Genomic DNA, 72,089 nt, shown 5'->3' on the forward strand with positions numbered 1-72,089 from the left:
TCCAAACAAATTTCCAAAGATGCTCCTTCTAAATCAGTTTGGTTTCCCACTTCAATTTGGTCAAAATATGTAATATTGGAATCATTGTAATGAAACTTCCAATATTCAAAACGTATTTCATGCAAGGATTTCTGTCGCAACTATTTCTGGTGCTGTAGTTTCCATATTTTATGCATTTTTTTTTCAGCAGTTTCTCTTCACACTCGTACAGGAATGAAGCCGTATCGCTTATCCTCTAGTTAGTATAGTTATACATTTTTCTGCAAACCATATCATAACTTACACGCCAGCCGATAGTGGCCATAATTCGTACTGTAATAGCCGGGATAATCATATTTGCAATAACGCGCCCAGAATGTAAATGATAAAATGTGAACATGGCTCCCCGACCGTCGTTGGTTGTCGTGGTCTTCATCGTTCGCGTCGCCGTCGAACGACCAAGGGTTAACACAGCATTACCGTCCGTTTGGACCAACCTTGTGCGCAGTCTGCGTTGGGGTTCAACCTGGCCCCAATAACGGGCGACCATGCAGAGGGCAGCAGCAGCAGCGATCCGTTCCTCCCGACGACGCGACGTCCGGTAGTGTATGGTGCGTATAATGATCTAATATTTTATGCTTATGTTTACATTTATGCTCCGGTCCGGTGGTGGTGGTGGTGGTGTGCTGGTTGGCCGCGGGAATCCGCACCTGGACCTGGTGGGCGAATCAACAGCTGCTGTTGCAAAACAAGCCAAACGGTGAGAGTAGGCTTTTAAATGGACCTGGTGGTGTTGTGGGTGATAATCTCCCATACCGAGGTGTAATGCGGGATGCATGCACAAATGCGGTAAATGCTCCGAGCGAGTGCAAATTGAGTGCTAATAAGAAGGTAGGGTTAATGTTTCATGTCTGGAAATAATTTCCTAAATTGAAAATTGATGAAGTGAAAGACAGTGCTGGTTGTGATTGTGTGTTGTTTTGTTGGGATTCAATTACTAACTGTTAGATGGAGTTGCTTTTCCGGAATCTGCTTTTGTATGTTCTAAAGCTTTTATTAAAAGCTTCCAGTACCAATGCACAGTGGTTCCATTTGTTTTCCATAAATCATTTTCTTCGTTTTTCGAAAAGCAGAATCATTTTTATTGACCAGATATAGCATGTTATGACTAAAAATGGATATTCCAGTACGTTTTCATAAACATCACTTGAAAAATATCAACATTGGACATTTTTAGTTATGATAATGCAACAACCATTAAAAAAGCTTTATTTTGCACAAAAATCAGTAATCAAACATTTTTTAATTACATACTATGAAAAGTGGGTCAAATTATATCAGTTTCTACTATGTATAACAAGCTAAAACATGTATCATACGAAAGTATCATAATAGATTTTTGTGAATAGTATTAATATTCGCTTCATAATTGTGATTTAATTAGTAGGTTTTATTTGTGCTGTAATAAAACATTATATAAAACTGAAGATGTTTTCTAAGAAATAAGGTAGTTTTCACTGTCATACACAAAAATCATCATAAATCGAATTAGTATGTATAACTACATTATATGAAAAAACAATAGTAATAATTTTGAGACAATAGAACAATAGTGCAGTTAACCTTCATCCAGCCAACGTACATTTTCCACCTTCGTAAAAGCACAAAATGTTCATAGCTTTTTTGTTTTTCGATGGATTTTGATGAAATTTTCACAACTTCCCGAAAAACTCTTCTAGTTTATGTTGCCGGGGACATGGGTGCCTGGTCCACATGGTTCCGGAGTTATTCCGGATCGTCTTGGGGTACCAAAATTGGCCACATACTTTGCGCAACGTATATCTCAAGATCCCGATGAGATAGAAGTATAGTGTCTTCGGCGAATTTGTTTAGAAGGTTAAGAACTAACTGGCAACGGCGACTTTGGTTCGCGATTCGACCGCTAGGCGGCGCCAGTGTCAACAATGTTCAAACCCTCATATCTCAGAAACCTGATAAGATAGAATGATACTGTCTTCGGCAAAATTCTTCAGCAAGCTCAGAACTATCTGATAGTTAAGTCTTTGGTTTGGGATTTATCCGCTAGGTGGCGCATTGTGTCTGGAAAATTCAAACACGTATATCTCGATACCCTAATGAGGTACAAGCATGTCGTTTTCAGCAAAGTTGTTCAGCAAGCTAAGAACTATCTGGCAGGGAATTTTTTGGTTCGAGAATCATGCGCTAGGTGCCGCCAGTGTCAAAAATCTTCAAACTTCTATATCTCAGAATCCTGATAAGATAGAGTGATGCCGTCTTCAACAAAGTTCTTCAGCAAGCTAAAAACTGTCTGATAGTTTAGTCTTTGATTCGTGATTTATTCGCTAGGTTATTCGCTACATCGTCTTTGACCCCCTGCAGACAAACTGTGTCACCCCACAATATTGCTCTATTTTTTCTTCCGGGAATGTCTACAGGAGTTTCTCCGGGAATTTCTCTAGGGTTTCCTCTGGAAATGTCTCCGGGAATTCTTCCGGAAATTTGTCCAGGATTTCCTCTAGGACCCACATCAGAGCCTCCTGCGGAGATTCCTTCGGGGATTTCCCCTAGAGTTCTTCTGGGAATTTCTCCAGGAGTTCTCCAGAAAATCCTCCGGATTTCCTCAGAGAATTTTCCCAGGAATACCTCCAGGAGTTCCTCCGGGAATTACTCCATGAATTGCTCCTGGATTTTGCCCAAGAATTATGTCAAGAATTTCTCCAGGCTGGATTTCTCCGAGAATTTTTCTAGGGGTTCCTCCAGGAATATCTCCGGGAATCTTCGGGATTTTCTTCAGGAAATCCGCCAGGAATTGCTTCGGAAATTTCTTCAAGAAATTGTCCGGGAAATCCCCCAGAATTTTTTCCAGGAATTCCTTTGGGAATTTCTTCAGGAAAACTTATGGTTCAAAAAAATCCACTGGGAATCTCCCCAGGAAGTCCTCCAGCAGGAATTCTTCCGTGATTTTTTTTTTCAGAAAACCCTCTGAGAATTTCTCCAGGATTTGCTCTGGGAATTTCTCCAGAAATTTCTCTGGGAATTTTTATGGGAATTCCTCATTTGTTTTCTTCAGGAATTCCGCCTGGAATTTTACCGGGAATTCCTCCGGGAATGTCTCTGGAAATTCTCCCTGGAATTTCTCCAGAAATTCCACTAAGAATTCCTTCAGGAAATCCTTCCAAAATTTTTCCTGGAATTCCACTAGGAATTGCTTTACTACTTCCTCCAGGAATTTCTCCGGGAACTCTTCTAAGACTCCCATCAGCAATTCCTCCGGTGATTCCTTCAGTAATTTCTCTAGGACTTTTTCCGGAATTATTTCCAGGATTTTTTCGGGTATTTCTCCAGGAACTCTCTCGAGGATTCCTCCAGGTATTCCCGCAGGGGATTCCTGCAGAGATACTTCCAGGAATTTGCTGTGGGGAATCCCCCAGGAAGGAGGATTCCCTTAAGAATTTCCCAAAGAAATTGCTGGAGAAATTACTGGAGGAATTCCTAGAGAAATTTCCTGAGGAATTCATGGAGGAAATCCTGGAGGGATTCTCAGAAGAATACTTGGTGAAATTTCCAGAGGATTTCCTGAGGAAATCCCGAAGATTTCCTTTAAAAATTCACGGAGGAATTTCAGAAGAGTCCCCGGAGGAATCCCTGAAGAGGATTTCCTGGAGAAATTCCCGGAGACAGGATAAATTCCCGGAGATATTCGTAAAGGAAGTCCTACAAAAATTCCGGGAGAAAATCTAGAGGGTTTTGCGAGAAAAAAAATCACGGAAGACTTCCTGAAGAGATTCCTGGAGAAATTCCCAGAGGATTTTGTTCAAAAATAAAACCGACATCCCGGATATATTCCTGGAGAAACTCCTGGAAAAATTCCCAAAGAAATTCCTAAAGAAATTTTTGGAGGAATTCCTATAGAACATCCCGGAGGAATTCCTTAAAAAGAAATCCGGATGAGTTCATAAAGGAGTTCTCGCAGGCACTCATGGACGAATTCCTGTGGAAATTCTCTATTTTCGGAGAAAATCAGAAACTGCCGTAGGAACTCTTGAAGAAGTTCCTGATTGGAGTACTAGATGAAATCCTGGGGAAATTTCCAGAGGAATTACTGGAGGATTTCCTAGAGGATTTTCCGGAGGAACTTCTGGAGGATGTCCTAGAAGAATTCCCGGAAGATCTCCTGTAGAAATTCCTGGAGGAAGTTCTTGGATAAATTCCCAGTGGAATTCCCGGAGAAATTTCTGGAAAAATTCCCGGAGGAGTTTCTGTAGAAAATCCCGGAGACATTCCCGGAAGAAAAATGTCTCTGGAAATTCTCCCTGGAATTTCTCCAGAAATTCCACTAAGAATTCCTTCAGGAAATCCTTCCAAAATTTTTCCTGGAATTCCACTAGGAATTGCTTTACTACTTCCTCCAGGAATTTCTCCGGGAACTCTTCTAAGACTCCCATCAGCAATTCCTCCGGTGATTCCTTCAGTAATTTCTCTAGGACTTTTTTCCGGAATTATTTCCAGGATTTTTTCGGGTATTTCTCCAGGAACTCTCTCGAGGATTCCTCCAGGTATTCCCGCAGGGGATTCCTGCAGAGATACTTCCAGGAATTTGCTGTGGGGAATCCCCCAGGAAGGAGGATTCCCTTAAGAATTTCCCAAAGAAATTGCTGGAGAAATTACTGGAGGAATTCCTAGAGAAATTTCCTGAGGAATTCATGGAGGAAATCCTGGAGGGATTCTCAGAAGAATACTTGGTGAAATTCCCAGAGGATTTCCTGAGGAAATCCCGAAGATTTCCTTTAAAAATTCACGGAGGAATTTCAGAAGAGTCCCCGGAGGAATCCCTGAAGAGGATTTCCTGGAGAAATTCCCGGAGACAGGATAAATTCCCGGAGATATTCGTAAAGGAAGTCCTACAAAAATTCCGGGAGAAAATCTAGAGGGTTTTGTGAGAAAAAAAATCACGGAAGACTTCCTGAAGAGATTCCTGGAGAAATTCCCAGAGGATTTTGTTCAAAAATAAAACCGACATCCCGGATATATTCCTGGAGAAACTCCTGGAAAAATTCCCAAAGAAATTCCTAAAGAAATTTTTGGAGGAATTCCTATAGAACATCCCGGAGGAATTCCTTAAAAAGAAATCCGGATGAGTTCATAAAGGAGTTCTCGCAGGCACTCATGGACGAATTCCTGTGGAAATTCTCTATTTTCGGAGAAAATCAGAAACTGCCGTAGGAACTCTTGAAGAAGTTCCTGATTGGAGTCCTAGATGAAATCCTGGGGAAATTTCCAGAGGAATTACTGGAGGATTTCCTAGAGGATTTTCCGGAGGAACTTCTGGAGGATGTCCTAGAAGAATTCCCGGAAGATTTCCTGTAGAAATTCCTGGAGGAAGTTCTTGGATAAATTCCCAGTGGAATTCCCGGAGAAATTTCTGGAAAAATTCCCGGAGGAGTTTCTGTAGAAAATCCCGGAGACATTCCCGGAAGAAAAAACAGAGCAAAAGAAGCAATATTGTAGGGCGACAAAATTTGTCTGCAGGGGGTCAAAGACGGTGTTAAAGTATCCCTCTTGGACCACCGTACTTGACCGTCTACTATTCCAAATTGCTCTTAGCTTGCTGGAAAACTATGCTGGGTATGCTAGGGTATTCATACACATATTTTCTTAATACTAGACGGAACCTATCGAATAACATCAGAACCAAGGACACCAGATTCAGGGGATGGCCAAAATGTTTGGGATAGGCAACTTTTTTTCTCCCACAAAAAAAAATCAACATGCTGTAACTTTTCATAGAGTTCATCAAAAAATCTCAAACTTTGACTGTTTGTCAACTTATTATATGTGCATCATTGGTCCAAATTTGGGCTCGATTGATTAATTTTTCGCGAAGTTAGAACCGTTCGGGTAAAACACTATTTTTTAGACAATTCATTTTTGAACTGTCATACCTCGGAAACCAGTGAACCGAATTGAATGAATTTTTTAACGTTAATCAACAATATATTGATACTTAATACGACGGATTGAAATTTTTACCATACAGAGGAAAATAAGTCAAATTTACAATACCACGCAAAAATTACTAAATGTGTTCTTTCTTCAATCTTAATAGGCTCTTATATATCTGATTAGAGATAACTTGAGAACAGAAGTGGAAAATCTTTAGATATCAACACTAAAATTCATTGACATTGATGTAAAAAAAATCACATTTTTTCGAGAAAAATCCAAAAAGTGTCAATCCATGATAACTTTTTTCAACATGTTAAAAGTACCTATATTTCAATAGTTTGTGAAGCACATACATATTGTTAGTGTACGTTCCAAATTTCATTCAATTCGGTTCACTGGTTTCCGAGATATGACAGTTCAAAAATGAGTTGTCTAAAAACATTGTTTTACCCGAATGGTTCTAACTTTGCGAAACATTAATCAATCGAGCCCAAATTTTTACCAATGATGCACATATAATAAGTTGACAAACAGTCAAAATTTGAGATTTTTTGATGCACTCTACGAAAAGTTATAGCATGTTGAATTTTTTGTGGGAGAAAAAAAGTTGTCTATCCCAAACATTTTGGCCATCCCCTGTACGTCTTACTTCCTCTTAACTTTCGGAACAATTTGCTGGACGTTTTCCGATTTTTGAGATAAAATTGTTTGAATGTTTTGATTGTTGGTGTCACCTAGCGTCGCCATTGCCGGATAGATCTTAACCTGCCGAACAATTTTACAGAAAACGCCATGCTTTTAGGGCTGGTAAAGGCTGGGTATGCTGCGCAATTCAGATCCCATTGTGATCCACTAGCCTCTGCCCAGCAACTCCTATCCCTACCTCCACGCGCTACCGGCCGGAAACTATGAGCAACCTTAGGGAAGATCGGGTAACCAACCCCGGTGGGAACTTTGGTCGTAGGCTGACAGGGAAGGGGGGGTTTGCTTCGGCAAACCTGAGCGTCTGTTCTCCAGGAGGAGCGGCTCACAACAGCGTCTGATCCCAATGTTAGGGGCGGCTGATCTACGTCCGAGTGCCAGGGAAGGACTCTAAGCTCAACTGTGCACTATGGTCCTCCGGAAAGTAGGGGGTTGGTGTCAGGCCCTACGAGCCAGCCGTAAAAACCCATTGTAACGGAAAATCAGCAACAGAATAATACGAACCGAGACCAACGGCAACGACCCCAGCGAACAAAAAGGACTTGCGATTGGAAACTCGGTACGTGGAACTGCCGATCTCTCAACTTCATTGGGAGCACCCGCATACTCGCCGATCTACTGAAGGACCGCGGGTTCGGCATCGTAGCGCTGCAGGAGGTGTGTTGGACAGGATCCATGGTGCGAACGTTTAGAGGTAATCATACCATCTACCAGAGCTGCGGCAACACACGCGAGCTGGGAACAGCTTTCATCGTGATGGGTGATATGCAGAGGCGCGTGATCGGTTGGTGGCCGATCGACGAAAGAATGTGCAGGTTGAGGATCAAGGGCCGATTCTTCAACTTCAGCATAATAAACGTGCACAGCCCACACTCCGGAAGTACTGATGATGACAAGGACGCATTTTACGCGCAGCTCGAACGCGAATACGACCGCTGCCCAAGCCACGACGTCAAGATCATCATAGGAGATTTGAACGCTCAGGTAGGCCAGGAGGAGGAATTCAGACCGACGATTGGTAAGTTTAGCGCCCACCAGCAAACGAACGAAAACGGCCTACGACTCATTGATTTCGCCGCCTCCAAAAATATGGCCATACGTAGCACCTTTTTCCAACACAGCCTCCCTTATCGTTACACCTGGAGATCACCACAGCAGACGGAATCTCAAATCGACCACGTTCTGATTGACGGACGGCACTTCTCCGACATTATCGACGTCAGGACCTATCGTGGCGCCAATATCGACTCCGACCACTATCTGGTGATGGTCAAACTGCGCCCAAAACTCTCCGTCATCAACAATGTACGGTACCGGCGACCGCCACGGTACAACCTAGAGCGACTGAAGCAACCGGATGTCGCCTCAGCATACGCGCAGAATCTCGAAGCCGCGTTGCCAGACGAGGGCGAGCTCGATGAGGCCCCTCTAGAGGACTGCTGGAGTACAGTGAAAGCAGCCATCAACGACGCAGCCGAGAGCACCATCGGGTACGTGGAACGGAATCGACGAAACGAATGGTTCGACGAAGAGGGCAGAACGGTTTTGGAGGAGAAGAACGCAGCGAGGGCGGTAATGCTGCAGCAAGGGACTCGACAGAACGTGGAACGTTACAAACAGAAGCGGAAACAGCAGACCCGCCTCTTTCGGGAGAAAAAGCGCCGCCTGGAAGAAGCGGAGTGTGAAGAAATGGAACTGCTGTGCCGTTCCCAAGAAACACGGAAGTTCTATCAGAAACTCAACGCATCCCGCAACGGCTTCGTGCCGCGAGCCGAAATATGCAGGGATAAAGACGGAGGCCTCTTGACGGACGGACGTGAGGTGATCGAAAGGTGGAAGCAGCACTTCGATCAGCACCTGAACGGCGTGGAGAACGTAGGCACGGGAGCCCACGGCAACGGAAGGAACGACGACGCCAGTGCAGCGGAGGACGGAAATGAACCAACTCCCACGCTGAGGGAAGTTAAGGATGCCATTCACCAGCTCAAAACCAACAAAGCAGCTGGTAAGGATGGTATCGCAGCTGAACTCATCAAGATGGGCCCAGAAAAGTTGGCCACCTGTTTGCATCGGCTGATAGTCAGAATCTGGGAAACCGAACAGCTACCGGAGGAGTGGAAGGAAGGGGTAATCTGCCCCATTCACAAGAAAGGCGACCATTTGGAATGTGAGAACTTCAGGGCGATCACTATTTTGAATGCTGCCTACAAAGTGTTATCCCAGATCATCTTCCGTCGTCTGTCACCTAAAACAAATGAGTTCGTGGGAAGTTATTAAGCCGGTTTCATCGACGGCCGGTCGACAACGGACCAGATCTTTACCGTACGGCAAATCCTCCAGAAATGCCGTGAATACCAGGTCCCAACGCATCACCTGTTCATCGACTTCAAAGCGGCATACGATAGTATCGACCGCGCAGAGCTATGGAGAATCATGGACGAAAACGGCTTTCCTGGGAAGCTGACTAGACTGATTAAAGCAACGATGGACGGTGTGCAAAACTGCGTAAGGGTTTCGGGTGAACTATCCAGTTCATTCGTAACTCGCCGGGGACTGCGACAAGGTGACGGACTCTCATGTCTACTCTTCAACATCGCGCTGGAAGGTGTGATGCGACGAGCCGGGCTCAACAGCCGGGGAACGATTTTCACAAAATCCGGTCAATTTGTGTGCTTTGCGGACGACATGGACATTATCGCTAGAACATTTGGAACGGTGGCAGAACTGTACACCCGCCTGAAACGCGAAGGAGCAAAGGTCGGACTGGTGGTAAATGCCTCAAAAACAAAGTACATGCTGGTAGGCGGAACCGAACACGACCGGATCCGTGTGGGTAGTAATGTTACGATAGACGGGGATACTTTCGAGGTGGTGGAGGAATTCGTCTACCTCGGATCCTTACTGACGGCTGACAACAACGTGAGCCGAGAAATTCGGAGGCGCATCATCAGCGGAAGTCGGGCCTACTACGGGCTCCAGAAGAAACTGCGGTCGAAAAAGATTCACCCACGCACCAAATGCACCATGTACAAAACGTTAATAAGACCGGTAATCCTCTACGGGCACGAGACATGGACCATGCTCGAGGAGGACCTACAAGCACTCGGAGTTTTCGAGCGACGCGTGCTAAGAACGATCTTCGGCGGTGTGCAGGAGAACGGTGTGTGGCGGAGAAGGATGAACCACGAGCTCGCTGCACTTTACGGCGAACCCAGCATCCAGAAGGTGGCCAAAGCCGGAAGGATACGGTGGGCAGGGCATGTTGCAAGAATGCCGGACAACAACCCTGCAAAGCTGGTGTTTGCAACGGATCCGGTTGGCACAAGAAGGCGTGGAGCGCAGAGAGCACGATGGGCGGACCAGGTGGAGCGTGACTTGGCGAGCATTGGGCGTGACCGAGGATGGAGAGCGGCAGCCACAAACCGAGTATTGTGGCGTACTATTGTTGATTATGTCTTGTCTTAATGATGTGGAACAAATAAATGTATGTATGTATGCCATGCTTTTAGCTTATTACTGTAACGAAATACACGTGTTTGAATATTATACACAAGGCGCCACCTAGCGAATAAATCTCGAATCAAAGACTCAACTATCAGACAGTTTTTAGCTTGCTAAAGAACTTTGTTGAAGACGACATCATGCTATCTTATCAGAATTCTGAGATATAGAAGTTTGGAGATTTTTTACCCTGGCGGCACCTAGCGGATGATTCTCGAACCAAAGACACCATTGCCAGATAGTTCTTAGCCTGCTGAACAACTTTGCTGAAAACGACATGCTTGTACCTCATTAGGGTATCGAGATATACGTGTTTGAATTTTTCAGACACAATGTGCCACCTAGCGGATAAATTTGGAGTGGCTTCGTGGTCGTGCGGCTAGTGTCACCAAGCATTTAGTCGCATCGTGCTAGGAGCGCGGGTTCGATTCCCGCCGCAGCTGTCAGGAAAAGTTTTCGGCTGTGCCTCTGGGCGTTGCATGCTAGTCCGTTGTCTAGTGTCGTGCTTCCTTCAAAGAGCGAATAGCTCACTGGAAGTACTAAACGTACTTACCTTACCGGTCAGGCTAAGGCCGGGGTGGCCTCTGCTGTATATAGTAGCCGCCTCCATTCCACTCGGTCCATGGTTGCTTGTCTCCAGTTCCGCACTCTGCGTAGGGTCCGCAGATCGTCCTCCACTTGGTCGATCCACCTAGCTCGCTGCGCTCCACGTCTTCTTGTACCGGTCGGATGACTCTCGAGAACCATTTTAGTCGGGTTGCTATCCGACATCCTGATGACGTGACCCGCCCACCGTAGCCTCCCGATTTTCGCGGTATGGACGATGGTTGGTTCTCTCAGCAGCTGATGCAGCTCGTGGTTCATTCGCCTTCTCCAAGTCCCGTCTTCCATCTGCACTCCGCCGTAGATGGTACGCAACACCTTCCGTTCGAAAACTCCAAGGGCGCGTTGGTCCTCTGCACGTAGGGTCCATGTTTCGTGCCCATAGAGGACGACCGGTCTAATCAGCGTTTTGTAGATGGTTAACTTCGTGTTACGGCGAACTTTATTCGATCGTAGAGTTCTGCGGAGTCCAAAGTAAGAACGATTTCCTGCCACAATGCGCCTCTGAATTTCTCTGCTGGTGTCGTTGTCGGCGGTCACCAGTGAGCCCAAGTACACGAATTCTTCAACCGCCTCGATTTCATCACCGTCGATATGAATTCGGGGTGGCGGGCGCGGTGATTCCTCCCTGGAGCCCTTTGCCAGCATGTACTTTGTCTTCGACACATTAATGACTAGTCCGATTCGCCTGGCTTCACTCTTTAGTCGGATGTACGTTTCCGCCATCGTCTCAAATTTACGAGCAATAATATCAATATCATCGGCGAAACCAAGCAGCTGAACGGATTTCGTGAAAATCGTCCCACTCGTGTTTATCCCCGCTCTTCTTATTACACCCTCCAAAGCAATGTTGAACAGCAAGCACGAAAGACCATCACCTTGCCGTAGCCCTCTGCGAGATTCGAAGGGACTCGAGAGTGTCCCTGATACTCGAACTACGCACATCACTCGATCCATCGTCGCCTTGATCAACCGTATCAGTTTATCCGGGAATCCATATTCGTGCATAATCTGCCATAGCTGTTCTCGATCGATTGTATCATACGCCGATTTGAAATCGATGAACAAGTGATGTGTGGGCACGTTGTATTCGCGGCATTTCTGCAACACCTGGCGGATGGCGAACATCTGGTCCGTTGTAGCGCGTTCACCCATAAATCCAGCCTGATATTGCCCCACGAACTCTCTTGCAATCGGTGATAGACGGCGGCATAAGATTTGAGAGAGTATCTTGTAGGCAGCGCTCAGTAGTGTGATCGCGCGGTAATTCCCGCAATCCAACTTGTCGCCCTTTTTGTAGATGGGACACACGATACCTTCCATCCATTCCTCCGGTAATACTTCCTCCTCCCAAATCTTGGTAATGACCCAGTGTAGTGCTCTCACCAGTGCTTCTCCACCGTTTTTTAGAAGCTCGCTTGGTAGTTGATCTGCTCCAGCGGCTTTGTTGTTTTTCAACCGGCCAACCTCCTCCTCAATCTCTTGAAGGTCAGGGGCCGGAAGTCTTTCGTCCTGTGCACATACTCCTAGATCTGTTACCACGCCACCTTCGGTACTTGCAACGTCGCCATTGAGGTGCTCATCGTAATGCTGCCGCCACCTCTCGACCACCTCACGCTCGCTCGTGAGAATATTCCCGTGATTATCTCGGCACATGTCGGCTTGTGGCACAAAGCCTCTGCGCGAGCGGTTCAGCTTCTCGTAGAACTTTCGTGTGTCCTTAGCGCGGTACAGCTCTTCCATCGCTTCGCGATCTCGTTCTTCCTGCTGGCGCTTCTTCATCCGGAAGACTGAGTTCTGCCTGTTCCGCGCCTGTTTGTAACGTGCCTCATTCGCTCTCGTACGGTGTTGCAGCATTCTCGCTCATGCTGCATTCTTCTCGTTTTTCAACTGTTCACATTCGCCGTCGTACCAGTCGTTTCTGTGATTCGGAGTCGCGAAGCCTAGTGCTGTAGCCGAGGTACTACCTATGGCGGATCGGATGTCCCTCCAGCCATCTTCAAGTGTAGCTGCGCCAAGCTGCTCTTCCGTTGGTAGGGCCACTGCTAACTGCTGCGCGTAGTCTTGAGCCACTTCTACGTTACGAAGTTGCTCGATGTTGAGCCGCGGCGTTCGACTTCGACGCGTGGCGATAACTGTCGAAAGTTTTGAGCGCATGCATACAGCGACTAAGTAGTGATCCGAATCTATATTCGCACTGCGGTATGTGCGGACGTTGGTTATATCCGAGAAGAATTTACCGTCGATTAGAACGTGGTCGATTTGATTTTCTGTTTGTTGGTCGGGTGATCTCCAGGTGGCTTTGTGGATATCTTTGCGGGGGAAGAAGGTGCTTCGGACTACCATACCACGGGAGGCTGCAAAGTTTACGCATCGCTGGCCGTTATCATTCGATACGGCGTGCAGGCTATTTCGCCCGATTACCGGTCTGTACATTTCCTCCCTTCCTACCTGCGCGTTCATGTCGCCGACAACGATTTTCACGTCACGCGGCGAGCACCCATCGTATGTTTGCTCTAACTGCGCGTAGAACGCTTCTTTCTCGTCATCGGGTCTCCCTTCGTGTGGGCAGTGGACGTTGATGATGCTGTAGTTGAAGAAACGGCCCTTAACTCTCAACATGCACATCCTTGCGTTGATCGGCTGCCACCCGATCACACGTTGTCGCATCTTGCCCAACACTATAAATCCTGTTCCCAGTTCATTGGTGGTGCCACAGCTTTGGTAGAAAGTAGCCGCTCGATGCCCGCTTTTCCACACTTTCTGTCCAGTCCAACAAAGTTCCTGCAACGCCACGATGTCGAAGTTGCGGGGATTTAGTTCGTCGTAGATTATCCTGTCACACTTGCAATTCCATGTTCCAAGTTTCCAATCGTAGTCCTTATTTCGTCGCGTGGGTCTTTGCCGATTGTATCGAGTCGTATTTTCTCCTATGTTATTCGCAATGGGGATTTTTACGGGTGGCTTATTGGGCCTACGCCAACACTCCTGTCTCGCCGGAGGGCCATCGTGCCAGTTCTGTTTAACGTCCCAACCAACACTGGGACGACCACGCTGATGGGGCTACCACCTTGGATCTAGCTGTGCGTGGTGCAGCGTTTCTTACTCAGCCGCTGGATGCCAGAACAGACGCTGTTTGAGCCGCACCTCCTTGGTGAACAGACACTCGGATCGTACCTCCTCAATCTAGCTGATGTCAGAAGGACAACAGTGCCCAGGCTGCGCTACCAGCTAAGCACACAACTCTTAGCTGGCGGTCTTTGTCATCGCTTGACCCGTGGAAGCATGAGGTAGGAACTTGTGAGGACCAGAGCTATATTGGACGCTCTCCTTATCGACTCACCGTTTTGCAGCCCAAGTACTAAACGTGTCCGTGTCTTTTTTTATAAATCCCAAACCAAAGACTTAACTATCAGATAGTTCTGAGCTTGCTGAAGAATTTCGCCGAAGACAGTATCATTCTATCTTATCAGGTTTCTGATATATGAGGGTTTGAACATTGTTGACACTGGCGCCGCCTAGTGGCTGAATCGCGAACCAAAGTCGCCGTTGCCAGTTAGTTCTTAACCTTCTAAACAAATTCGCCGAAGACACTATACTTCTATCTCATCGGGATCTTGAGATATACGTTGCGCAAAGTATGTGGCCAATTTTGGTACCCCAAGACGATCCGGAATAACTCCGGAACCATGTGGACCAGGCACCCATGTCCCCGGCAACATAAACTAGAAGAGTTTTTCGGGAATTTGTGAAAATTTCATCAAAATCTATCGAAAAACAAAAAAGTTATGACCATTTTTGTGCTTTTCCGAAGGTGGAAAATATACGTTGGCTGGATGAAGGTTAAAGAATCAATCACTACTTAAATTGCAAAGTTTTGAACAAATATTCGAGATTATTTCACAATACGTACGTAAAAGGAAATTTTAAAACCGTAAACTTAATGCTTTACACAGTTGCATGTCATACGATTCATGGGCCTGGGTTTTGAAAAAAAAAGTATTTCCAGTCACTTTTGTTTCTGGCAATTGCATTGGAAATGCTATCCAGTAATTTTTTTTTTTTTTTTTTTTTTAAGATTTAGTTTATTTATTATCGTGCATTAAAATACTATTTACAATAACTGGTTTATACTTCGCAATTCAAAGCAAACACTAATTCATTTACATCGATTCTAACATGAATATTTATATAGCATATGTAGCAAACGAATAGTTTTAAGACTTTTGTTCTAATATTCAGTCCCACACCGTACAGAGTAGGCCGCATAAGATCTTCGAACGATATTCTTCGCCAGTTGTTCAGGATCGCCATCAACTTCCTCTGAAACGCATTCCAAGCTGTCACCACACGTGGACACCTGCTGTACTTGTGTTGAAGTGTTTCAGGTACTGCACCACAATGCACACAATTTTCCCCATCCGCGCGCCCTATTCTGTGCATTAGCTGCCGATGCTCTTGCTTTTGGTTCACCATCAGATACAGTTCACTGCGAGTCGATGCTGGAAGCCGTTTCGATGCAATGTTTCGCCACACTCGAGTCCAGTTCATGTTCGGGATATTCTGCACTACCTTTGGGAGGTCCGTTTGATCCAAATAGAACCGATGAATGAGATCGGCGGAGGGATTATCTCGGATTTGAGGTGGCAAATTTGGATAATTGAGAATAATTAACTTCAAACAAGGATAGTCTGGTAGAGGATTAGCTGGAGTAGGATTATCTGGGAAAATGAAGGATTTGTAGTATGCCATGGAATCGATCTCTCGTATGCACCTGTTGATGAGCAACGCTTTGCATTTCAGCAACGGGATATGCAATTTTAGTCCACCTTGCTCTACATTTCGCGCCAGTTGGTGCATCGGTACACGTGCCGGAATGCCGCTCCACAGAAAACTGCCCATTTTTGCCGTGATTTTACTCGTATGTACAGCATACGGAGGAAGAATTGATGAGATGTACCACATTTTGGAACTGATGAAAGTGTTCAGGACTGTTACTTTCTGGTGCAATGGGAGCCTACGCAAACTGTGCAACCATATATGTTGCGAAAATTTCGTCACCAAGCTGTCCCAGTTTAGTTTAATCATAAGCCTGATGGAATTGGCAAAGAACACTCCGAGAATTTTTAACTTGTATTCGGTAGACACCCACGGTATTCTCATTGGGTTACCATCAATCAACCCAACGTCGATGGCTTTCGTCTTCCCCCAGTTGAGTTTTGCTCCGGCAGTTTGTTCGAATTGGAAAAACAGCTCTCGGATTCTCTCAAGCTTGGCTGGTGACGTCACTATAACGGTGATGTCATCTGCGTAACCGACCACCAAATCGTTTCCACACACTTGTTCCAGTTGTTTCATCAGTGGATGCAGGTACAATACAAATAGATGCATCGACAGCGGATCACCCTGCCTGACCGAACGCTGTATCGGTAGGGTGCTGATAGGTGACCATTTACAAGTAGGCGTGATGAGGACAGTTCACCTATTCGCGCCAGTAGTTGCACGAAACGAGAGTTGAAACCCAGTGAAGTCATGGTAGTGTGCAGAAAAGTTCTCCTCACCCGATCAAACGCACTTTCGAGGTCGAATGAGACCAGCTTGCCTCTCTGTTTTCGACCGATCAGCATGGCAATTCTATCCTTCAGTGAGAGAACTGCCTGAAAGATATTACGATCAGAATTTGAGCATTTCTGACTGTCGGTGAGTATACGATTGTTTTGCATCACGTTCTCGAGCCTACCCTTCAGGACACGCGAGAGGATTTTATAGTCCACATTTAGTAGCGAGATCGGTCGATACGAACGAACAGAGTTATCAGTTCCTTTCTTTTTCACCATGACTATCACCCCGTTGACAAATTCCGGAGGAAAGTTTTGTGATATTGCCTCATTCAATACGAGATTGATTTCTCGATGGATGGTGTCAAATGTGCGAAGGTAGAACTCCTTCGGGATGCCATCAGGTCCTGGTGATTTTCTGTTTGCGCTTGTTTTGATGGCCGAAAATATCTCGGCCGTAGTAATTTCGCTCATACAGGCTTGATTGTGGATATCATTGCAAGGAATCACTCTCTCACAACGAAAAGAGACGTTCTCAGCCTGCTCATCTCCTCGCTCTGAATACAGACTTTGGAAATGTGTAAACAGATGTTGCATAATAGAATCCGGTTGCTCGATCACCTCATCGTTTTCACCACGCAGTTGAGTGATAACGGTCCTCTTTCGTCTCCTCTCTCCTAGCTGGAACGTTGACAGTGGCTCCCCAGCAACGTAAGTTTCATTGATGCGCACAAAGTTTTCCGTGAAATTACGCTGAAGGGCCAGCATTTGCGCCTTTATGCGGTTGATTGTGGCCAACATGCATCGGTTTTGAAAATATCGGTCGTACGCTAATCTTAGCTCGGCGTAAAGCCGTTGATGTTCGTGGTGGAAACCTTCGAAAGATTCTTTCGATTTCCATCGAAAAAAAGCTTTTATTTTAGGTTTAGCGTACGATATCCACCATGTTATCCACGAAGGATAATTCCGGCGTTCTCGAGTCCAAAACTGCCATCGAGTTTCGAATTCGCGAATATTGCTTGCGGTTAGCAAGTGGGGGCGCAGGGACCAAAAGCCGGTGCCATGGGGACGGCCGAGGGAGGGTAGGCATAGACGGACTGTCACGGCTAAATGATCAGAGAAAGAGCAGAAGTGTCGTTCGGTATCTCTCAGCTGCTCACAAAGTCCACCACTAACGTAAACGCGATCCAGCCGGGATGCCGAATTGTGTGTGATGTAGGTAGGACCTGGAGTGCGAGATCGAAGCTTCACCCATACATCGTGGAGCTGAGCTTGTTGAACGGTGGCTTGCAGTGCTGGGCTAAAGTTGTTACTCGTTGAATCACACTGTCGTAGGACGCTGTTGAAATCTCCTGCCAATATTACGTGTTCGGTACCATGACGAAGATAGTACGCGATAGTGTTGTTGAAGAAGCGCTCTCTTTCCGCACGCATTGCTGTCCCGGATGGGGCGTACACGTTGCAAAGTGTTGTGTTGTTTATCTGAAGAGCTATCAGTCTACCGTCGAGGCTTTTCTCCACCGTGGAGAAGCGCATATGCTCTTTCAGTGCGATCGCCGTCCCTCTCCTCATGTGGTCTACGTTGCAGATGACATTGTAGCCCGGCAAACAGAACTGCTCATTTTCAACCTCTTGGAAAAAAATGATGTCAAGATCCATCGAGCGAACAAAGTTGCGGAGAGCGTTGATTTTGGTAGTATTAGTTATCGTGTTTATATTTATTGTGGCAAAGTTGTACGATGTGAAATCTATAATACTGTGACATCACCATCGTTCGTGTTTTCGCTGAGGTCGTTTCTGGGTTTCTTTCCAGGAGGTCGTCTGCGAGATCTTCTGCTGCTCGCCGAAGTGGACGACTCATCAGTCTCATTTTCGATGCCATCTGGAGAAGCTGGTCTGCGTGTACTGACGCATAAGAGGGAGTTCTCGGCTGGGACGTCCAAAGACTTGAGTGGAGGGAGTGGAGGGAAGTCTGTTTCCGAATGCAGTTGCTTTCGGGTTTTGCTTGTATTTGCCGTTGCCGGCGGGGGCATAGCCAATGATTCTGGTGTCGATTCTGCTAGCGATTGAGCGTTTTGCGACTTCGGATCCTTCGTGGTGTTAGTAGTGCCTCGTACGGTTGATACTTTCGGTTCTGTTGGCTTTGGACCGGACTGTTTTTGTCGCCCTGGTTTGGATAAAGTCTGCTTCGTTACGTTTGCGTACGATTTTTGGACAAGCAGCTTTTTGTTCTGCACACAAGTAATCCCGTTGTGCACAAATTCACTGCAATGTTTGCAGGTTTGTTGCTGTCCGAAGTAAAACAGACTAGTAGTTTCTCCGTCAATTGTGACGAAGGATGGAATGTTTTCGTGTATCATCATTCGTACGACTCGAACGCCCGTCGGGATGCCGCCAAACAGATATTTGTCGTCCCACATCAGCTCGTGTATGGAGAGCACTTCACCGTATCCAGATAGGAAATCGATGATGCACTCGTTCGCCTTTCCATCAACCTCCGTCGAATGCTTGTTGTCGTGTTCGGCAACTATTCGTTGAGCCACTTCTAGCTGCCTCACCTTCACGAACGCACAACCTAGGCTTCGACTTGTCTGGATTCTCGCGACATCTTCGCGAGTTAATCCGAGTACAGACCCCACAAAATGGTGGAGCTCTTGATAACTTGGTTTTCTTGGGACCTTCGAATAGTCGATTCGAAAGGTATTTTCGCGCCGACTCATCGCGGAACCTGATACGCGGCGACGTGGAACGCGACGCGAAGTGGCTCGGCGACGATCAACGATGAAAAAATAGATAATTTCGTATACTCCGTAGACTAACTTCGGAAAGCACGACTGCTTCGCTCGGAAATTGAGCGTCAACTGAGTAATGAAGTACGTGGAATTTCAATCAAAAATAGCTCTAATCCAATACAAGAAATATATACAAATATCGCTCTACATTGTTATATGTTTATTTGACAGAGTGCCTGCAGTAGTATCAACGACATCAATTTGAAAAGGAAGATTTAACATAAATAAATTGATCAACTATTTAGATTTGGGAAGAGAATATGAAGAGTTATGTCCAGTAAATATCACTCAAAGAACGTATTCGCTCCTTCTTCCAGCACTACAGTTTTAGGTACTGGATGGATTTTGAGGAAATTTTGTCAATGTTAGCACTAAATGCCTAATTTCTTATCAAATTTGACAAAAACAAACGTAAGTTTTGACGAGGCTAAATGAGAATGGATGTTATGCAATATCTCATACCTTAAGGCATACCTCCTCTAGAATTGTATTTTTTGTAATTAATTTATCGTACTTTCTCTCGTAAAAGATCGTACTCTGTTCTATTGATGGTGAAAAAATTGTGAGTACCTTTTTATTGAATTTTGAAAATACGGTTTTTTACATAGAAAATCAGTTACTCTTAAAATCGGTGAGATACAAATTTGGTGTCTTTGACAATATTGTGGGTTTTTAGATGCTCTGAAAGTGCTCCGAATAAAGTATAGCGAAAAAATCAACGCAAAAAAATAAAATGAATAAAAACGGATTTCATATGGAAAACGAAACATCTCAAGAAAATTTAAATCGTTTTTGTTAAATAGATCAAAGTAACCATGTCTGAAAAGTTTGAACTTGTTTATATTCTACATTCCGTCAATGAACTCAACCTTAAAAGTGGTTTTGAGCTAATTTTCATCAATCAAATTTTAATTTTATCTCTTTAATTTATGGATACCGAAAATGTGAATCACGGGTTGATATTGATGTTAACGTAAAAGCCTATCAAAGTTGCATAATTTACAATATCTTACCAATATTGTTCCTTTATGGTGAAAACAGTAAAACTAACATTGGTTCTAAAATGAAATGGATGACTTTTCATCAAGTTACTTTGATCTATCTAGCAAAGTCGAGTTAAATTTGCTTAAATTGTTTCGTATTCCATATGAAAATCCGTTTTTATTCAATAATATTTTATGCGTTGATTTTTTCGCTATACTTTGTTCTGAGCACTTTCAGAGCATCCAAAAACTCACAATATTGTCGAAGACACCAAGTTTCTATCTCATCGATTTTAAAAGTTACAACTGATTTTCTATGTAAAAAGCCGTATTTTAAAAATTTAATAAAAAGCTTCAAACAAAAAAGGTACTCTCTTTTTTTTCACCATAAATAGAACAGAGTACGATCTTTTCAATGCAATTCGGCGATCGAAAATTCATTTGCTCCTTTTTGAGATATGACGTTTAAAAAAAAAGTGATTTTTTGAAGAAAAAGGCCAATATTATGAGAGATAGAACATTGAGCTCTTTGCAAAAAATATGCGTCATTGATAGTTCTAAAAGTGTTCGGAACAAAGTTTTTACGAGAAACGAATGGATTCAAAGTTATTGCAAGGAAACTAAATTTCATGGATCACCCTAACATGATTATTAAAAAAAATATAAGATAGGAACTATAAGAGATAGAATAATGGTTTCTTCGGCAAACTTGCTCCAAATAAGTTATTTTACAACTTTGTAGAATATTTTGTAAGCGTACATAAAACTACTAAAAAGCAGATGTTTGGATCAGCGAAACTAGAGGGACCACCGTAATTTCACAATGATGAGAAAAAAGGTCGAAAAATATGAAGAAATTTTCCCAAAGACATCATGTATCTTAAACTTAAGGTTTAGGCACAAACATTTTTGTCTTCGTAAATACGGCTCTGGACCCATTGTGCGATAACAAAGCGTTGGAAGAGCTGTTCCGCGCTAAGTAAACACGGAAGTTCTTCGAGAAGCTGACCCGCTCGCGCAGATGCTTTTTGCCACAAGCCGATATGTGTCGAGACAATCACGGGAATATTCTCACGAGCGAGTGTTAGGAGATCGAAAAGTGGCGGCAGCATTACGACGATGCGAGCATCAAAGGTGGCGTGGTAACAGATAGGAATTAGGAGTACGTGTGCAGGACGAAAGATTTCCAAACCCCAACCTTCAAGAGATTGAGGAAGAGATTGGACGGTTGAAAAACAACAAAGCCGCTGGAGCAGATCCAGTACTAAGCGAGCTTCTAAAATACGGTGGAAAAGCACTGTTGAGAGCACTACACTGGGTCATCGCCAAGATTTGGGAGGAGGAAGTATGATCGGAGAAATCAGGCCAAACATGTCTAAAGGTCCTATCTGCAGAAGAGAGGCTCTCTTTGGTTTCTCTCTCTTTCGTTAATATCTCAGCTGTTTATTTGTATTATGATTGTCTCCTTGCATTGAACGATGGTCAAAACAATCGTCTATTGATTTGAACTGCAAAAATAGTTGAAAAGTGTACCATTACATTGCAATAATTGAAAGAGAAAGTGAACAAAGAGAGCCTCTCAAGTGCAGATAGGACCTATTGAAATGTTTGGCCTGAAATGGATGGACGGTATCTTGTGTCTTAAATACAAAAAGTACGACAAGTTTGGTTACGGGAATTATCGCGCGATCACACTACAGAGCGCTGCCTACAAGCCAATCTCTCAAATTTTATGCCGTCGTCTATCACCGATTGCAAGAGAGTTCCAATATCAGGCTAGATTCATGGGTGAACGCGCTACAACGGAACAGATGTTCGCCATCCGCCAGGTGTTGCAGAAATGCCGCGAATACAACGTACCCACACATCAGTTGTTCTTCGATTTTAAACCGGCGTATAATACAATCGATTGAGACCAGCTATGGCAGATTATGCAAGAGTACGGATTCCAGGATAAACTGATACGATTGATGAAGGCGATGATGAATCGAGGGATTTGCGTAGTTCGAGTATCAGGGAAACTCTCGAGTCCCTTCGAATCTCGCAGAGGGTTACGGCAAGGTGATGGTCTTTCGTGGTTGCTGTTCAACATTGATTCAGAGGGTATAATAAGGAGAGCGGAGATAAACACGAGTGGAACGATTTTCACGAAGTCCGTTCAGCCCCATATTTTAAGGGCCCCACGAAAACTAGTTTTGGTTGCTAAAAACAAAGAAAATCTTTATGCTCATCGCAATTGTACCTCCAAATCCGCTCGGGCCCCGGGCCCCTTAATCCTTAATCCGGACCTGTGTGTCTCAATGCATTCAGTTAGTAAGAAAAATAAGGCCGATGATCAAAAATGTTGCATTACTAATGTGATATAATTTACTATCTTTGAAGTTGAAGAATTTTTTATGAATCTGAACAATAACTTATACCAACCAAAATGTTTGTCTATAAACCAATTGAAAATGAATTCATTGGGATTATATCGCTTTCCAACCCACATCGACCGGATATTCCGGTTAAAATCGATTCGTGCCATTGGCTACGTTAATTCGTTCAACGAAAACATTTGACAAACTATAATTTATACTCGCAGCCAATAAAGGTAATCCTCAAGGTGCAAGAAACCGTAACCAATTACGGACGGCTGAGGCAATCCCTTGAACGACATTGTAAAAGAACAAAATTCAAACTCATCTTCAAGCAACGGAAATCTTGACAATATGATGTCCCACATCGAATGGCACCACCTTTATGGGCTTATGAGGCAACTGGGAACCATCCGATGCGAGCGATGATTCGTCTCACCCGGCCACAAAATTGTCAAAATATTGTACACCGGTTTCGTGCTCTGAATGCGTGTGCCATTGAAGATTGAACACATCAAAGACCTGGGAGAGTCGTCCGGCCACGTCGCATACAAATAGCAAACAATGTCCTTGATAGGCAGACAAAAACGAAACTGAAAACCTCGAACGTGTGGTAAATATCTGCCGGGATGAACGCACTCAACGCGTCATCTTCGGCCATGGGACAAAAATTCAATTTCTACCGATTTGCGTCCTTTCACGGTTCTGCCCCAGCCGCAGTCGTCGTCGGTGCGGGAGTGTTGGCCCATAGGCCTCTTTCCGGTTTCGCTTGACTTGCAATTTGCGGGCAACTAGGGATGGAATCAAAGAATCATAAAGGCACACAATCCGGGTTGTGGCATTTCCTTTGCCAACCGTTGAAGCTGCCGACCGGTGGACCAGTCAGGGAAAAATCATGTAAATTTCAAAAGACTTCCTTCGAAATCCCCTCTGCGTTCTTCCGTCGTCGTCCGATGGCGTTGAAAATAAAAATCACTACAGAATGACTGGACTGAAAGGATGGAATATTGGATTTTCCTACCTTTCTCGCAAATGGGTTGCCGACGCGGTGGTGCGGCGTGCTGTCTAGGAGCGGTTGTCATGCTTTTTGGTTTCCGTTGTTCGAGCTCATTGATTTCTGGGGCACGTAAGGATGGATGTGTGCGGTTCACCTATCCTTCAAGTGTGATTGTTATTTTGGGCAGGTATGGCAAAGGAATGTGTCATGTTTTTCTTTCAAAAGGCATATGCTGCTGCCGGATAGCCGGATTGATGTGAACAAACATTGGGTAAAAAGGGGTATACTACCAGGATCGAGGAGGGGTGCTTCACCGCAGATGGTATTTGATTTATTGAAACCTTGATTGATATCCTTTTGAAGGGCATGTTTATTCAGTAAATGATATCGGAGGTGGAACGAAACTGGGCTGGAATAAATATTGATTTTCATTTATGAATTGTTGTAAGCTCAAAGATAAATATTTAGTGGTAGCATATTTGAGGAGAAACTCAGTTTGAAGATTCCAAAAACATGAACAGTGTTCGCTTTGCATAGTGTGTTAATGTCCCCAATGGTGGACTGTTCAAACAATAAAACGTTCTATAAGTGAGCATTAGTCTACTTCTTGGCGTAAAGTCCCAACTGGGACAAAGCCTACTTCTCAGTGTTCTATGAGCACTTTCACAGTTATTTAGCTGAGAGCTTTCTCTGCTAATGACCACTTTGCATCTGAATATCGTGTGGCAGGTGCGAAGATACTCTATGCTCAAGAAATTCAAGGAAATTCCATTACAAAAAGTTCCTGGACCGATCAGGAATCAAGCCCGAGCATACCGCATCGGCTATATGGGCCCTCCCCTTTTGTTTTATGACTCGATCGGGCGAATGAAAAGCTATAGAGAATCTGTGACAAATGATTTTAAAATGTGACCGCTCGCGTGCACAGCTTGCTGCGATCATGGTACACTAAGGACATCTCCAGCAGTGTTCCAATTCCAGTTTTATTGTTTATGGCAGTTACAAATTTCCCTTGTTATCAATGTTCTGTTGGAAATACAGTTCTACACACTTAGAAATTCTGAAATTTGCACGAAACGGAATCACCAAAAAACGTAAACGTTTTCAAGACTGAATCATAAATTGGACTCAATTTTACGCGCATCATGTAAGTGCTGGTTGGTTGCGTTAGATGTCAACAAATTCGTTTCACCAGAAACGTAGCATGAGTATCACGTTCATCAGCCACTTTCTAACTCGTCGAAATAGCCGAGTGGTAAGAGATGTGGCTCACGATCAGGAGACCCTGTGTTCGAATCCATGCATGGCATTTTTTACTTTTCTATGTTTTAGCTGTCAAATCGGTTCTAGCGATTGCTAGACGCTAAGAAAAAATATGTTTTGATTTGGGGTGTCTTGAGAGACGTAAATATACATGTTTTAACCTCTTAATTTGTGTTTTTGAAGATGCTCGTATATGTCAGGTTCAGGACACTTAAAATTACATGATATTTTCTAGGTGTGTAGAAAAAAATCCATAGTCCACGCCATTCAGATGCTCATAGAAGTTTTTTTTTTGTCTGTATTAACGAGATTTTTAACCCTAGGCTAGTTCATCTCGGGACCCACGTTTTACTTCCCTTCCGAAGGAAGAGCCCACATTTTGTGAGTATGTCGGGAGTGGGATTCGATCCCAGGTCCTCGGCGTGATAGTCAAGTGTTCTAACCACCACACCAGGTCCGCTCCACTCATAGAAGTGCTTCTTCCACCTTTCGATCACCTCACGAACGAACGTCAAGAGGTTTCTGTTCTTATCCTCTTATCCTTGGATGTTTCAGCTCGTGGCACGAAGCAGTTGCGAGATGCGTTGAGCTTCTGGTAGAACTTCCGTGTTTCTTGGGCACGGCACAGGAGTTTCATTTCTTCGCACTCCGCTTTTAACAGCCTTTGTGTATTTAGGTTACTACTAGTCGTTTAGTTTTCGTGCAGTCTATTCACTCTTTCATTTTCGATTCGACCCAAATTTCATCAACTGTCAAATTGAGAAAAGCTTGAGTTTGAAACAACTTTTGACCCCGGGAGTCGATCACGCCGGCCCAGAAGGGGACGGCCTAAGCCCCAAGCTGCTGGTCCAGCCAACGGCAGCTTCCGGGGTGGGCTCACAAGGCCTCTTTTGACTCCCGGGTCCCAGGGCGTTTTGGATGGGGGAGCTTTCGGTGTGGGTGGTACCTATAATAAGAGGGTGTTTACCTGAACAATCGTTTATTGGTCGGCTTGGCGGGAAGGGCACACTACGGGTCGGTTCTGGCGGCTCTCCGGCCAGCGAAGGATGATGCACCGGTGGTGGTGCTCTGGACGGTGATGGCACAATAAACGTCGGTGGCCACGGGTATCCGTGAGCGGTCGTCAAGGTGGGGGGGGGGGGGGGCTGGCTGATGTTCCGGCGGCACCGGATGATCCGGAGGTCACGGTAATGGGCCCTGAACTACTATGTGGCGATACAGCTGGTTCACCAACGACGTAGCTGCTGGTGTTTGGCCTCGTGACGAAGAAACGGGTACACGTGTGGCACCACGGAGCTTTGGATGCAGGAGCGGAACCTCCGGCGGTGGAGCAGTTCTTCAGGCGTTAACGCCGGCGTTCCGGTGACGAAAAGGGCTTCCAAAGTAGCGCTGCTACCCTTTCGGCGGCGAAGCGGATCCTCCAGTGGCGTTCCGGGCTTTCCGGCGGCGATGCGGGTTTTAGAACGGTGCGCCCACCCTTCTGGCGACAGGATTGACCTTCCGGGTTTAGCGGGCCTAGAGGCGGCCAAGCGAACTTTCTGGCTGCACGGGCCTTTCGGCAAAGAAACCGGCCTTCTTGCAGAGGACGAAGGCGGAGATTTACCCACAAGGCCCAGCCACTATGGGACTTGACCGACACACTTTCGAGATTTTACGGTACACGTAGTTATCGTTTGATCTTGGATGGTCGTCTCACTTTTCAGTCTGATCACCGGGAGACAACTGCTGTCGCTCCCAGCAGTGATTTCACTCAGGCCCCCTGTGATGACGATCCCCCCATCTGGAGAACGGGAGATTCTCTCTGCGTTCGGTCCCCATCGATGCCACCTTCACTACAGTAGCCAAATTCACCACCCATCGGTGGTTCGTGTACGCGACCCATCGCCGCAGCCATCAACCGATTGATTTGAATGGAACGTTTTCTAGCTTTACAAAGATGCAATCCTATGTCTCCACACCAAACAAAAACAAGTTACCGTTCGGTAACAAGTTCAAAAGTCTTGTGGTAATTTATGAAATTGCAAAACTACTATTGTATGGGTTGTCAACGACGACTCGTCACACTTTGCAGAACCCCTTCCCCCTCAAAGCGTGATGTAATTTATGGACGTTCTCCAATTGTATATAATTTTTAGGAGTTATTGAGGTAAAGAAAAGGCAAACAGCTTAATTTTTGAAGTACCGTGATTTGAGGTGAAATTGGTCAGTGGGGTGAAATTGATCAACGTGACGGTTATTTTTATTTGTTAGAAATAACGCTTTAAACTTGAAACAATTTGTGGGAAATGGCCATTATCTAGCTCATGGGCTATTGAAAGATGTGTTAACGTGTTTTGTCAGCCAATAAATCACATATTTCTGTATCAAATTTAAAATTTCCTGAAACTGCGTGTTAGGCGAACTTCAAAGACACTTTCAAACTTATGTTACCGTAGCTGTATTGCATATGTAATGTATATTCGAATGAATGTTTCTAGTTGCCAAGTACCCGATTTTGTCATTAAAAGTTCTATAAATATTGAAATTTATGGATAAAATTGTACTTTTCCGGAAGTAATAATTTATTTAGTTTCATACTAATTGCATACTTTCAGGCAAAGTTTAGTGCAGCCTTTCGCGATCTGGGGTGATCAATTCTGGTGGAAAACATATTTTCATTAGGTACTTACAAAGGTATTACATTTACCCCGAAAGCAAAATTCTTGATTTTTTATTTCAAATGATATTTATTGCAATAAAATGATTTGCAGTAAAAGTTTCAACCTCGTTGCCTGATGAAACCCGTGGACGTACTTGTTTTAAAGCATGGAGATTGACCATATTGATAACTATTCCAACATTAAACGACCAAAACTGTGGAAAGTGATCAATTTCACCCGAAACCACGGTAATAGTGATAATAGAAGTGATGTAGAAAAAATGCGCATGATGATATCTATATTACTAACGCCCAAACCCTATTGCAGGAAACCGAAGATATGTCGACACACAGTCGATAAAACGAATTGTCATCCCTCTAGCATGCCAAAAAACCCAACCCGATCCGAGACGCCACGAGTACGAGGACGACATAGGGAAACAGATGACATCATATTTCTTATGAATACGGCGCTCATTTCGTGCCCCAGTCAGTTGATCAACTATAGCAGAACGGTGCAGCAACCAGGAGACGCAGTAGCGGAGCCTTCTTCGCTTCGCTGCTGGCCAAAAGTGATGTTTTTAGAGTTGTCCTCACTTCAGCCGGCAAAGGAACAACAGCTGCCGAATCGACAACAGGTAACATAAACCGTGCCTGGAGGAAGATTAAAGGCCGGTTACGACAATTCGGAGCTACGAGTTGACCATCGAACAGATCTTTTCGGTAACTTGCGATAATGGAGCGAACATGTTGACAGCTGTACGTTTATTGAAGAGAGAATTTGAAGCTCAATGCCTTTTCGCAGACGAAGATTCTTTTGATGATTCTAACGATCTACATGATGATGTTCTCAACAACCAACAACAAAAATTGCTGACAGCCGCCCTGAGTGGTGAAATACAGGAGAATCTCAACTTGGTGCGTTGTGCGGTACACACGCTACAGTAGACCATTCGCGACGTTGTGAATGAATCCGATGAAGTTGTGAAAAAGCTGACTGGAGTTGCAAAGGAATACCGATCAGTTGAATACGACATGTTGTTCGAGCTACATGGTGCGTTATATCCTCCTATCTAAGGACAAACTCGATAGGGAGGTATCTATGAGATGATTTCCAAGTTCTTGGAGGAAGGACCCTTCTTCATAAAACCGGCAGATCAATCGCAGGAGTTAGGTAATGAATCATTTTCACTTTATGTTTCAGCCTCCGTTTCTTTCACTAGTTAAACGCTTGCTTGTCTGAAAATGAGCTTTATAATGTTAGTGAGAATACTATTTATTAGACGCCAGCTTTTAATATTAATGGAATGATCCTGTTTTAACATTTCTTCATATCTGAATTATTACTATTCATTCCTCCTAGACCTATCTGACAGTTGGCAATTCACTTAAAACTATGAAAAGGATATGCAAACGGAACATGTAGGCATAGCTGTCAGACTTCTACCTTCAGTGGCACGAAGCGAGTGAAAATGACAGAGCCCAGCCCATTTGCATCGGAGTTGCAAATCAACATGAGCAACCATCAAAACAGTGAAGGGTTTTCAAAATGTGTCTTTACATGGACCCTCGTCTGAACTGCGCAGGAACAACTCTTTTCACCAACGAAGAAAAAATCGAGATTCAGGTAGTACATTATTCCTTTGCAGATTTTAAATATAAATTTATTGCAATAAATTGGTATATTACAGAACTACATTATTGATACCTGGAATCGTGTAAAACAACTTCGAACGCCGGATTCGAAAGCCGTTAGCTTCCCACCTGTATCAGGCCCTCCGGACAACGATGATGACACGGTCATCACTGAGCTGTTTGCTACACCATAGATCCAAGTTTCTGTTAAGCGAAGTTTCAGCGCATTAGGGTTGATTATGGCCAATATGAATGAGGTCAATGATAGGAAAGGACACGCTGCAAAACCTCTTGATGGTGAAACTCAATAAACAGATGTTCACTACAGTTTCGCCAAAGCTTGTGCTCATACCAGAGTAGCTCAGTGATCATGCATTTTGAACAACTTATCAACCAATTAACCAAACAAGTTTCAGGCAATTTGGCCTACAAAAACTCCCCATGATGAAGAGAACAAAGCTGCCGGTAATACAAAATGTCACACTATGTCCTTCTTTTTGAGAAAAACTCCAGTTCGCCTCCAGCCAATCGAGCAGTTCCTAGTTCTCTTTTGGCAACAGTAAGACAAGATTGGGATAATTGTGTTGTGTTTTGTGAAATCTTATTTCGTATTTTAGTGATTAGAGTCGTTCCAAATAATCTTTATTGCGAAAATCAGGTAGAAAAAAAAACCTATTTACTAGTAAATTTACCAAAAAAAAAAATGATAATTAAGCTGATAGGGAATTGGTATTTCCCTTTCAAACTTCCAAATTTTCACGACATAACCTTTACTTTTAATCGCCAATCGGTTGACGCCACCGAATGGTGGGGGTAGGGGTGAGGTAGAGAAAGAAAAACCTTTACCCGCCGCCGCCATTAATGCTCGCGGAAAAGCGCAAAAGCGGATAAGACATCGGTGGCATGGCCCACCGCCTCACTTACCTTTTTCGGAGCTGCTTTCTAAATTCCCAGCAGAAATCACACGCGTGAAAAACCAACGCTTTGTTTATTTATTCCGCGCCTGGCCACCTTGGTGTGCCCACTCAATCGCAAAAAAAATGCGTGAAAAAACACCCACCGCTTATTTTAATTATTCGGCGCCTGGCCACTACCGCCAGCACCGTGTAAAAGTCGCAAAAACTTCCGCTTCCGGCGGCCACTTCTTACACAACGCGCACAAAAAATCACCGCGAAAACGAAAGAACGAACACTCGGACCTGCACATCCGCAAAGCGCAAACACGAAACACCTTTTGATCAATGACTCTAGCTGGAGAACATATATCCCAGTCAGTTGTCAAGAGTTGCCAGGCAACAAAATTTTGAACGAAATATTTCATCAGGATTTTGGTGCCTGCAGGAAATATTTCGTTCCAGATTTTGGTGCCTGCAGGAAATATTTCGTTCCAGATTTTGGTGCCTATCTTAACACTTGAAACTACATCCAGATGGCGCTGCTATCGCTAAAGGGCAACCAAAAAGTATTTTGGTGCCTGGATTTTGGTGCCTAGCTTAACGCTAGTGTCGCTTCTCGTCATTTAGCGAATGGTTCCATTAATGGGCGCCCTCTTCCAGGGTGTCTACTCATAAGATAAAATAAAATTCCCTGAGTTTTCCAGGTTTTTCCAGGGGGAAATTTTAAATGTTGGTAAATAAAAAATTAGCCCGAATTTTATAAAATTTAAGTTAAACATTTTAAGGAGAAATACGCAAGGTTACTGTTTACTTTAACTCTTTCGAACACGCAGAAAAAAGCATGGTAAAATCAAAAATATTTCAGGTAAACTCAAATAAATTGTCAATTTGTTGTGGCAACAAAAATAAAACTGTTTGGAGCAAATCGAACGTCACATTTGAAGCAAATTCAATCCATTTTTGAAACAAACATGCATCTTCTGACAGGTTATGTTAGAAACAAATGGAAAAAATTTTGTTTTTTGTTTTGTTTATATTCTCGACGGCGTGCCCCCCTACAATGGGTATTGTAGAAATCAATATGTAATTGAGTTAGTTTTAAATATTAAAATTTTAGTTTTAAATATTTTATCAGTTTACCGGATAAACATGAATATTTTTGTTTCAAACGAACTAAATTTGTCTCCGTGAATATATTGCAAAATCGGATGAGGAATATTTCTAAACTTTTCGCAAAGTTCTCTTGAGATAATTGCAAGAAATTGCTTTGAAATTCCCACCTAAAATGACATCCAGATACTCTTAAATCTCAGGAATAATATTCAGAAGTTCAATCAGTAATTCCACACACTATATGACCATTCAATTCCATATACAGTTTTGAATTTGAACGTAGATGTTTGTTACTCTGTTCTGGTGGTAATGCTGAGATTTCGAAATTCTACCCATGATTCTTCCTTCATAACCTTCTAGAATTCCTCCTTTAAATTTATTTCCAGTTTCTCGCAGAGTTTCTTCCTTGAAATCATCAAAGATTTTTGTTTTCTGGTTTTCTTCAGTTTTCCAAAGAATATCCAGATGTGTTTACGTCTTTGCTTCTATAAATAGCTCCTCAAGAGATTTTTCACGATTCCAGTTTTTTCAGGATTTTTCACGAGGTCTCTCCTAGAGTATGTACCCCTGGAATTCCAAAATTTTTCAAGAGTTCTTCCAGGAGTTTCTCTTAGTGGTTTCGGAATAGTTTTCCAAGAGTTTCTCTAGGGATTTTTTAGGAGGTTCTTCCAGGGATTTCTTCCAGAAATAAATTTCAGTCATTTCTCGTGGATTTCCTTGGAGGTTTTCAAAGTTCCTCCTTAAATTTCCTTAATATTTCCCTCTTGGATTAGTCTTAGAACTTTCTTTTCCGAGATGTCCCAGTTTCTCTCAGGGTTTCTTTCGTAGTTCCTGTCGTGATTTCTCCTATAAGATGCGGAGATTTTTGCGAAATATGACCGAGATTCCTTCAAATATTTCTCCGGGATTTTTTTACAAGAAATCTCGTAAGTTATCTTAGATAGTATTCCGAGAAAAACTCTTTGAAAAAAACCTGCAAGAACTCCTGAGATTGCTCCTGGACTTCTCGCACATTTTGTTTTTAAAGAAATCCCAAAGAGGAGCATCCACAATATCGGGGTAATTTCCGGTAGAGATTCCGGAAAGAGCTCTAGGAATAAGCCCGAGAAAATCTGTAAGAAAATAATCTCAGGTGTGTAAATATCCGAAAAAATATGGCATGAACTTTATAAGAAATACCAGTAGTAGCTCCAGCGCAAATCCCAGAAGACTCTCTCAAACATCTTAGGAAAGGCTCTGAGAGACTTCCCAGGAACAACACCAGAAGGAATCTTTCTCTCAGAAGCTCAGAGAGAAATCTCAAGAGAAATCCCATGAGAACCTTTGGGAAATATAACAGCTGAAACTTCTGTGGAAATCCAAGGAGAAACTCTATTAGAAACCTAAATCATAGGAGAGATTTTTGAAGAAATTTCTGCAGAAAATTTGTGAAAAACACCTTAAAACCGTTGAGAAGCTTTAGTAAAAATCCCAGGTATAACACCTTCAAGAAGAATCCCGCAAGAAACACTAACAGAAACTCCGCGACAACATCTGCGGTATATCCTGAGAGAAATCTCGGGATAAACCCTGGTACAAACCCACGGGAACTCTGAGCAATACTGGGAAAATGTCTGAAGAAATTCTGTATGTAAAAATTCTAGAAGAAATCAATCGGAATCCCGGAATCTTAGAAGATCCTTGAGGAATTATTATTATTATAATTATCTTTATTAAAGAGATGATGAAAGTCTCTTAAATAAAGACAAATCAATCAATCAATCAAATATTAAAGAGATTTTCAGCACAGTTCTTGGCTGGTTCATTTCTGCGCATTCTCAAGGAAGAATCCCGGAAAGAAATGTTCAAATCTTGGAAAAATTTTGGTAGAAATCCGGAAGAAATTCAAAAAGGAATACCAAGACAAATGGCGTGAACATATACAGAAGGAATCGTGTAAAAAATCATGGGAGGAATTTTAAGAGGTAATTTCTAAGAAATACCAGGCATAAACTCTGACAGGATTTCTGGAAAAATCGTTGTAGCCGATTTTCTATATGGATACACCAACACTACATAATCGAGAACTTTTTTATTCAGACCCATAAAGTAGTAAACTCTGTGGACTCTATTTTTGAATAGATCTAATATAATAAAATTCGATTTCTTTTATTCATACGATCCAATGTTCTATTGTTTTTTCATCGGTGCAAAATTTCCCTGAGTATTCACGATATTCCCTGAGTATTCCAGGTTTTTCCATGTTAAATAAAATTCCCTGAGGATTCCCGGTTTTCCAGGTTTTTCCAGGTAGTAGACACCCTGACTTCCTGTCGGGAACATTGTTTTCAGGGAATGTAGCAGCGAAAACACCGTCATCAACTCCTAGAACTCAAGCATCGTTCAATCAGTGTTGGTCTCCAGCATGAATCTGTAAGAATGGAGCAACTTTACCACAGAGAATTTACTTTTCATAACTGATATGTACTACCGCACTTGAATTTGACATCATTCTTATCTAAAGACACCAATTTCGGTATCCATTCCGGGTTTATCATCCTTGTGGTTCTCCCATCTTGACGATGCTCGAGCATCCTAGACAATCTTCTCGATGAAGTCACCGCTGATCCATAAAAGTTATTTTGGTGGACCTTCTTCGGGCTTTGGTGGGGAAATCCTGTAGGACGGAACAATCTCGATCAATGCACTGAGCATTTTAAGTGTCTAGCTCAAACCTTATCTGAAATCTTCCGGAAGAACTTCCGATTACTTTGCATACGTACGGTTGGCTGGAATGGATTCGTATGCCACAAGGACCACAAGAGCCAAGAGCGATTTTTTAGTTCCGCGTCTGTGAGAGTAAGCAGGCCAGCAAAAATTCGTGCGGTAGTCCATTCCACAAAATTATTGGCAACAGGTTTCAACAATCAATTTGTCAATAATCCGTCGACTGTTTATCACGGCCTACTTTCTGCTTATCTGAAGTTACTACTGTTTTTATTACGGTAGACGGAACCTGAGACGAGACTCGCGAGGAGGAAAAAAAGCAACGTCAAATGCAGCCCAATTGAGCTGTCAGTTGTAGCCCGTTTGATTACGTTACCTAAAACGAGTAAAGTATTGTTATCCGAGATAAATTCTGAAGCTAAAATTCACTCCGAACAGCATTTTCTTCTTCTGTACTGTCAAAAATAAATTGAAACTAAATATTCCAATGATTACTTTGCTTGGCGATTGTTGGCGATGCAAAATTTCACCTCAACATGATTTTGGGGCTGTCCATAAACCACGTGGTCATTTTTTTTGGGACTTTTCAACCCCCCCCCCCCCCCCCGCGTGGTCATTAGTCCATACAAAAATTTTTATTTGTCCATACAAAATGGTCATTGGCCGAACCACCCCCCCCCCCCCCCATGACCACGTGGTTTATGGACAGCCCCTTTGTGCGTGAATGGGATTCAGTCACACTGCATGTGAGGTGATGCGGTCACGTACGTGTTTGAACCACCAGCCCAAAACATAATGTCAACACAGATAGGAAGAAGAAAAAAATAACAAAGTGGAGAAAAAAAAGACCGTCTTCGCGAGTCTCGTCTCAGGACGGAACAAAACGCTTGCAAGTGGTGAAAACTCAAAACAGAAACATTCGGTGGTCGGCCAGTGTTGCTAGTTTTTAATCAATTTACGTGAACGTTTATTGTTTTCCCTATACACAGGTAAAAATTGTTACACTCATAGCACAATTATGGGTCACTCAAGGAACAATCATTTCATAATATGAATCGTTTTTCATACAAAAATAATACTTTCATTATTTTTATTTTATATTCTCTTCATTAACACTCCTTTTTATTGTTTTATATAAAAATTTGCTTGTAAAATTCACTTTAAACGGTGAAAATTACTAAAATGTTGGTGAATAATGAAATCCACAATAATGGGTCAAAATTGGCTGTGTAACAATTATGGGTCAATTTGTTGCCTATTATGGGTCACTCAAGAGGAATCGGCTCAACAATAATGTTTTGTCTATTTTTTTCACTGAATAATCACTTATTCTCGATAGACCAACTATAGTAGAATCTAAAACTGGTCTCAAACCTCTTAACAAAGCGTGTTTTCACGATTTGGAATAAATTTTTCAAAATTGGGACAAAATCTTCAAAACAACCACCGATAAACGCCTAAAAGTATGCAATGCCCATGTACACAGAACTGTCAATATTATGCTGCACAAAAAGTGACCCATAATTGTGTGATTTTCGGTGTTCCTTGTCACAATAATGAGTCACTTAAATTTTGCCTGAAATAAGCTGTAATTAGCTGCAGTCACATGAATTTCTACATTTAGAACGTTAATTATACCTTTGTTCTGGTGACGATACCATTTTGCACTTGAAAATCACTGAAACTCGCTTTTACAGAGCTTACGAAAGTAGCCCACGCACTTTCCGATATTCACAATCGAAGCGTTACTTTGACAGATGGTTTTGCGCCGAACAAAATATATCAAAAATATGTATGTTTGGACGTATAAGCCCGTGTGCGATACGTTTAGTGACACAAAACAAATCAACTTATAAACGAAAAATGATAATGGCTAACAAAAGCTTGCAATTAATTAGTATTTATCTATTAAAGTGAAAAGTGACTAATAATTGTGTGTGACCCATAATTGTGCAATGACTGTACATCGAGTTCGCTGTAACAAAATGACCTCCATCGCTTTCAACACAATTCTTCATCGGATTGGAAAATTACAAAGTAGGCAAGACAAAGTTTGCCGGGGTCAGCTAGTTGTTAAGAAAATCTTATGCTAATTGATCAACGCAACAAATTATTTCCAAAGCATAAACCCGCGTCAGAGGTTACAGCAGATCTCATGTACCGTAATTTCGGGTGAAATTGATCACTTTTCACTGTTTTTGGCTTTTAATTTTTGAATAGTTATCGATATGGTCAAACTCAATGCTTTAAAACAAGTACGAATACGGGATTAATCAGTCAACGTAGTTGAAACTTTTACTGCAAAACATTTTGTTACAATAAATATCATTTAAAATTAAAAATAAGAAATTTTAGTTTCGGGGTGAAATTGATCAGTCAGTGAAATGTTTTTATAAGTGCTGAAAATAAATTTTCCATCTCAAATAACCACCCCAGAATGCGAAAAGCTTTGTAAATCGTATACAAGTTAAGTAAATTCTTATTTTTTTTTTTAATTTTAAGTTTAATAAATCTAAAGAAAATGCCTAAAAGTATGCAATTTTCATACTAAACAAGTCATCACTTTAGAAAAAGTACAATTTTATGCAGAAATATCAATATTTATTGAATTTTGGATGACGAAATCGGGTTTAGCGAACACTTGACAGCTGTAAACATTCATTGGAATATTTTTTCCATGTGCGATACACCTACGGTAACAAAAGTTTGAAATTTGCATTGAAATTCGCCAAACTCGCAGTTTCGGAAAATATTAAATCTAATACAAAAATTTGTGACTTATTAGCTGCAAAACATGTATACTCATCATTCAATAACCCTTGAGTCAGATGATGGTCATTTTCTACAAATTGTTTTATGTTCAAAGCTTTATTTTTGACAAATAAAAATTACCCTCACGTCGATCAATTTCACCCCACTGATCAATTTCACCCGAAATCACGATACTTTTCAGCATGTCCCATGATGCCTTACATTGTTTTCCTCTATTTCCTCACATTGTTTTCCTTTTTTTACATTATACGGTACCGTAATCTGGGGGGTAGTTGATCACTATGGGATCCACGTCCTTCAATCGCTGAGGACGCTACAATTCTGTTTTAATGGAAGAACTTTTGACGTAAATCAGTTGTATGAATATATTTGAAAAAAATTTAAAGGTTTTTATGAAAAGTGTAAAATAAAACAACGACTTTTTTGAATAATTACCCAAACTGGGTTAAAAGGCTGTCTTTCGAAAAAGTCACCTTGCATCAACGCATTGTATATCAGTTTGTTCAATAACTTTCCAATCTTAGAATGTTATGTCATTGGTTGACCAACTTCACCCCGGATGGAAAGTTTCCAAATTTGGGCATTTGAACATTTTTTTCTAAGAATTTCATTTACTGGACTCGTCCAATTAAAAACATTCGTTCAGAAACTTATGCATTGTATCTGGTTTTATTGAAAAGTGATCAATTTCCCCCCAGTAGTACCTGTGATTATTAAAATTGTTTGTACATGTGATGGCTATGGATAATAAATTTACGTTTTACAGATCAACTAAGTAACAACAGTTTTCAACAATTCAACTACAGTAGGGACCCGATTTTGTCAGCCCCCGATTTTGTCTACCCCCGATATTGTCATCTCTTTGACCCGATTTTGTCAGTCTTTCTTGAAGTAGAAAAATAAATGTGTTTATCATTGAGCATTTCAATTTTATTATCAATATTGATGCAGTTGATGTATTTAGACGTCAACGGCCTAACTTTTTTTTTGCAAACTAACACATTTATGTCATTTTAGCACACAACCCTAGCAAATGTTTTATACCAATGTTGTTTTAATTTGCTAAAAGATTCCCGTATAAATTTTTATTCATAATTGTTTATTCTGTCTGGCTACTCTGCACATATTTTATTCGGAATTACGTGTCGACAATGATCACAAAATTGCACAAATTTTCTTCCTGTGCGAGTCAAGCCAGTGTGACAGCTAAAGCTGAGATGAACACCCATGTGAACACTAGTGAAACATTATTCTTGATTCCAAGCTTTCCTGGACACCTCACATTGAGTTCAGAATCAAGAAAGCTTGTATGGCCTTCGGGCAATGCCGGCGTACTTTTGGTACAACTTGGGGTCTAAAACCCAAGTATACCAAATGGATTTACACAACTGTGGGTCGGCCAATATTGGCGTATGGATGTCTTGTGTGGTGGCAAAAGGGCGAAGTGAGAACGGCCCAATCAAAGTTAGGCCATCTCCAAAGGATGTGCTTAATGGCGATGTCTGGAGCGTTCTCTTCAACTCCCACGGCAGCGCTTGAAGTTCTCTTTGACGTTGCTCCACTACACATTCATCTTAAACAAGAAGCACTTTCTTAAACTTACCGTCTACGGGTACTCGGTCTACTAGAGGAAACTCCTGTGAACCGCACATCAACACACACCTCGTTGTTTTCACTTTTGGTGAATTGGGACAAAATTGTCCTTGCTCCAAGTGATCTTACAATTGCTTGTAATTTTCCATATAGGACATATTCCATGAAATTCCCTTCCCTGAAGAGTGGACATCTGGTTATCTGGAAAGAAGTATTTCAGACGGCATCGTATGTTACACGCACAACCAACACTGCAACCACCAATACAAAAGCAACCCCGTTGCGCTATCATCAACCCTGCGTCTCCATCGCCGCATCCATCGTTGGACCACAGAGAACAGACATCCGGGCTAGAACAAATTTCATTCGGAAAGCTGTGTAAGGATTTGAATCTTTACTTTAGTAAGGTTGCAAACCAATACACGATGACAACACTAACGCCACCAAACACCATATTGCCACAGTCAGTGGTGAATTGAAACATTTCAAGTGGTGAATTAAATTAGTATGGGTAATTAACCGATTGCAGCGCCACGCTATTGCCACTTGTGTTGCCGATTTCAAATGGCCGTTAAATTCCTTACACAGTTCCGGGACTGGACTTGGACGTCTGTTCTCTGTGGTTGGACGTCGTCGCCTGAGCTCGGGTCGAGCCAGATCAAGGTCAGATAGAATAAGTAGAAAGTGAACTGAGGGACCAAAGTAAAGCACGGCCGTGCGCATGAATATTCCAATTGGAATCGTAGGAGTTTAGGAGCGGTTTTGAATACACTGATGCAAGTTTGAACGTTGGCTAGTTTACTCTAGATGACGAAAGATATTTGATGGGAATTTAGTGGGATTTTGTTGGGAATTTTAGCTGTGCTCTAAATTGATTGGGTCATTGGGGTCAGAGTTGTGGTGAGAAAGGACGGTTTCGAGTAAGAATCTTTCCGTGGTTTGATGGACTCGCCCTGAGTCTCGCTGGGCATTGCATATTGCTGCTTCACATGCAAACGGTTTGATCGTCTGCTTGGCGCTAAAGTGAAGTCAGTCGAGGAAAAGACAAGATTCGATTCCTATCAGATTTTGAACCGTTACAACTTCTGTTCAGATAGCCAGGCTGCTATTAAAGCACTTGCTTCGGCCAACTCCAGGTCGAAGATAGTTATCGCTTGTCGAACTCAAATCGAGGAGCTGAATTCAGCAAACGCTGTTCACCTTCTATGGGTACCTGGTCATTCTTCCATCGCTGGAAATGAATTGGCTGATGAGTTAGCTCGCTCTGGAGCATCACATGACTTCATTGGCCCTGAGCCAGCTATTCCGATATCGAAGTGTTGGATTAAGCTTCAGATTCACACCTGGGCTGTCACTTAACACAGACAATATTGGAATAGTTTGGAGTCATGTCGTCAAACCAAATTGTATAGTGCTGAGCCATCTCTACGGGTGGCGAAGTATCTAACTAATCTGTCTAAGCAGAATTGCAGCATGCTGGTCAAAGCATTGACTGGCCACTGCCGACTCAGCTATCACATGGCGAATATTCAGCAAGCTGATTCATTTGCCTGTGATAGCTGTGAATCCGGTTATGGAACTTCGTATCATTTGATATGTAACTGTCCAGTTTTCGCGCAACTGCGTTTCCGAGTATTCGGTAAACACTTATAAAGTGAAACAGACTTCAGAAACCTGAATCTTCAGGATATTCTGTTGTTCTTAATCCGCTGTGGTAAAGAGCTATAGGCTCTCTTTCGCTTTATGCGTTATTACAGTGCCCTTTTCAGGGCGCTGTTTGAACCTATTGTGGTACGCCTGTGCGTTAGTACCCTCTTCCAGGGTTTTTTTCCTATTTCCCTACCTGTCCCCATCCCCATCTAAATCCTTTTTCCTTCCTTTTCCCTCAGGTAGATGATGAAATAGGCTGTTATTTTGGCGATGGCACAAATGTCCCAAATGGAGGATAACGTGCCTCTGGAGCCGGCCTTCTGATACCTGATACCTGAGTCAAGCCAGTGTGGCAGCTAAAGCTGAGATGAATACCCATGTGAACACCAGTGAAACATTATCGTGATCATGAAAGCGGTCTTGTATGTAGTAGTTCTGATGTTGATAGGATAGCTGAAAGAAGCTAAAGCAAATCAACTGAAAGGGATGAATATCAATTACATCGTCGTCCGACAAATTTCAATTGAAAGTGAAGTTGTAGGGCCATGTCTCTAGCAATGCTCTAGAGGGGCCACATTGTCTGGTAACGCTGCCTCCAGATTTGTGCGTATGCTGAGGCGACATCCGGTTGCTCTAGGCACTCTGGGAGCGGACCTGGTGTGATGGTTGAAGCGCATGCCTTCCACGCTGAGGACCTGCGATCGAATCCCACTCCCGACAAACTCACAAAAATGTGAGTTCTTCCTTCGGAAGGGAAGTGAAGCGTGGGTCCCGAGATGAACTAGTCTAGGACTATAAATCTCGTTAATACAGATAAAAAAAACTCTAGATTGTACCGTAGCGGTCGCCGGTACCGTACATAGTTGATGACGGAAAGTTTTGGGCGCAGTTTCACCATCACCGAGTAGTGGTCGTAGTCAATGTTGGCGCCACAATCTGGTCCTGACGTCGATAATGTCGGAGAAGTACCGACTATTAATCAGAACTTGGTAGATTTGCGATTCTGTTTGTTGTAATGATCTCCAAGTGTAACGATAAGGGAGGCTGTTTTGAAAAAGGTTCTAACATATGGTCATGTTTTTGGAGGCGTAGAAATTAATTGGTCTGAATTCTTTCTTCAGGCCTACCTCAACGTTTAGGTCTCCTATGATGATCTTTGGCTGAGCCAGCGGTCGTACTTACTCACGTCCAAGCCGCGCGTATACATCCTTGTCATCATAAGTACCGTAATCCGGGGTAACATTGATCAGAATTTTCGATCTTTTTTGAATAATTCTCTTGTTAAAGCAAACAATACATGTTTTATATTTTTAAAATAAGTACTGGCCCTCTGAGTATGTGTTAAGCTACTAGAAAAAGTATTGGAAAACTTTAAAACATGTTTAAATAGGCTTTTTAATCTAATTTTTGATTTTGTAGATTTGGGGTAACATTGATCACCTAAGTTAACAATGTTCGTTTGTGTTGAAAATACCCTTACTTACTAAATTCGGGGTCGCTGATTTCGAATATGTTGTCCAAATTCTTACAAGTTATGTACTTTTTGAGTTATTTTATAATAAAAATTCTACAAACCACGAATAACGCCTAAAGGTAGGCAATGGCTTAAGGAATTGATAGCCTACTTTCAATAAATCGTATATTTTATTGAAAAATAGCATTTTTATAAAAGTTTCGTCCATTAAATCCAACTCTAGGATATCATATTGAAGTAATATAGTGATTTCGAACCTCATATTGTATTTAGTATTCATGCCATACATGAATGTTTGACAATGCATATCATTGCGCTACGAAACACAGCTATTGGAAAATCGATTTATTTCAATGTTCATGACATTCAATTTTTAAGAATTACATGTCATTTAATAGCTAAATAATAGCAGATTACGATATACCATACGATAGCAGAAACAGATTTAATGTAAAATGCTTGTTTGAACATTTCATGAGGTCGGTCAAGCCGATCAATGTTACCCCACTGATCAATGATACCCCGTTTTACGGTACCGTAATCCGGGGTCAAATTGATCACTTTAAACAACTTTTGCGCATAACATCAGTTAATTCAAATATTGCCAAAAGAATTTCTGTAAAACCAGTACCCAGGATAGGATCTCCATGGAACCATGTGTTGAATTTTGTTCAACAAATTTAAACTTTGAGTTAAATAACTTCAAAAATAAAAAAATAAAAATAAAAAAGGAAAATTCCCTACTCCGCTTAATTTTGCTCTTCTAAAACCGAATAAAGCATTTAAAACCTTATAACTAGTGAATTTAATACTTAAAATACAAAATTAAATTTTAAAATTTCCCCTTAAACACCTAAAGGTAGGCAATTTCATTTGAAATAAGTGATTTCTATCACAATAAATGACTATTTCATCATAAAATTAACTTTTTTAAACTATTTCATGTTCATAATAGCTACATAACTTCCCCACCAAGGCTCCACAAAAATGTTTAAACAGAGAATTTACGGAAAGTCCTATTAGCAATCGATTGTTTAGTAGCAATGATTTCAGCCTAAAGAGAAAGATTTTGCCAATTCCTAAAATATAAGGTAAAACTAACTTTTTTCTAAAAAAAAATAAAAGTCTGCACTCATCTCTATAGACATCTACGAACCAGATGACGTAAAAAGTTCAAGATCATTACAACGCTTAAGAGATCCTTGTATGGAATAACAATGTGATACCCGAATGATCAATTCCACCCCGCTGATCAATTTGACCCCAGTTTACGGTACTTCAGAAGTGTAGGCTGTGCACGTTGATTATGCTAAAATTGAAGGATCTGCCCTTGATCCTCAACCAGCTTTTTGTTTCGTTGATTGGCCACCAACCGATCACGCGCCTCTGCATATCGCCCATCATGATGCAAATTGTGTTCGCAGCTCGCGTGTGTTGCCGCTGCTCTGGTAGATGGTATGGTATCCTGCCCAACACACCTCATGCAGAGTTACGATGCCAAACCCGCGGTCCTTCAGTAGATCGGTGAGAATGCGAGTGCTCCCAATGAAGTTGAGAGGTCGGCAGTTCCACGTCAAGAGTTTCTATTATTCTGTTGTTGATGTTCCGTTACAAAGTATTTTTACGACTGGCTCATAGGACCGTACACGAAGCCCCTACTTTCTGTAGGACCATAGTTCACAATTGAGCTGAGAGAACAGACGCTCAGGCCTGCAGAATGCCCTTTCAGCCTACAACCAAAGTTCCCACCGAGGTTGGTTATCCGATATTCCCTAAGGTTGCTCGCAGCCCGGCCGGTGCCACGCGGAGGTAGGAATGGGAGTAACTGCGGGCAGAAGCTAATGGATCTCAATGGGATCTAAATTGCGCGACATTCCCAGCCCTTACCGTGCTGCCATTCAATTTAAAAATTGTCGCAGAAACCCCTATAATATGCAATCGTCCAGGACTTTAAGAAACACTCGAAGCAGAACATTGACATCACAATAGAAATCCTGTAACTATCTTATCGTCAGCGGAAAAAATCCACACATTATCTCGAAAAACAATTGATTGATTGATTTGTCTTTATTAGAGAGACTTTCAGCCCTTGGCTGGTTCGTCTCTCTCGAAAAACAAGTTCTGGCAGAACAGGGCAGATAGTCTTATAAATACCTAGGGCACTAATGCAGAGGAGGATCTCAAGCATAAATTTCTCAACGTGTCCTTGAACATTTGGGAGCCGTTTTCTTCCGAAACTGTAAGCAGGCTTGGATATACTAATTTCGGTCCAGATTTTACCTAAATTAGGGTTAAATTTAACGTCGAAAGCTGAAAGGAAACAAACGCATCCTCAAATTTAATTCCCAGAAGCCATTTTCCTTTACCAATAATTCAATGCATTCTGTCCAGCATTCATGGTTCTAACGTTGCGGAGATTACGGCCAGCACACCTCCGCTGTCGCTTTTTATTCGGAAGCCATCTCTATTCATTTCAATTCGGCGTAAATTAAATTGCATTAGGTACTGCACTTACACCCACTGCACAGTAGCTTTGCGGCTTGAAAGTTATTAATAATGAATTTATTGGACATTACGTAATTAGAAATTATTACCGTGCAGTCTGTGTCGGCCGTTGGTCTGTTGTTTTTGTGCGTCTGCCCGTGCAGTCATTGGCAGTAGGATTCTCTACGTAGGCACGGATGGCCGGCCAGACAGACAGACAGAAGATACAAATCGGCCCGGAATGGTACTTCTGTGACCTCACCGCTCCAAGGCTACCGCGCTCGTTCCATTCACGGTCGCAGTCATTCGGCTCGCCTAATGGTTTGATGAGAGCTAAAAGGGCTTTCGGAGTCGACTTCCGATGGTGCGATATTGTTCCCGCAAAGGGAAATCAACAGAACGATAGCATTAGAACCACAGATATATGGGAACGAACGTGGTGAATAAAGGGTTGGCAGTGCAGTACTGACTCGGAAGTCGGAATGGGAGAAATTGTACATTTCAGCATATTTTCGTACACGCACTTCCACTGCGGGACAGCTTCGAGTGGTAATGTGTGAAGTTATTGAACTTGGTACTCTCAACAGGGATGGTCTGACATTTTGCAAAAAAAAGGTTAAGTTTTTAAACACACAAGCAACTAAAAGTTCTAATAAGAGGTTACTTTATGAGCTTGAACTTGAGATACAGGTTTCCAAACTTGACCATTTTGTATGGAAAATGGCCCGTGTCAGCGTGTACTTTATTCTTGTCAGTACTGTATGTACATATGGCAGATTAAAACAGTCATAGTTCGACCCTGCCTAAGGCACCAACGTATTAGAAGGGTTACTTTATGCAAATGCATGCGTTGGCATTATTCACTACTTCGTCGATGGAAATGTGTTAAAACGCTATCCTGTGTCATCCCGATGGAACCAAATTGCAGAAATAATTCATTGTGAGTTACGTGCTAAATTGATTTGGTCTTACTTTAACCATTCATTTTTTCCTTTAATTACACAGGGTCTGCTTGCTCATCTGCCACTCTTTCTCTCTCTCACTCATGATTGCATATTTCGTAGGAATAAATCAATCCGCCCCGTGTAATAAACTTTACCCATTAAATTCGGGACGGCCAATTCCACGTTCCGTCAAAACTCCATCATTTTAAGCACCAATTAAGATCCCGCAACATTGTATGGCAACCAGCGCGTGATGAGCACATTCGCCGACAGAGACAACTTTCTTGCCCCGATGCGATGATGGTCCAACCCTTCGGCTTCATACAAGGAAGAAAAGCTTGCTGGATGCTCCCTTGTGCGCGGCACAGGCGTTTCAAAACCATTCGTGAGTGTATTTATGCCCGAAACATTCCTCCCATTTCCTACGAAGACGACGACGACGATGTCTTCGGTCAGAGCACGGCGGTTTCGCCCAAAGCAATTCTGCAATATGACTTCGATGGGGGCCGCAATTTCACTCAGGATGCCAAAGCAGGAACTCCCCGCACTGGCTGTATAAATCATTTAATTGTAACCAATTAATAGCATTAAAACGATGTGCTTCTTCCACCCACGCAGCCGCAGTGCAAGTCAAAGGCCCGTCAGTCAGTCAATCGGTTCAATTGGAAAGCTCTTCGAAAAGTTTTGCACTGACTGGTGCCGTAATACCACCACTTGAATGGCGTTATTTGGCGGGTTTTGGCGAGGCTGTTGAAATGGGAAGCTGAATGGTGTTTGCCGTTTCCTTGAAACTTGAGAGTCGTACAGAACTTCCCCGATCAGAAAGGCATAACAAAATTATAACCGATTAAATTATTTATTTCAAAGATTTTTCATAACAGAATGAGTTATAAAATTCGCCGGTTAGGTGTTAAAATAACAAAAATTATAACTAAAATTGCTCTAGTCATAACATAATTATAACAGGTCTTGATACAATTATAACAAGCTTATAACAAAATGAGATATAAAAAATCAATCAAATTATATCACATGTTGTTATAAAGCAGTTATAAATATATTGGGTAAAAATTAAGTAGGGTAAAAATTAACTCATTTTTGGGGTATCAATTTTTAGAGTGAAATTTTATTTTTTGTAAAAAGTTACTGGCATCAAAAAACTTCTCCACATGATGACCGGTCAGGCTAAGGCCGGGGTGGCCTCTGCTGTACATAGTAGCCGCCTCCATTCCACTCAGTCCATGGTTGCTTGTCTCCAGTTCCGCACTCTGCGTAGGGTCCGCAGATCGTCCTCCACTTGGTCGATCCACCTAGCTCGCTGCGCTCCACGTCTTCTTGTACCGGTCGGATGACTCTCGAGAACCATTTTAGTCGGGTTGCTATCCGACATCCTGATGACGTGACCCGCCCACCGTAGCCTCCCGATTTTCGCGGTATGGACGATGGTTGGTTCTCTCAGCAGCTGATGCAGCTCGTGGTTCATTCGCCTTCTCCAAGTCCCGTCTTCCATCTGCACTCCGCCGTAGATGGTACGCAACACCTTCCGTTCGAAAACTCCAAGGGCGCGTTGGTCCTCTGCACGTAGGGTCCATGTTTCGTGCCCATAGAGGACGACCGGTCTAATCAGCGTTTTGTAGATGGTTAACTTCGTGTTACGGCGAACTTTATTCGATCGTAGAGTTCTGCGGAGTCCAAAGTAAGAACGATTTCCTGCCACAATGCGCCTCTGAATTTCTCTGCTGGTGTCGTTGTCGGCGGTCACCAGTGAGCCCAAGTACATGAATTCTTCAACCGCCTCGATTTCATCACCGTCGATATGAATTCGGGGTGGCGGGCGCGGTGATTCCTCCCTGGAGCCCTTTGCCAGCATGTACTTTGTCTTCGACACATTAATGACTAGTCCGATTCGCCTGGCTTCACTCTTTAGTCGGATGTACGTTTCCGCCATCGTCTCAAATTTACGAGCAATAATATCAATATCATCGGCGAAACCAAGCAGCTGAACGGATTTCGTGAAAATCGTCCCACTCGTGTTTATCCCCGCTCTTCTTATTACACCCTCCAAAGCAATGTTGAACAGCAAGCACGAAAGACCATCACCTTGCCGTAGCCCTCTGCGAGATTCGAAGGGACTCGAGAGTGTCCCTGATACTCGAACTACGCACATCACTCGATCCATCGTCGCCTTGATCAACCGTATCAGTTTATCCGGGAATCCGTATTCGTGCATAATCTGCCATAGCTGTTCTCGATCGATTGTATCATACGCCGATTTGAAATCGATGAACAAGTCGTCCCCTTAATGCTAGAACTAGGTAACTCGAAATTTGACGTTTTTGAGTTGAATATACCATTATATCAAGCTTTTTGAGCTCTACAATGTATCCAAAGACCAATGAAATACGATTATAAACAACAAAAATATTCACCATTTTCAAAACTAGGTATCTCAGTGTAGAATACAAGAACTGGGTGCTATAACTAGGTAACTGGGAAAACAATATCTATTTCCAACCGCACAGGTTAAAAGCTATCGGCTGCTAGGACATGGAAATGTTACTTGCCATTCTTTTGTTAGTAGATTGAAAATCTACTACTGTTTTTGATTTTAGGCCTTAAAACCTAAAAAAAAAATACTTGTATTGATATAGCTAAAAACTGTGACTGTTCGTAGACGATTATTTACGAACATTTTGAGGTGTCATGTGGTGACATAGCAGGCATCCTAGCAAAATCAGTAATTACACGTTAATTTCAATATGTGAATCCTTTTAAATTTGCATAATGCAACAAGAAAACTGAAAAGAATGGTATCTATAGTGGTAAAAACTAGGTATCTCAGAACATCTCCTCCATTGCTTATGTTGCGTTTTGAGTGCTATAACTAGGTAACTCGACATTTTTTTGACCATTTATTGTTTTTATCAAAGGTTTAAACCAAAATAGTTCAAAACTTTTTCTTGTAGCAGAAAGAATAGAAGCTGAATAAGCAATCAATGCAAAAAAAATATTATTTTAAAGGCTCCATACCTTTGGAACAACTGCATGAAAAATTGTAAAATTTTCAAAGTCGTTTTTCTCGAAACTATGATTTTCGAGTTACCTAGTTCTAGCATTAAGGGGACGAAGTGATGTGTGGGCACGTTGTATTCGCGGCATTTCTGCAACACCTGGCGGATGGCGAACATCTGGTCCGTTGTAGCGCGTTCACCCATAAATCCAGCCTGATATTTCCCCACGAACTCTCTTGCAATCGGTGATAGACGGCGGCATAAGATTTGAGAGAGTATCTTGTAGGCAGCGCTCAGTAGTGTGATCGCGCGGTAATTCCCGCAATCCAACTTGTCGCCCTTTTTGTAGATGGGACACACGATACCTTCCATCCATTCCTCCGGTAATACTTCCTCCTCCCAAATCTTGGTAATGACCCAGTGTAGTGCTCTCACCAGTGCTTCTCCACCGTATTTTAGAAGCTCGCTTGGTAGTTGATCAGCTCCAGCGGCTTTGTTGTTTTTCAACCGGCCAACCTCCTCCTCAATCTCTTGAAGGTCAGGGGCCGGAAGTCTTTCGTCCTGTGCACATACTCCTAGATCTGTTACCACGCCACCTTCGGTACTTGCAACGTCGCCATTGAGGTGCTCATCGTAATGCTGCCGCCACCTCTCGACCACCTCACGCTCGCTCGTGAGAATATTCCCGTGATTATCTCGGCACATGTCGGCTTGTGGCACAAAGCCTCTGCGCGAGCGGTTCAGCTTCTCGTAGAACTTTCGTGTGTCCTTAGCGCGGTACAGCTCTTCCATCGCTTCGCGATCTCGTTCTTCCTGCTGGCGCTTCTTCATCCGGAAGACTGAGTTCTGCCTGTTCCGCGCCTGTTTGTAACGTGCCTCATTCGCTCTCGTACGGTGTTGCAGCATTCTCGCCCATGCTGCATTCTTCTCGTTTTTCAACTGTTCACATTCGCCGTCGTACCAGTCGTTTCTGTGATTCGGAGTCGCGAAGCCTAGTGCTGTAGCCGAGGTACTACCTATGGCGGATCGGATGTCCCTCCAGCCATCTTCAAGTGTAGCTGCGCCAAGCTGCTCTTCCGTTGGTAGGGCCACTGCTAACTGCTGCGCGTAGTCTTGAGCCACTTCTACATTACGAAGTTGCTCGATGTTGAGCCGCGGCGTTCGACTTCGACGCGTGGTGATAACTGTCGAAAGTTTTGAGCGCATGCATACAGCGACTAAGTAGTGATCCGAATCTATATTCGCACTGCGGTATGTGCGGACGTTGGTTATATCCGAGAAGAATTTACCGTCGATTAGAACGTGGTCGATTTGATTTTCTGTTTGTTGGTCGGGTGATCTCCAGGTGGCTTTGTGGATATCTTTGCGGGGGAAGAAGGTGCTTCGGACTACCATACCACGGGAGGCTGCAAAGTTTACGCATCGCTGGCCGTTATCATTCGATACGGCGTGCAGGCTATTTCGCCCGATTACCGGTCTGTACATTTCCTCCCTTCCTACCTGCGCGTTCATGTCGCCGACAACGATTTTCACGTCACGCGGCGAGCACCCATCGTATGTTTGCTCTAACTGCGCGTAGAACGCTTCTTTCTCGTCATCGGGTCTCCCTTCGTGTGGGCAGTGGACGTTGATGATGCTGTAGTTAAAGAAACGGCCCTTAACTCTCAACATGCACATCCTTGCGTTGATCGGCTGCCACCCGATCACACGTTGTCGCATCTTGCCCAACACTATAAATCCTGTTCCCAGTTCATTGGTGGTGCCACAGCTTTGGTAGAAAGTAGCCGCTCGATGCCCGCTTTTCCACACTTTCTGTCCAGTCCAACAAAGTTCGATGTCGAAGTTGCGGGGATGTAGTTCGTCGTAGATTATCCTGTCACATCCTGCGAAACCTAGTGACTTGCAATTCCATGTTCCAAGTTTCCAATCGTAGTCCTTATTTCGTCGCGTGGGTCTTTGCCGATTGTATCGAGTCGTATTTTCTCCTATGTTATTCGCAATGGGGATTTTTACGGGTGGCTTATTGGGCCTACGCCTGTTTAACGTCCCAACCAACACTGGGACGACCACGCTGATGGGGCTACCACCTTGGATCTAGCTGGGCGTGGTGCAGCATTTCTTACTCAGCCGCTGGATGCCAGAACAGACGCTGTTTGAGCCGCACCTCCTTGGTGAACAGACACTCGGATCGTACCTCCTCAATCTAGCTGATGTCAGAAGGACAACAGTGCCCAGGCTGCGCTACCAGCTAAGCACACAACTCTTAGCTGGCGGTCTTTGTCATCACTTGACCCGTGGAAGCATGAGGTAGGAACTTGTGAGGACCAGAGCTATATTGGACGCTCTCCTTATCGACTCACCGTTTTGCAGCCCACATAGTATACATAAAACCCAGGGATTCGAACCTACGACGGCTAGAACCTAGAACAGGAGCTCGTCGTTTTTACCAGTGAGGCGGTCACAGCACTTGAAGTGAGGGGCGATATATGCTGAAATGGTTCTTCATATTGGTAGCTCCACTATAAATAGACTCGCTGATCCAACATACCGGAGAGGGAAAGTATGACGTCACCATACCCAGTTATGACGTCACCATGCACGTTACTACAGCCTCAGTCCCTCAGCTTCAATGGCGTGTGCGCTCGTTGTGCACTAGAGCCAGCATTCACTACTTCGGAGCTGGAGTCCACATCGCTGTACCTACGAGAATGGACGTCACACGAAACTGTTTTTAATACAGTTGATAGCAATTATATCTTCGTGTTATTAACTAAGTTGAACAGATAGCTAATGACTTTCAAATAGTGAAAAGTGTGTAACTAAGCACTAGTTGCGCCAGCGTTTATTTAAATGTTTAAAGCGTTTTTTGGCATGTTTTATTTCATTATTATTAATTAATGATATTCCTTCCGCAAAGTTGTTCAGTAGTATTATGGCGCTTAAGTGGTGAATGTTTCGGTAGGAATATCCACCGCAAATTCTTGCAGGAATATTCCCTTGGAGGAATTTATGAATGATTTTTTAAAAGGATAGAAAAAAGCATTTTCATAATGAGACATTGGTGTAATTGTCGACATTTGTAAAGAAACCTTTTGATAAATACTTGAAGTAATTTGTTTTCGAACACAGAGCGTTCAGGAAATCCAAAGGGATATCAAGACACTTCGTTTCGCTGTTTAACTGAATATTTTATTAACTTTAACAAAACAACAACAGTTCATTTGCTAGTACATAACTATTTCGATCGGCAGATATAAACTTAAGTTAAACCTTGCGGGAAATCCCTATGACGAATGATCTGTATACTGTACTCAATTAGTAGTGTAAGGACAGACTTGTTAGAATCCCAAAATGGCCGCCACAATGGTCGACTTTGGAACCTACTCACGATTTCGAGCACACAAATCTCTTCGTAAACAAAAGCAGCGCACCTGAGCTTCTATTTTAAACTTATTACAAGTAAGCAAGAACAAGATAATAAAATGCACTATTGTTTAATGCATGTTTCTTGAGAATTGTGCGTCTGGAGTTCTGATGCACTGTTGAAGCGGGATTTCAAGACGTTTGTCCTTAAGTTAAGAGCTCCGACAGATCAAAGGTGACGTAATCTGGTCGGTAAAATATAATTGGTGAATTGGAATGTGTTTTCGTGTTCTATGATCAGAGATGTATATGAACTATGAACTAATCTTCCAACAAATCCTTGGGGCAAAGTTCTTTGAAGAATTCAAAGAGGAGGTCATGGAAAAAGTCATGGAGGAATTGTTGAAGAATTCCTTAGAGGATTACCCGGAAGAATACATGGAGGAATTTCTTATGGAAACTCTCGGAGAGATCTCTGGAAGAACTTCTAGTGAGACCTACAAGAGAAATACTTTTAATATCCCTAGAAATATTCCCTGAAAGTACTCCGTGGCCATCCATAATAAACATTCAACCGGTAAGACATGTACAAAATCCTGTAAACAAATGTAAACGCCGCAGTTCAATTACATATAACATTTTCCAATTGAGAGCCTAGGACTTCTCGACAACTTCGCTGATGAATGATGATCCGAACTTCCTAAGACAGCAGAATAATGAGATTTATCATATCAAACAGCTCAGAGTAGTGAGATTTTGCATACAATTTTACACCATTCGTGAATTTCAAGAATCATGAACAACTTTGCTGAACATACGAACTGTGCCGGTGATCTGGATCATGATAAGAAACATTTAAAATTACCCAATATCATCACGTAATGGTGGAGTTGCTTACCTCATTTACCTCCTTCCAAAGTCATAAACTTTCTGTACAAATTTGATGAAGACATTAGCTTTTTTGGTAGTTCATATAATAAAGGATATCAACAATTGTGTATTTTCTTAACACAATGGCGCCATACAGCGGTTAATTTTCGCACTAAACATTATCAAAAAATATTGATTAGTTACACATTGCATTTTAAATTGATTGATTGATTTATTTTATTTGAGAGACTTTCAGCCCTTGGCTGGTTCGTCTCTTTGCATTTTAAAAATAATTACTGAGTTTGTTCTAATGTTGATGTAATGATGATCAAACCACATATTTATTTATTGTAACTGACTTTGTTAGAACATTGAAATAATACAAACTAGTTTTCGTACCGATTTCAACAAATATATCTAAATATAACAAACCTTGATATAGATATCAACCGTTGATATAATTATGTTATGTTTTTGTTATGCCTTTCTGATCGGGTCAGGTCTTGGTGGCTTCATAATGCAACACTCATTCTGTTGGGTGAGCGATTCGTTTCATTTACGATGTCTGTGAAATATGCTCATTAAGCAGCGGAATTTCTTTACGGAGTAACAAAGAGCTGCGAGAATTTTTCGCTCAGTTATTGTTTTTACTATAGTAGGACTTGCGTTGCCTACTTAAAATTTGCTATTTTCATTGATTTCATTTAATCATAGAATAAACATTTGCACAGTGAGGACTGGCGTTTATTTTGATATTATCGGCTGGGAACAATAGAATATACTGAGGATTCATGTTTCAGTACTCAGTTTTACTTATAAGTGTTTACCGGGTACTCGGAAACGCAGTTTAGCAAAAAAACGAGAAATGTGATTCGATATATAACATGATGTATTTAACATGATACGAAAATTCATAACCGGAATCACAACTATCACATATAAATGATTCAAAACGCTGCATATTTTTCATGTCATTGTTGAGTCGGCAATAATCAGCCAATGCACAGTGGAAAAAATCGACCCAAAAAACGGATCTTTTAACGCCGCTGGTTTCGGTACGTGAAGATGACCATTTCTGACGTAAAAAAATACGAGAAATCGATTGGTGCTAAATTCAATCACCGCACGGCACGGGAAGTGGTCCATTTTGCCCTTTTTTCATACATGAAGAGAATCAAAATGTATTTTCAAACAACATGCACGACTGTAGATCATTGAAAATAGCTGCAGGTGTAATTAGAGGTTCATAGCAATCATAAAAATACATGAACAATCCCTTCACATGCTTATTTTGCCCCATATGCCCCAACAACTGCTGGAAATTTACACTTTTACCTAATTATGAATGGATTTTCAATGTTACTGATTTGAAGTTGATTTTTTTGGCATAAAAAAGCGCTAAATCTATTATCACCAGAATCATCTTTTTGAGTTGTCCAGTTTGCCCCATTTAGCCCTATTTTCATATAAAAAGGATATTTAAAATGTATTTATAAGAAACAGATATTGTTGGGAATGATGAAATTAGTTTAAGGAACAATTGGCAGCTAAGAATAATCATGCGCGTATATAAAAGATCTTTTCCCTATTTTACCCTACATGCCTCAAAACCTGCTGGATAGTAACATATTTTGTAAGGTTTTGTAATGTCACTGATTGCAAAACATGAATGAAATAATTTTTGATATATACAAATGCGGTTTATCGTTTAACAGTAGAATCATTCCGTGAATGGTACAAACAGCTGTCCATTTTACCCCAATTTGCTCTAATTGTTTTTTGTTATGTAATGAATTTAAAATTAATTAAATTAATTGAATTCTATAACTTCAGCTTTTCATGGGGAATGAAGGGTAAAATAAGCATTTGATAATATATGTCATATATGAAGAAAACTGATTAAATAGGCCGTCTTAAAGTACCAATATGTAAATATTAAAGATGCTACATTTAATCAGTTTGGTGCATGTTTCACACATATTAAGATTAAGATTAATGCTTATTATGCCCTCAATTCCCCACCAAAAGCGAGAATTAGAAAAAAGTAAAATATTTTACCTGTCCTTTTGATTACATTGGTTTCAGTACCAGAAGTCGATTAATTCGGACATAAGCAAACACGAGAAATCAATTTATTCATTAGACGACAAAAAATCAGGACAAATTAGGGTAAAATGGACATCTGTTTGTACCTTCACGTGAATGATTCTAAAGCTAATCGATAAACTGTATTTATATGTATCAAAAATGATCAATGACTTCATGTTGCAACCATGTTGTAGGGTGATGTTACAAAACAATACAAAAAATGTGATCATCCAGCAGTTTTAGGGGCATGTAGGGTAAAATAGGGAAAATATCTTTCATATATGCGCGTGATAGCTGTTAGCTTCCAACTGGACCTAAAACTAATTTCAATGTTCCTTAGCAGTATCTGTTTCTTATAAGTGCATGTTAAATCTCCTTTTTCTATGAAAATAGGGCAAAATGGGGCAAATTGGACAACTCTCGAAGATGATTCTGGTAATAACAGATTCAGTGCATTTTGTTTATGCAAAAAAAAACAACTTCAAATCATTGACATTAAATATCCATTCATAATTAGGTAAAAGTGTGAATTCTCGGCAGTTGTTGGGGCATATGGGGCAAAATAAGCAATTTAAAGGATCTTCCATGTATTTTAATGACTGATATGAACCTCCAATGACACCTGCAGCTATTTTCAACGATCTACAGTCGAGCTTGTTGTTTGAAAGTACATTTTGATTCTCTTGTTGTATGAAAAAAGGGCAAAATGGGGCAAAATGGGCCACTTCCCGTGCCGTGCGGTGAGTGAATTTAGCACCAATCGATTTCTCGTATTTTTTTACGTCAGAAATGGCCTACTTCATGTACCGAAACCAGCGGCGTTAAAAGATCCGTTTTTTGGATCGATTTTTCCCACTGTGCAATGCTTTTACCAGCATGCTGCAATTATGCTTTGATAGATTTGTAAGATACTTCGCCACCCATCGCCACTCTTGCAAGGTCTTGGAGATAGCTTTGTACTTTGTTTATAATTTTCGTTTGTTGTTTATAATTTTGTTTGACGACATGACTCCAAACTATTCCAGTATTGTTTGTGCTCAGTGGCAGCCCAGATGCCAATCTGGAGCTTTACCCAACACTTCAATACCGGAACAGCTGGCTCAGGGCCAATGAAGTCATCAGCCAATTCATTTCCAGCATTGGAAGAATGGCAAGTGCCCGTTCAAGGTGAAAAGCGTTTGTTGAATTCAGCTCCTCGATTTAAGTTCGCAAGCGACAACTAACTTCGGTCTAGAGTTGGCCGAAGCAAATGCTTTAATAGCAGCCTGGTTATTTGAACAGAAATATATGACTTTGCTCATTACGTGTTGTTGAAATGCTGTTAGTACTCCGCACAGAAGAACAAAGATTTTGATCTGAAAGACGATGCAGTGTCTACCAAGTGTTACTCTTTGGACTGATGTAGCTTTAGCTTACTAGAGCAGACACCAGCACCGGCTCCACGTTCCATAAGGGAGCCATCAGTGTAACATACGATGCCGCCTGAAATACTTCTCTCCAGATAACCAGAAATACACTCTTCCCGGGAAAGGAATTTCGTGGAAAATGTCCTATATGGAAAATTACAAGCAATTGTTAGATCACTTGAAGAAAGTACAGCTTTGTCCGAAATCACCAAAAGTGGAAACAACGAGGTGTGTGTCGATCTGCGATTCACAAGAGTTTCCTCTAGTTGAACGAGTACCAGTGAATGGTAAGTGTAAGAAAAGGCTTTTTGTTTAAGATGAATGTGTAGTGGGGCAACGTCAAAGAGAACTTGTAGCGCTACCTTGAGAGTTGAAAAGAACGCTACAGACATTGCCACTAAAGCACATGGAGAAGCCTAACTTTCATCTGATTGCTCTAACTTCACCGTTTTGCTACCACAGAAGACATCCATAAACCAATATTGGTCGAACAACAGTTGTATAAATCAATTTGAAATACTGTTGTTTTAGGCTACAAGTTGAACCAAACCTTTGCTGGCATTGACCGAAGGCCATACAAGCTTTCTTGATTCTGAGCTCAACGTGAGGTGCCAGGAAAGCTTGGAATCAAGAATAACTCCAACGTACTTTACCTGTTCAGTCACATCTGTGTGCGAGTGTAAGCGATGTGTTTTAGTTGCGGGTATATGACAGAATCTGTCTTCGAAAAATGAATTCGAACATTGTCTGTGTTTATGTTTTTAATGTTGATGATGGTCAAGAAAATAGGCGAATCTAAAAGTGAAAATTGACTGGACGTATTTTACTTTACTCTGTTTCCACGATAATTTCCACAACATCGATTTCAGAATCAAAGAGGCACAAAGGGCGTAGACTATAACGGTTTCGCCTTTCCGTGAAAAGGACAATGGACATTTTACTCGGATTAACCGTTAGGCCATATTTGCGACTCCAACCCTCAACTATCTGAAGAGCGTTTTGCATCAGGTCGAAAAGGGTGCTGATGCACATACCGACTAACAATGTTAGGTAGTCGTCGGCAAAACCATAAGTAGGAAAACCGCTATTATTGAGTTGCCTCAATAGCGTATCTGCTACGAGATTCCATAAAAGTGGTGATAAGACTCCCCCTTGGGGGCATCCACAAACACTCAATTTCCTAATCGTCGCTTGACGCAATGTCGAGAAGAGATGTCGGTTTTGAGCATTTGGTGAATCCAATTGGAAATCTTTGGAGATATACCATGACCCCGTGCGGCTTCCAATATGGCATCGAAAGCACGTTGTCAAAGGCACCCTCGATCACTAAGAAAACACTCCAGCAGAATTGCTTTTGAGCGAATGCCATCTCGATATCGTAAACAACTTTGTGTTAACCCACGAGCGATCGCGCTGTTGTATTTTGTACAGCACGTTGAAAAAATCTCGCTTTTTGTACTCAGCATTAGCGTGGTGGTGACGCAGGTAGTCAACCGCGCGAGTTACGGAAGGTTAAAGAGTCACAGTGGACTTTCCATATTGGTAGGCATGTTGGTTCACATGAAGAGGAATGTTGGCCAAATGAAAACCACGGATGTGATGATCCAGCATGCGTTCTAAGCATTTTAAAAGAAAAGTGTTCAAACTGAAAGGTCTGAAACTCTGCTTTTTTATATGGCGCACGACCCACTTTTGGAATAAACTTTACATTAATATCCCGCCAAGATTTGGGAATGCACCCTGTAGCAAAACTGCAAATCAATGTTTTTTTTTTTTTTCAAAACATTTTTGAAATAATCAAATCCCTTCTGAAGCAAAATAGGATAAATCCCATCTGCTCCAGGAGATTTGAAAGGACTATTTAGTGCCCTCTCAATCGATTCTATAGTTACTATACTTCGTGCCGAAGACAGAGAATCATAACTACAAGAAAAGACACTAGGTTCATCTGAGAATGTATTAACAGCACATCTGGAGAAGTGTGTGCTGAATAACCATTGTAGAACTTCCTCATCAGAGGAAGTGAAATCGCTATTTGTTAAACAAAGTGCGTTCACTTAGATTTCACTAGGATTTTGTTCAACCGACTGACTTCACTCAATCTGGAAACATTTGTACAGAGGTTTTTTCAGTCGGATTGTTCAGCATGCCGGGGAGTATTCTTGCAGACCTTGTGAAGTGACCTGAAAGCCTCCGAACCAGCCGAACGTCGTCTGTATCAACTCTTTATACATTGTTTCCTGAGTTTCGTCCAATCAGAGTTGCACCAAGGGGTTCCTCTTGTAGTCTTCACAGACCGCAGAGGGCGAGCTTCTTCAAAAGCTTCCATGATAAAAGTCGTTGTAGTAACAACGGCATCGTCTAACGCATTTGGAGTGTCAAAAGATGGTGAGTATCCATGGGATTTGGCCGCAACCAAAAGTAAAGATATCCCAGTTGGTTGAATGGGGATTCCTGAAACGCAAGGTAACATACATATGTTCAAAAAGGATATACCGTCTACCCTCGTTGGTTTGACCTCATCTAATCTGAACACTTTTTAATTTGACCCCCTCTAATCTGCACATCGTTCAAACTAAAAATGGTTCAAACGTCATTCTGCTCATGGAACGGAGTGAAACGGAACGCAGAATCAAAACAAAACAGCAAAAAGGGTTACCAGTGTGTTTTTCGATGCCCACAGAGTTACTAGAAGTTCAAATTAAAAAATGAACCCCGTTGGTTTGCATGAGGTGTCGTTCAAACCAATGATGCAAATGATCACCTCACTAGTGCTCATCACAACTCATCAACTGTATATTTATCGCGTGCGATTCAACTGTGCACTGATCAGCGATGACCAGCAGCAAAGAGGTGGCAAAAAGAACATGATGTAAATCACACACGATTTTGCACACATCTGACTGTGCCGTCACACGCTCGCCCGAACAGCCGAACCATACCGAATAGGTTGGTTTGCGAAGCTACGGCACGAACGCTCGACACGCACACAGAAGCAACATTCGCATGTACCGATACCATACTAATAAAGCTTCCAGCCAACGATGCTTCGCGATAAGCTGTCGAAAAGCATCGAAAGCGATGAAAAGAGATGCTTGGCTAGAACGCAACGGCTCAACGGCGAAAAGGAAGATCAACTATGCTGATCAGTGTTGAGTCCGTTCGTGTGCTACTCGTATGGGAGGTTGATTGAATAAAGCGAGGATGGGTGAAAACGTATTCGTTGTCGAAAGCAAATCGCATCATTTCGCGAATGTTTTCACCAAATAGCAAGCTTGGTTCAAACCAACGGGGGTAGACGGTAGTGATGGTCAGATAAAGATTTTTCATCGGACACATGCCAATTGATCAGTTCGTGACTAATTCTGCTAAAGCAAAGTTTTATGTCTTTAGATCTCTACTACTTAAGTATTCTAATAAACTGGAGCCTCTCAAATTTAATGTCTGAGCTGCCCCATATTATATGGAGAGCATTAGCATCACTGCCAACAATCAGCGGAAGGCCTTTTGAAGCACAGTATGCGCTGACTTGCTTGAAAGCATCCGTAGGGTATGGTTCATCATGCGATAAATATTCTCTGTAGATGTGAATTGTGACAGCACGTACATCTCTAGTGGTTAGTTCAGAGACAAGTGTTGCAACGATTGCGTTTTTGACAAGCACACAGGCTCGAGGCATGACACGCGAGTTTGACATTTATTTTTTACTGAGCGTAGCAAAACGGGTTCACCATGTTTCCTAGATAGAAATTCCCCTTACAAAAGTAGGGTTCTTGGACCAAGGCCACTTGGGCTGTACTGTTTTGCATAAGTCGGCAAAGATTGATCGTTGCTGTTCTTTAATGCTGAAGATTGGTCTGATCCTAACCGTAGCCACTACCCAAACTAGGCAAGATCAAACTCTTTACAATCACAGCCCAACATAGAACAGCAGCAATAAAACCAGATCGGTAACGATTGAAAAACGCCAAAGGCGAGAATGCACAGAATACACTGTGTAAATCGCATAATGCGAAACCATATAGGTGAAAATTTGAACTAATCAAAGGCATCGATTAAGTTTTTATAAGACCCCTCTAACCATTCATTCTTAGGCACGGTAAGCATAAAGCCGCATAACACTTTGAATTAGGGGTCACCTGGCTAGTGGACCCCCAAAACTGGAACAGGCGGTCTGAGCCAGTTGAACTAACCGCTATCGACACTACACAGCTATCTAGGCTGATCGGGAAAAGAAGTTAATATTGGTGATCAACTTTATACGGGCCCGAAAAGCTTCTTGGAGTCAGCGAGCTGTGCGTTTTGGACGGATATGCATACGGGATATGCATACGGGATATGGATACGGGATATGCATACGGGATATGCATATTGGAAGCCATCGTCTGCGAAGGCGCCCATCCATCCGTCGGCCGCAACGTGCGATGCCAGCCATAGAAAGAATTTATTACTAAAACCCATCCCTGAATGATCATCTTTTCTATGAACACTTGACGTTTGAAGTTTGATGCTAGCGGTACCCATAAGTGCTGTTATGAATATTTTTTGCCGATATTTCAGTTAAATTCAGGTTGCTGAGCACTCGGCTGTGCGGATTTTGGCAAAAGAACGAAAATTAGCCGAGCTCAACTAAGTGTGTGCACTGTACATTGTTGATGATGAAAAGATTTTGGCCCAGCTTGACCATCACCAGATATTGGCCGGAATCGATGTTAGCGCACCTTCCGTCAATCAGACCGTGGTCGATTTGCGATTATGTCTGCTGTGGTGATCTCCAGGTGTAACGATAAGGGAGGCTGTGCTGGAAAAAGGTGCTACATATGACCATGTTTTTGGAGGCTGCGAAATCAATAAGTCGCAGGCCATTTTCGTGATTCGAGTCAACTAGTCGGCGCTGAACTTTCTAATCATTGGTCTGAATTTCTCCTCCTGGCCAACCCAAGCGTTGAGGTCTCCTTGATGTCATGGCTTGGGCAGCGGCCGAACTCGTATTCAAGCTGCACGTACAATGCGTCTTTGTCATCATTAGTGCTTCCGGAGTGTGGACTGTGCACGTTTATTATGCTGAAGAATCGGCCCTTGATCTCAATCTGCACATTCTTTCGTCGATCGGCCACCAACCAATAACGCACCTATTTATGTCATCCATCACGATGAAAGTTGTTCCCAGCTCACGTGTGTTGCCGCAACTCTGGTACCTTCAAACGTTCGCACAATGGATCCTGTCTTGGATCCTGTCCTACATACCTCCTGCAGCGCTACGATGCCAAACCCGTGGTCCTTCAGTAGATCGGCTAGCATGCTCCCAATGAAGTTTGAGAGGTCGGCAGTTCCACGTACCGAGTTTCCAATCGCAAGTCCTTTTTGTTCGCTGGAGTCGCTGCTGTTGGTTCGTATTAGACTGTTGCTGATTTTCCGTTACAATGCTAGCTCGTGGGGCCTGACACAAACCCCTTACTTTCCGGACGACCGTAGTGCACAGTTGAGCCACAGACAAACAGACGTAACACTTGCGAAATTTCCATCGACCACGCTTTTAACGATCATTTTTAATTTTCGATCATTTTTTCATTTTTTCATTTTGGTTGGCGTATCGGAACTGTAGCGTAGGATGGAATGGCATTTGTTCGATTTTAATAGTTCGAGAATAATTACTTGAAACCGAAATGGGGATTCTACTTCATAAAATTTTAAACAATGTTCCCCGTTAAGTTGTTCAATATATGAATCTGTTTATTTTATTTATTTTTTGATATTGCATAAATCATCAATATTGAGGATTTTTTTATGCTAAGTAATTTTACATACAATTTTGTATTTAAAAAGCACATCAAAACATCGCGTTCGATAAAACAAGGGTTGATGCTTCAAAAACATTGTCAATAAGTCATGTTATCACAATAACTAGAATTTATTTTGTATTTGTTCAATATTCAAATCGGTTACAATATCTAATAATATACAGTAAGTGAAACATACATTATTTATTTGATCTAATGTCCACTCGATCAAATACTTATCAACCGAATACCTTCGAACCAGGCTACCCAATTAGCATATACCTGCTGTTAGGCAGACACCCATAAAATCGAGCAAAAACAAACTATTACAAATTAATATTCATCAAATTGACAAGTGTGAAGCGAACAAGCACCGATTTCGCGCAAATTATCATCACTGTTTCATCTTCCGCTTGTGTGCTCTTCTCAAGCATGGATCGGAGTAGGTACCTACCAAACCAACATACCGCGAACAAGAATGCTCGTTTTCGGGAACACTTACGAGAACCAATAAAATGCGAAGAAAAATGCTCGCCTGTCAAAGACGACAGCCGCAACGATGATCGTCGTCATCTCATTCTCGCTGTCCACGATGGTGCGGCGGCGGGCGACATGTTATGCTGAGGTACCTACAGGCCACGCTTGTTTCGAGGTGTCAAAAATCAGGAGTGCGCGGTCGGTGAATGTGAATGTGAACCATCAACATCATCGGAACAAGTTTGTCGCGGCGAGGTGATAAAAGCGGAGCAATAAATGTTCGAAATCAAGTGTGCGATAATAAATCAACAGAGTTTTAATTCACAGTTAACAACCGGCCGCAACACAAACATTGGCTCATCTTGACTCGAGTGTCCCGTCGACCAAGTTACTGGTCAGCAGAAGTTACTTTTAATGGCTGGCGACTGAGAAGTAATCAACTTTGTGTTGACCCAAGCGTTGTTTCGCGGTGAGTTTGGTAGCTATTAAAATCCAATCCTGCTTAACATCTTCGAGGCTTGAATGTTCCAGTTTACCTTGAATGAATAATTGAAAACTATTATCACATTGAACAATTTCAATCATTATCATTGTTCAAAACATAAGTTAATAGTGAATAGTCACATAGGTAGCCGCTAGCACGCGTCGCTCGAAAACTCCGAGTACTTGCAGGTCCTCCTGGAGCATGATCCATGCCTCGTGTTCGTAAAGGACCACCTCTTATTAGCGTTTTGTACATGGTGCATTTGGTGCGTGGGTAAATCTTTTTGGACCACAGTGTCTTCTGCCTCCCCCCAGTATGTATTTCGTTTTGGGCGCATTCACTAACAATCCGAGCTTTGCTGCTTCGCATTTCAGGGGTGTACAGTTCTGCCACCATTCCAAATATTCTGGCAATAATGTCCATGTCGTCCGCAAAGCGCACAAACTGACCGAATTTTGGGAAAATCGTACCCTGGCCGTTGAGCCCGGTTCGTCGCATTATTGTACCTTCCAGAGCGATGATGAAGAGTAGGCATGAGAATCCGTCTCCTTGTCGCAGTTCCCGGCGAGATTCGAATGAACTGGATAGTTCACCCAAAACTTTTACATAGTTTTGGACAACATCCGTCGTTGCTGTAATCAGTCTAGTCAGCTTCCCAGGAATGCTGTTTTAGTCCATGATTATCCATAGCTCAGTGCGGTTGATACTGTCGTATGCCGCTTTAAAGTTGATGAACAGGTTATGCAGAAGATCAGGTACTTTGTCGACCGGCCGTTGATTCGTTTTGAGTGCCGGACGATGGAAGATGATCTAGGATAGCACTTTGTGCGGCATTCACAATGGTGATCGCTCTGAAGTTATCACATTCCAACTGGTCGCCTTTCTTGTGAATGGGACAGATTACTATTTCCTTCTTCTCCTCTGCTAGCTGTTTGGTTTCCCAGATCCTGACTATCAACCGGTTCACACAGGTGGCCAACATGTGGGTCTATCTTGATATGTTCAGCTGCGATACCATCCTAACCATCTGCTTTTGTTGGTTTTGAGCTGAGGAGTGTTATCGTTGTCGTGGTCTGCCTCACTTTGGATGCGTTGAGCTCTCGTAGAACTTCCGTGCTTCATGGGAACGGCACAGCAGTTCCATTTAATCGCACTCCACTTCTTCCAGGTGACGCTTCTTCCTCCGAAAAAGGCGGATCTGCTGCTTTCGTTTCTGTTTGTAATGTTCCACGATCTGCCGGGTTCCTTTTATTCCTTCCAAACCATAGGGGGATAATCTGCTCAACAGACACCCTAACAGAAGATTAGGGTAGTGTAGGTCTGAGGCCGTCTTCTACAACAAAAGTAAAAGCCAGGACTACTCTCTCCTCGTACCCACTAAACCAGTGGTGCTCATCCTGCGGCCCGCGGGCCGCATGCGGCCCTCCAAGCCTTAAGATGCGGCCCGCGGAGTACTTTAAGACGAATCGAAATTTTTGAACGATTGTTTGAAATAACTCGTTAAATTTATTAAGAAATCAAACAAAAAAATGCTGATCAATTTTCACAGTGTTGAACACAAATTATATGATAAATAAACAAAAAGAACAATCCTTTCTGGTAAGATTGGAAATCGCAACTCCGAAATATTTTTCAGGAGTAACTACAAACAAGATTCCAGGACCAACTGCATCAAGACACAAAAGATTCCTATAACGCCTGAGGAAAATATGAACAATAAATTTGAAACAACTTATGCAGCAACTTTAGAAGATAATGTTGAAGAGACTTCCGGAAACAGTTGTTAAAAAATCTATTTTTTGAAGAAATATTATGATGAAGTATTTCATCAACTTTAGAAGAGACTTATGGAAAGAATTTACTAAAATCTTCAAGAAACTCCTGGAAAATTTTCGAAAAAATTCGGAAGCTATTCTAGGAGAAATTCTTGGAAACGATTATTGAGGAATTCCTTAAGTAACTTCAGGGCAGTTCCAAAGGCAAATTTAAGAGGAGTTCTTGGAGGTGTTCCAAAAGAATTCTAGAAAAACTAAAAGAAACATCAAGAAATTTCTCGAAAACCTTCTGGAGCAACTCCACAAGAAATTTCAGGAGAAAATCCAGGTTTGGAGCGATTCAAAAGAAATTCTTGTAAAAGCTGCTTGACAAGTTGTTGAAGTTGCTTCAAGGCAATTCTAGGGGCAACTTCTAAATTGTTTGTTTTAATTTAAATTTGAAGCTCAAACGTTTATCTCAACCAAACTTATGAATCTAAACTGAACTCCACGAAGGGCAATAGATTATAAAGTTTGACCCTTACACAAGTTCTGAACAGTTCAGATTTTTAATAAATATGCTGCTTCTTTTTGTTGTTTTTGTACATCTATATTTTGTGCGGCCCGCAGGTCGATCCCGAATTGCAAATTTGGCCCGCGGTATCCTCCAACCTGAGCACCACTGCACTAAACCATTCCTATGGTCGCCAAACCCTACGTCTCTCCGGAACCACCAAGAAGGTATTGCTTCAGAGAGGGGCTAGTGCACATCGCACCCTCAAGGTTAGCTGCGTAGCCTAGCAGCAACGAACATCGATGACTCGCTCTGGAGAGTCCATCACGGTAACATGCTGGTGCTTAGCCAGTTTCCCGAGTGGTTTTTCGCCACTCCCTTTGTCCTCGGAAGGCGGGCAAGTTCAACCCCGCCCGCGCCCAACTGCTTTGCAGACATCAAGAACTGATGCCCACGTGCAACCTGATCTGACTTGCTGAAGGCAAGGGTATCACTACCCTTCAGGCCCTATCAGCTGCACCAGAAGGTTGCTGACAGCAGGGTCTCCACCTGCCCCGACCCTTGCCGGGGACCCCTTTCCAACCGCGGGCTCGGATCCAACCCAGTAGACCGACGCCACGACAGCACCGCTACCGGGACTTCCTCTCCGCGGCCACTTAATCGCTGTAAGGGTCGATCTCGACCGCAGGGCACCGGTATGACCTACGAAGCCGACTCCGAACCCCCGGACCACCTCTTGTACTGCATCTGAACTAGCCATTCTCCGAGTCCACGCGCCACCTCCTCTGTAGCTCCCAGACGATATGAGTGATAGCCGTTGAAACGGCGTTCCAGCCAAACTCATCCCTACACATCCTCTGGACCAAGTTGTCCGGGTTTGTGTCCTCCCCGCATGTGGCAAGCATGCGGTCACGCATTGTGTGAAAACGCGGGCACACGAACAAAACGTGTTCCGCCGTTTCCTCTAAACCATTGCACACTGGGCATTCGGGAGAATCCGCATGCCCGAAACGGTGTAGATACTGTCGGAAGCAACCATGATCTGTAAGGACCTGTGTCAGGTTGAATGTAACTTCCCCATGGCGCCTATTAATCCAACTATCTACCCTCGGTATCAACCTATAGGTCCTTTGGTGGAACTGTCCCACGCGCGCAGCCATTTGACCATAGAGGCCATCCTGGCAGTCCTGCGTATGCCTCTTGTGCCGCGCATTTCGAAGCACTCCATGTCCTCACTGATAAGAATGCTGATAGGAACCACAACAGTAATGATGCAGAGAGCGTCGTGTGACACGGTACGGTATGCGCTCGGAACCCTCAGGCACATAAGCCTGTAAGTACTTTCCAGCTTCCGTCGGTAGCATTTAGAACTTAGCGCGGTGACCCACGCCGGGCCGCCATACCTAAGTATGGACGTAGCAACACTAGCCAGAAGCTTGCGCTTACTGGCGTACACCGCAGAGCTATTGGACATCATCCGGGACAGTGCCGCAATAGCTGTAGAGGCTCTTTTACAGGCATAATCGACGTGGCTACCGAAAGTAAGCTTATCCTCGATCATCACGCCCAAGTGTTTGACGGAGCGCTTTGACAGGATAGTGCACTCTCCTACACTGATCTCCGTCTGCTGCTCCGACTTCAGGTTATTAACAATCGTCACCTCTGTCTTGTGGTGAGCCAGCTCCAGTTTCCTGGACCGCATCCACGCCTCCACAACCTTGATCGAGTGGTTGGTAGTCAACTTTACCTCCTCGATCGTTTCACCGTAGACTTCGAGCGTAATGTCGTCGGCAAATCCGACAATCACCACTCCCACTGGATACTCTAACCTCAACACCTCGTCGTACATGACATTCCATAACACCGGACCCAGGATGGAACCTTGCGGGACTCCTGAGGTTAGGTGAAAGCATTTCCGACCCACCTCCGTGTCGTAGACTAGTACACGATTCTGAAAGTAACTTCCGAGAATCTTGTACAGGTACTCCGGTATCCACAGACGCAAGAGCGCATCGGCAATAGCAGACCAGCTGGCGCTATTGAATGCATTCCTTACATCCAGAGTCACTACCGCGCAAAAGCGAATTCCCCTCCTCTTAGGCTCGAGTGCTTTCTCGGCGGTTATTGTAACCGACAAGATAGCGTCTACGGTGGACCTCCCCTTCCGGAAGCCGTACTGGTTGCTTGAAAGACCATTTTCGCCCTCGGTGAACCTCAACATTCTATTGAGGATGATCTTTTCGAGCACCTTCCCCGCCGTGTCAATCAAGCATATTGGTCTATATGCCGACGGGTTTTCAGGTTCCTTGCTGCAGCATTACCGCCCGTGCTGTGTTCTTCTCCTTCAAAATCACTCTACACTACTCGTCGAACCATTCGTTTCGTCGACTCCTTTCGACGTACCCGATGGTGCTCTCGGCTGCTCTAGAGAGGACACATCGAGCTCGCCCTCGTCCGGTAACGCTGCCTCGAGATTCTGCGCGTATGCTGAAGTGACATCCGGTTGCTTCAGTCGCTCAAGGTTGTCGATAATGTCGGAGAATTTGCGTTAGTCAATCTGCTATGGTGATCGCCAGGTGTAACAATAAGGAAGGCTACACACTTAAAACAGAATGCCGAGATCGGCTGTGCAAATCTCGGTTAAAGTTCAATTGCTGAAATCTCGGCTAAACGCTTGACGTTTAATGTTTGATGATAGCGGCACCTATGGGTGCTGCTATGAATAAACTTAACTTATAGCTGATATCTCAGTTAAATTTCGATTGCCGAGCGCTCGGCTGTGCAAATCTCGGCAAAAGAATTGAAATTAACCGAGCTCAACTGAGTGTGTATGTCGGAAAAAGGTGCTAGGTATGACCATGTTTTTGGAGGCGGTGAAATCAATGAGTCGTAGGCCGTCTTCGTTCCTCAGCTGGTGGACGCTGAACTTTTCAATAGTCGGTCTGATTCCCTCCTCCTGGCCTACCTAAGCGTTTAGGTTACATACACACTTAAAACAGAATGCCGAGATCGGCTGTGCGGATCTCGGTTAAAGTTCATTTGCTGAAATCTCGGCTAAACGCTTGACGTTTAATGTTTGATGACAGCGGCACCCATGGGTGCTGCTATGAACAAACTTGACTTTTTGCTGATATCTCAGTTAAATTGCGATTGCCGAGCGGTCGGCTGTGCGAATCTCGGCAAAAGAATGAAAATCAACCGAGCTCAACTGAGTGTGTATGATGATCTCGACGTCGTGGCTTGGGCAGTGATCGTACTCCCGTTCGAGCAGTGCTTCCGGTGTGAGGGCTGTGTACGTTTATTATGCAGAACTCAACCTGCACATTCATTCGTCGATCGGCCACCACGTCTCTGCATTTTGCCCACCACGATAAAAGCTGTTCCCAGTTTACGTGTGTTATCGTATCTTTTTTAAACGGTATGATTTGCTCTAAACGTTCGCACTGATGATCCACTGTCAAATCCGCGTCCTTTGTATTAGCAATCCGATGTCTTGACTATATTGCGTTATTTTCTTAAGCCTGCATAATTGTAAATACAGCTACACACTGTTTGACTAATCGATTCCCATCAACATAGATGACATGCTAACTGTATGGAAATATATCAGAATCCATTTGTTCACAGTATCAAATGTTTAACATATTATCAAAACATGCATTATTCTTCTCTTTACAAAACGCAATCGTCGCCTCACCACACCACCAAATGATGTGAACTTGCTGCGCCAAGCTCTGTCGAAACACAATCTGCTCGTTCCTCTGTCCTTGTGTTGCCTTTTCCGACTGCTGCATAATCCGCACTCCCCGGATGGGTTGGACAAACATTTGTTTTAACGATTCAATTCGAAATATTCACTCCACCATCGCCACCATAGGGATGGGACGAAGAAAAACGGCGTGGTCTGTGCTCTTTTACATTTATGCGTCGCATATGCTGTGTGGTATTGTGGTTTTCCGATATCGTTTGCACCACTCGATAGTGATTATATGTATGTTGTTTCCCTATTTACAGCGCGGCTTCGGAGGGAACAAGAGATAAACTCCAGAAGCGAGTAGCAACCACAATACGTCATTATTTGAATCAGCTCGGTTTGGTATTGAATTTCTCTCAGTTTGACTTTGAATCTGGACACAATCGGAAATTTACACTTTCCCAAGCAATATACTACTCCGTGTGGCACAAGTGACCTCTGTCACTAGTAGTTCTCCCGGTCCAGAAACCTGATGCTCACTGTGTAAAAGTTGATGCACCACCAGACAATGACGGCAGCAATAACAACAACACTTGCAGCAAGTATTGCTGTGACAGTTTTTTTTTATTGTACCGTAAAATGGAGTACATTCATCACGTTTATTCTATTCTTTACGCAACTGGAACTGTAGTTTTATACCCATAAATTACATTTATTTGCTCTACATCACATTAGGGACCTCATATGTTTATTCAATAATAGTATCTACGGCACAATACTCGGTATGCGGCTGCTGCTCACCATCCGCTATCACGTCAGATGTTCGGCAGATCACGTTGTACCTGGTCTGTCCATCTAGCCCACTCGTCTTTTTGCACCAACCGGATATGTTGCAAACACCAGTGTTGCAGGGTTGTTGTCTGACCGTCGATGGAAGATGGTACATACTGGTAAGCACTTTGTAAGTGGCATGCAAAATGGTGATCGCTCTAAAGTTCTCACTTTCTAATCAGTAGATAATGGGATAGATCATCACTTCTTGTCACTCCTCCAGTATCTGTTTGGTTTCCTGGGTCTTGACTATCAATTGGTGCAGGCAGATGGCCAACTAAACTGTTGACAGAGTTCAGCTATAATAGTATCACCAACTGCTTTGTTGATTTTGAGCTGAAGAAACTTTCTGAACCGCCCTCATCGTGGAAGCTGGATCAGTGTCCTTCTCTACTGTCCTGACGTACTCGTTTTCATCTATTACCTTGGATGTCCGACTGTGATTTCATAAATTAATATTGGAAACTTTTGAATTACTTTGCAACCGCCCTTTGTTTCAATGTTACTCCATGTAACGGCTGTTGCAGAACCGATGCTTGCTGGTTGTTCAGAAATATGTAAAACGGGACAAGGCGAAGACACAGTTTTTCCTACTGCTATCGTGTACCCGGCATCGTCGTCATCGTTGTCGTTTGCTACTGGGTGCCTCTAACTTCAAGAGTTGATGACACAATACTTGACACTTTGACAGTGTGGAGCAGTCTCCATACCACGCGAGCTCTGGTGGTCTGATGCTGGTGGCCGCGCATTTCTCGTCCACCGCGACGACGACGATGACGACCACGGTGTCTGTGGGAAAAACTGTCCCCTCGGTGATGAGTGATGCTGATGATGGCTGGTGACGAGTTTGTCATCATAGGTTAGAACCACGAGCGTAAATTATTTTCCGAGCGGAGATTCCTAGAAATGGCGCTGACTATCAATGGGAGACGTCTGTGTCAGATGGTTGGAAGAAAGTAAAAAATAAGTGTGAAACATTTGTAAGAACCGTCAAACTAAATATTCTTAACTAAAACTAAATCTTCTTTGAATGAAAACTAGAACAGATGTTGAAAGACGCATTTTTTTTCGACGAAAAGAAATAAGTTTTCTCGACACAATGCACCAACCGACTGCATCGAAGGTGTTTGCAATCGCTCGGAAAACCACTGCTGCAAATCCTTCCTTTCTTTTTTTTTGCCTGCTGGGCTAACCCATTCCGAATCAACTTTGGTCCCAAATTTAACGCTCGGAATGGGATTAGAAATAAATCGCTTGAAATGCCATACTGTTTTTTTTTTGTCGCAAAACTCTTTCAGTTAAATTATCAATAGCGTGATTGATGAAATTGGTTCTTCGAATAGAGATTTATTTATTTGTTGTCCCCGGAAACGGATAATTTTTGGGGCAGTGAATCGATTCATGCTAAAAGGGTTAAAAACTAAATGCCGTGAACATTGAATAACTCGCTTCGGTAACATACAGGGAATGGTCAAAATGTTTGGGATAGGCAACTTTTTTATCTCTCACAAAAATGTTTAACATGCTGTAACTTTTAAGAGAGCGCACCATAAATTCTCAAATTTTGACAGTTTGTTCACCTATTATATGTGCATGATTGGTACAAATTTGAGCTTGATTGGTTAATCTTTCGCGAAGTTAGAATCGTTCTGGTAAAACACTATTTTTAGACAACTTATTTTTGAACTATCATATCTCGGAAACCAGTGAACCGAATTTAATGAACTTTTGAACATTTATCAACAATATATTGATACTTGATACGACGCTATAAAATGTAATATTTTCCCACGATAAATAAAGTTATACCGGTTTGACGTTTTCACCCATATAGAGGAAAATAAGTCAAATTTACAATATAATACAAAAATTATTAAATGTGTTATTTTTTCAATCCAAATAGGCTCTACTACATCTTATCTGAGATATCTTGAGGACAGAAGCAGAAAATCTTTGGACATCAACACTTATATTTAAGACATTGATGTAAAAAAATACATTTTTTCAAGGAAGATCCAAAAAGTTTTAATCCATGATAACTTTTTTAAACGTTCAAAAAGTACCTATGTTTTAATAACATGAGAAGCATCAATGTATTGTTGATAAACTTTCAAAAATTTATTAAATTCGGTTCACTGGTTTCCGAGATATGTCAGTTCAAAAATAAGTTGTCTAAAAAATAGTGTTTTACGAGAACGTTTCTAGCTTCGCGAAAGATTAACCAATCGAGCTCAAAAGTGTACCATTGGTGCACGTATAGCAGGTATATCAAACAGTCAAAATTTGGAAGTGTTCAGAACAGTTGGAGTTGGTTTACGGCACTGAAGTAGCGCATGGGGTTAAGGGGAGTTTAGGGTGCGTTCAGTTGTGAGAGGTAAGGGGCTTGGGACTAAGTAAGGTTCCCTCTAAAACTTTCTTGAGCATAAGTTATCGAACCTACATCGTGTTTGAATAAAATTCATGACTGCGCAGCTTCAATGTTTGTTTAAGGATCCTAAGAGCTATCTTGAGTGTAAGTCGTCAGTTCTACAAGCATAGTTAGTCTGGAATGTCTTAAATCCCTTCTGAAACTGCCTGAAAAATGTATTAAACGTTTTAAATCGCCTCCGAAATCTCCCGGTCACTCACCTGAGAGCTGTGACGCAAAATATATTTCTTAACTGTGGGCATTAAACCTCATCAAAACACCCTGTGATGCTCTTGAGACTCTCTGAAATCCGCTGAAAATCGTCTAAAACTTCCTAAAATTGCTCCGAAAACCAATGAAATCGCCTCATACCCCATATAACACACATAAGAGCCATTGAAACCCCAAAAAAAAATGCTTCTGTAATGCCTCTGACATCCGCTGAAAATCTTCCTGGCATGCATCATTTGCGTGCGCAGCCTTTTATTTTTTCTCGCTCGTTCTCTTTTTTTAGCGCAAGAAAGAGCGAAATAAAAGAGGGGGCAAAGAGCCCCCACTTTCATCTGTTTCTTTCTCGTGTTTGTTTACGGGAGTGAGTGAGAAAAAAGAAAAAGCTGCATACGCTAGAGACATGCATCCTCCTAAAATCCCGAAAACGCCCTTGTAACGTATCAGAATTTCGCTGAAAATCCTCTTGAACATCGAAAAACACAATCGGATCTAGAAAAATAAATAGTTTTTCAATTTTCAAGTCATGAGTTAGAAAGGGAAAATATAAACTTTGGCTTAGCATGTCATTGAAA

The sequence above is a fragment of the Aedes albopictus genome, chromosome 3, assembly GCF_035046485.1.
Source record: "Aedes albopictus strain Foshan chromosome 3, AalbF5, whole genome shotgun sequence".
Taxonomy (NCBI): Eukaryota; Metazoa; Arthropoda; class Insecta; order Diptera; family Culicidae; genus Aedes; species Aedes albopictus.